The sequence below is a fragment of the Sceloporus occidentalis genome, unplaced genomic scaffold (genome assembly GCF_023333645.1).
Source record: "Sceloporus occidentalis isolate IW3139 unplaced genomic scaffold, rSceOcc1.0.p SCAF_34, whole genome shotgun sequence".
NCBI lineage: Eukaryota > Metazoa > Chordata > Lepidosauria > Squamata > Phrynosomatidae > Sceloporus > Sceloporus occidentalis.
Window position 1 is genome coordinate 8,548,289 of NW_028317014.1, and position 72,089 is coordinate 8,620,377.

Here is a 72,089-nt window from a genome sequence, read left to right on the forward strand (position 1 = left end):
AGAGTAAATTCAAAATAGATTTGTATTAAACACAAGTACCCTGTGTACTTCACTCAGAGTAGTATAAGTGAAATTATGCTGTGAACTTGTTATTGACTGTGGGGGAAATCCAGAACAGAATTTTAGCTGGAATTATTTTTAAAAATAACACCTGCTGCTGAGAATTGGATTACCCAACTGTGATAAGCCAAGTACTACTTATTGTTCAGTTTCGCCATGCCGACATTTTGTGGAATAGCAGCATTTTACATCTTTTAAATATGTTAGAATTCATTTGAATATATTTTCAAATGTTTCATTTATGGCCACACTTTGTGATAGAACAAAGGGACTCAGATTGTTACATAATTAAAAGATTAAAAAACAAACAAAAAAACCCCAGAATGGTGCACAATGCAAAGTAAGCATGCAAACTCAGTAATTTAATAAACAAAAAATATTTTTCTTTTGGGGGAATAAAGGAAGAAATAGTGCCAGATACAAAATAAATGATACCGTGGTTTCAGTGAAAGGCTAAATAAGTTACCAGGAACCAACTTACTTCACCCCCCCATTATCTACCCTTCCTCTGCCGCCCCCCCCATTATCTACCCTTCCTCTCCCTCTCTCCCTATTATCTACTCTTCCTCTCCCTCCCTATTGAAATGACGTCATCTTCCGGCGCTCAGCATTACAAGCCGGCACTAAGACCGGGCTAGAGGGCTCGCATAGGAGAGAGAGGGGCGCCGAGCATGTACTGACAACTTGGTAAGCGAAAACCACTCGGCGCCCTCTCTCTCTCTCTTCCGCTTTAAAAAAAAAAAAGGGGCTTGGGGCGGCAAAGTGCCGCCTCTTCAAAAGTGCCGCCTGGAGCAATTGCCCTACTCTGCTCCATGGTAGGGCCGGCCCTGTCTACAGCTTCTTAGTCTTCTTCAAGTGTAATTGTTCTTGAGAGCTCTCTTAGTTCACGGAAGCTAAACTTTATGTCACAGCTACCATATCATATAATTTCCTATCCTGTTGTCTTCACCCTTCTCCTTATGACCACAACCATCCTAACCAAGGTTCCCAGAACCAGTTAGCGCCTAACTGGGAGCAGTAATGTAATAAATGGGAGGAATAATACATACCGTACTCATAGAGGAGAACTTTTTTATTGTACTTGGAGTCAGTTATTAACAGCAGGGAAGCTCTGAAGAGAGATTGTTCTTTTTATCATATCTTCTACAATACTGACCAGCCACAAAATTTAAATTGAAGCCAGAAGGCCAAAGGGTGGAAGGGTTAAGAAAGATAAGAGAACTGCAAGAATAGAGGAAGCCAGAAAGCATAAATCAGATCCCATAGCTATTAAATCATCTGTATGGTGAGAAATGATTTAGGGGAAGGAGATGTACAGCGTGCAGGAAAATAACACAATGAAAAAGCTGAACGGAGTAATAACCGATCTTCTAACGTAACATAGAAAAGGCGGAAATTGTGCAATGGTTTGGTGATTTAAACACTTTCAAATAAAAAAGTTAACTTAAATTTTGTGGTTTTGGAATTTATGATCTTCTTATATTTATTTTAATTTGGTCACATTTCTCTATAACTATGACACACAGGCCCGGACTGGCCATCGGGCACATCAGGCATTTGCCCGGTGGGCTGGGCTGCAGCAGGGCCGGATTGACTTAGGGGCTGATGGAGCTGCAGCTCCAGGCCCCTACCTTAAAATAGGCCCAGTGAGGACCGGCCTCTACGGCCGCATTAACGCAGTGCATAAGGGGCACCTGCCCCTTAAGCCCGCCGCACCGCGACCGGGTCCGCCACTCTGAGGGGCCGGGAAGCCCCCACCAGGGCCGGCCTTACGGGTGTGAGGCCGCACAGGGTTTAAATTAAAACATCTGGGTTTTTTTTTTCACTTGGTGGGGGCTTCCCGGCCCCTTAGATGGGCGGACCCGGTCGCAGTTGTGGCGGGCTTAAGGGGCCCTGCGTTAGTGGGGAAGGGGGTACATAGTGAAAAGGGGGAACATAGTGAGAAGGGGCAGATAAGATGGGGAGAGGGGGTAGTGTGAATGCGTATGAGAATGAATGAATAAATGTGTGGATGAATTGTGTGAATGCGTATGACAATTAATGAATTCATGTGTGGATGAATTGCTTGATTTGTGAGACTGCATTAATGAATGTGTTAATGATTTGTGTGAATGAGTGAGTAAATGCAAAGATGGTACATGAAGGGTGGGCTTTAACAATAAATAAATAAAAATGGGCTGCTCAGGCTTAAATGCCCGGGCCTATTTTTTGTCCCAGTCCGGGCCCGATGACACAGATAAACAGTGAAATACAAACTGCTTCACTACATTTCTAGTATGGCAATTCAGGGATTGACATTTTATCCGTTCTATATGTAGGATATATGGATCTTTTTAATACATAATTATATGCTAAATGAATGATAAAGTTAGGAAGGTGACAGGTTCCTTTTAAAGTGTTAACCTAGCTGTACTTAGGATCTTCAAAAAGGGCCAAGCAAGGAAATATATCACTATTTGCAACTAATGGCACACGGATGCATTATGACAAATACATTGTGCCAGGCCCCATGAGCTAGACTCTAGAGTGTGTTCGCCTAACACCGTGCATTGTATAGACCATGATATTTATTCTGCTGTGTCTGAAGACTGTATGTTCTCCATAATATCTCAGCAGGTATATGAGAACACAGCATATGTCAGAACAGAAAGTGATAACAAGTGACAACTTTATATTCTTATTTATCTCGTTTCTGGCTTATCTGAAAACATTGTTTACACAGTACAGTGTATTGTATGTGAATAGTTATGTTCTGCCAATAAAACAAGTAAGCGACCAGACAACAAATTGGGATATTTGCTCTGCATCGATCTATTAATATGAATGTTATCAAATTGAGATTCAAAGAGGAGATCTCACAATGCACCTATGGTGGGCAAAACTAACATTACGCCTTTAATTTTGGATTTGGATGCTAAATAAAGAGCAGAGTACACATGCCTTTCTATTAATATTTATTGATTTATATAGTGCCATCATATTCCGTAGTGCAGTACAACGCTTTATTTTGGCAAGGCAATGATGCAGATGGCTCCAATGATCTATGCCCACTTTCCAATCTATTTTATGGAAAGTAGGTTAAATTCTATATATGAGTGACATCTTAAATTCTATGTATGAGTGACATCATAAATTCTTTGTATGAGTGACATCATAAATTCTATGCATGAGTGACATCATAAATTCTTTGCATGAGTGACATCATAAATTCTATGTATGAGTGACATTACATTTCAGCCCTTGATTAGGTCTATAGGTCTATACAGAGATGTTACACTTGTGATCTCTAAATATCATACTGAATCAACACTTGATGGTCAACTCTTCAATTAACCTGTTGACTATTTGAAACAGGTTTAAAAAGGTTATTGCAATGTGGAAACTATCTTATGTTCTGATTATTAATATAATATTTTGTTTCATTTTGATCCATTTTTCTATTTTCGATATCAGGAGCGCATAGCAGCTAGTAAGTCATTCTGGCAATCATGCATTCCATAAGTCGGATGATTCACATTTTCCTGTGAAACGTGTCCTATAGGTAAACTAAACATAAATGGTTATGTGTGTAGTCACACAGTACACCCTTTTAAAATGTGGTTCCGACAATTGTCTGATATGCAAAGTAGTTACATGTGTGTCAGTCCTGAGACCTTATCATTACATCTCATAAGATATGCCTAATTGAACATCTTTACATAAGTAATTATTCTGGGATATAATTTGGAATCAAACGAGATCTGACTCATAGTTTTCAGAAGGATGAAATTATAGTTCTTGCTTTTATGTATTTTACTGCCAAATCAGGAATAGGAGCAAAGAAATATAATACGTACTTGACCTGTTACAATAAAAAATACATTGGATGGACTTTCTTTCTTACATTAAAAAACGAAACCGTCACTTTAATGCTTTGGAGTGCAAGTCTGACAGTATGTTAGAATACGAGCTGTTAATAAATTGTAAACATACGTGGAAAGTGTATTCTACATGAAGCCTATAGTGACTGCATGCTGGCAGCTGATCTATGGCTAAGTTGCCAGCATGCAGGAACAACTGTCTGATCCCTGTATATAAGGGAACTAATGGGGGATTTTGCAAACAAATAATTGGTTCACCCCGCAGGTGTAAGAAGTCTGGCCCCGCGGCACTCAGAAGATTAAAAGTAAAAGGTTTGTTTGTCCTCCAATACACTTTCAAATCTCTGAATATAATGACACTTAAAAATAACTTATGATAAAAGTATTTTTAGTGCAGCTCCAGTGGTTCTATTTTGAAAGAACAGTTTGTTAAACAGTTATGAAATATGCATTGCTTTCTTAATCATGGATGACCGTTCTGGAGGCACGGTGCTGTGAAACCTTCGAAATTATGTTTAGCGTGACATTTAATGCACAGATGGTAAAAGGCCATTAGCAATAACAACAATAAACAATGGCTTTAGTTCATTGGAAGTGGTTTATTCAACATTCCACTTTACAGAAACTCTCAGTATGCCAACATGTTACCTTACTACACTACCTTATGTAGCTGTCAATAACGCAGCGTATATGTTTAAAAACATATATTTCTGTATATCAGCTGCTTGATGAAATAGGACAAACAGGCAACAACCTACGAAACAGTTAATGTCGTTAACCGCGGAAGATTTTTTAAATATATCCACTGCTTTGCTATAACGTTGTACTTTAATCTTCTCCTTCTGAGAAAAACTGTTCTGATGTGAAAAGCTACAGAGTAACAGAGCAGCTGAATGGAAAGGTCAGTTTTTGATCTTGTAATAAATGATGGTTTGAAATAAAGTTTGTAGAAGGATAGTACAGCTCGGATAGAGACATTTCACCAAAAAGTGGACCTAAAACCTGCAGTGAAATGAGACATAAATCAATCTCGGTATCTAAGCTACCGTATATACCTCTAAATTACACACGCTCAATGAATGCAATGTCAGGTGAGAGGCATGTACAGCCGGCACCAGTTACATTCTATCCATACCACCCAGGACACTAACTCAAAGAAACATTTGATTGATTCCTTTGCCCCAGTTTTTATTACAGGTTTAATTTTCCTTTGAACCCCCAATAATAACCAAGGACGGATCCTATTCTGTAGGCATTGAAGGGAAGGTGGGAGGCAGGACCTCCTGTGTCTATGTACAACGTCAACCATAACATTTCTGCATTTCAGCCACTAGGACTTTTTAGACCCTGCAGCTAATCAGAAACTATGTGATGACTGCACTGCTATAAGCACCTGCTCCACTCTTTAAGGCGTATGCGCAGATTATTGCCCTTTAATATGTTGTGTATTAGACGGTAAATATTTTGTCACAAGACAACTGATTTTGCCAAATGCTGCAGAGTCTTCCTACACCATCGATAATTAGATCTTTGCCCGCTTATCAGTAAAATAACTTTGGTATGACCTTGAATATAGCGTGTGTTTTCAGACCTGACCCCTTGGACTGTTTTGTAATGTAAACACGTGCGCACAGACCTACACCTTAAGTATCAAAGGGCTATATTGTATACCGTTTTATACTATCAGATGTAGAAGGTGGATAGGAATAAGGCTCATGCGTGAGTCGTTTTATTCAACAATGAATGTGTTGAAAGGTGGAAGTTTCAGGAGTTCATGTTAGATCATCTTCACCACATCAGCAAATCCATCCTTCTGGATAATGATGTATCATCGATTATTTTACAGAGAATATCTACACTATACAACTCACCTAAATTATTAACCGTACTAACATTCACCCACTAAAAGTAACCAGTATATGCATTTACATACATACACCCAACTAGCGCCATCATGATAATATGTTAAAAAGGAACCGCCTCTTCGTTTCGGCTATGGTCAATGCTTTATCATTATGATTATTTTGATTTACTGTCTGTAAAATAACATAGAAAACAAGCGTGTATCTCGTTAACATGAAGTTGCAATACAGAATATCCATTCTGCTCACTTTTCCAGCTAAAGAGGAGAGCGCTCATGTATAGCATAAGTAGAAACTATCCTTTTATGATTAATAAGATCCATACCTCCCAACACTCCCTCTTTAGGAGAGAAGGTCTATATTGGGGACCCAGATCCATCCTCTATGTTCCCCTTAAGTCTCTCTTTAGTAATGATGTCATGTACGAGTGTATCATAGTGTTCTACTTTTGTTGCCATAAAACGTCACAATAAACAGGTGATGTTTTTTCAATTAAAAATGTATAAATAAAATCCATTGTTCTTACAAAGTTACTTAAATAGTTATCTATAAGTTACAAAGTTGCGTAAAATAACCAGTCTTGGTTAAGCCCTGCGTCAAAGCAAGTTCTCTGATTTTGTCCTTTGAAATGCATGGCTCGATTGTGTTTGTTCATTGACTAGACATAAATTTCATATACAAAGCTTGCTGCGACGCAGGGCAGAACACAAACATACAATATGCCAGTATATACAGCGTGATGCTGTTGGTGTTTGTGTTCTGCGTTGCGTCTCAGCATGCCTTGCATATCAAATGTATGTCTAGTCTATGAATAAACTCAATCGAGCCGACGGTGTTCCAAAACTTTGGCGTTATCACATTCTTATTCTATTCACCACACTATGAATGCAGATCATGACCTAATAATAATAATTTTATACTTAACTGAATTTTCATTCTATTGTTATCAACAACATCTATCATAGTTTGTCTATATGTTTTCCCTCTCATATCAATAGCCATGGTTTTAAATGTTTACATTTTAACGGATTGTTTTATTGTTTATTATGAAAACCCTTTATATGCATAATAAATGTATATAAAATGGAAATGAGTCATTAGTAAAACTTGGAATGTAATTGCGGCACGTATATTTGATCAATTGTCTTAATTAAATCAGATCAGTCATGCGCAGTAATTATGCCTAGCAGCACTATAATTATGCTGAGACTATAACCAGGTATGTGTAAGCAAACAGTCGAAGTTTATCGGCGTTGTATCCAGATTTTCACGTGTATTGAACTCGTAGCGCTAGCTGTTAATTACTGCGTGTTTTCTGTTAAACCCTAAATACTAGAGGTTTTGGTTTATCTAGAATGCCCCAACGGGTCATCTGACGTCATTGGCATCTGAGAGTTCTGTCCGGCTGGCGCACACAGAGGGCAAAGGAAAGGAAACCATGGAAACCCTCAGGGAGGTTTACCGGCACACGGCTGGGACAAACGCTTTAACCGGACAGCAAAGCCTCACCTCTCTACACCAGAACAGAGAATTGTGAATCTGGCGGACATTGTGGAGGACCAGGACTGAAGTAGACATTTCATATACACAGCAAAGGCCTAACTCGCGCCAGCTTGGCAGGTCTACAGAGGGTCAAAATTGATTTTTATTTTTTTTTTAAATCTAACAATTATGTATAATTTGTAAAATCGCGATACTTATCATCCCCACAATAAGTAATAAAGTAACTCACCAATTTGCTTTTTTTATTTAAAAAGCAACACATCGTACAGTAAACAGAGCCGTGTGACTGAATAACACACCAGTGATACATACAGCATGTGCACGTGGCGGAAATAACGCAGTAACTGTTGTTTATTTAGAGTTTTACAGGAAATCAAGAACGAGCAACAACAACAAAACAAGTGCATACAGATGAATAGAGGAGCGCTGTCCAATGAGCTAATTATAGAACATGCATTCCTCCTATCCAGCAGCTGTAGCCACAGCAAACAGCCAATCACGCGAGCATCATGACTGCTCGGCCCGCCCCCTTGCCAACCTGCACCAATGAACGCGAGGAGCGATGTATCTCCCCGTGTAGAAGGTTAGACGCGAGTGGAGATCGCCCCGCCCTCTTCTCGCCGGCCTCTGACTTCCCAACCTGTTCATTATTGTTGTTGTTCGGGGGTGTGGTGACGTCATCGGGCTAGGCCTGCGCTACTCTGTGTTTTTTTTTCGTGGTCGCGCTTCGTCGCGGGAGCGCGCCTCAGTGTCCCGCCCCGGATTTGGCCGGACAGTTCGCACAGTGCCGGGAGATAAGAACTTTTTCTTTATTCTAGTGTACCTGTCACCGTAACGGGGAGGCTGCGGCGAGCCGTTCTCGGGTACGAAGTTTACTTCCGGTTTGTACGGTGTAGTAGTTGGTTCTAGGGGCTGCTGGGGCACAGCTGCTGCGGGGCTGGGGTAGCTGGGCCGCGGTGGGGTAGGAGTCCCGTGGTCTGAATGTGTGTTTGCCCTGACAGGAGCTGTGCTGTTGGAGGAGGCATGGAGTACCCCGTGCCTAGGGGGGATGTAATGACTTCGCTTCTACAAGACCGGTAAGTTGCCCCCTCTTCATTCATGTACACGGGTAGCTGCTGTACACACTTTCTGACGGTTGTTGCTACTTCAGCTAATTTTTGTTTATTTGTATCTATTTTTTTGTTACACGAAGAAGAGACCTCTGAGGTCCAGAATTTTATTTATAATGCGCCAACATTTTCCGTAGAGCGTCTTCCGGTCCGTGCATTCAAAGTTTCTGATAAAGCTAGTATTAACAGACTTATAGAAAGCGATACGTTCGGGGCTTGCAAGCTTATGATCTAGAGGCGTTAACGACTAAAGATGTCCTTTCTTGGACCAAAGTCTGTCGCTTTTACGGTTACATCCACCCCAAGCACAGAAAAGTGGATGTGTGAATGGCTAACATCCGCCGCCAAGTGGCTTCTTGCCTTTTCTTCCCCGGGTTATTTAAGTTTTCCTGGAAAAGTCTGATATGAATGAAAGTTACAGCTGCCCTGTAACCCGGTGAATTTTAGCACCGGAACTCGCTGATCGTGGGCCCTGGTGATAGGGAGCAGTTTTGGTGCCGAGGGCTAAAGGTAGAGCTGTGATTTGGAAAGTTTCTTTGGTTTCCGTGGTGACTACTTTGCCCCGTTATTACTCTATAAATTTGTCATATTGATGTTTTTTTGTCTTAAGTTTTCAGTTTTTTTCATGCTTCCTCAATGGCTTTTTTTTCGAGGTTACGCCAGCCTTATGTTTGGTTTTTCAGATGAATAAGACGTTTCTTACGAGCGTGACGCTTCCTCCATCTGCAATAATTATATTACAAAACACACACTTAAGGGCCTGCATTAAAACTGCGACTGCCCCGCACCGCACAATATTTTCTGATGCCCTCATCTCATGCAACAGAGTGCCCAGCCTGAGTCGCCGTACATTCTGCAGCACTTCTTTGCTTATACAAGCAGTTCATTATGTATTATATATGTATATATATATATATATATATATATATATATATATTAGTGAATATCTGTTAAGTGCTGAGCAAAGTTGTGTTTTATGTTTACTTTAGAGGTGGAGATCATCCTATGGAAGTGTGTGTGTGTATATATATATATATATGTGTGTGTGTATATATATATATTACACTGTTAAAATTGGTGGCGTTCTGCGTCACTATCTTAAACGTGCGGGAATGATTAGCGTAATTTTATGTATCGTGCAGCCAAGTAGGTAACATTTTATGTTTAGCGCTACAAAGTGCTTGAAAAGAATGAAACTCTTATTGGGGAATAAAAAATACAAAAAGTATACCTGACAAAACTGTTCTGGGTCCAAAAGTAGGACAGAACGTTTTATGAGTATCAATTATATATATATATATATATATATTTCTTTTTTACAGTTTTATTTTTTGCATTATGTCTTGAGGCAGCCACTTGTTAGCTGTTTTGTGTTCTCGCTATGTTATCTATGGATCAGTCTGTGGAGGAAAGGATTTCATGGCACAAGCGGGACTTGTTTAGCAGTGCGGTGTTTATCGGCCCGTCTGGTCTGCTAATTCTTCTGCTGTAAAGACTCAGACTAAGAGTCCTTGGTCTCGTCTTCACGATCGGTTTCTGCCTATCTCATGCATGTCTTAGTTCCCTCGCCGTATTAACTGCTTCCGCGGGGAGGCTCTTTGGACAGGGAACACGATGGGATAAATCACATGAGTGACGACAGGTTTGCAACTATTGGAGCAAAATAAGCTCAAACCAGGTTTTCGTGAACACTAACCCGCACTTCTGTATATAGCACTGTATTTTATACCCCAGGTAGAAAATGTTTTTTCCATTGCACTTCCCATTTGGGTTGCCACGTTAGTGTTATTAATTGTACTGCCCCTTAACCTATACAAGTGTACATTATTAATTGTGTTGGATCCATACTCATTTTATGAAAGGAATTTCTCGGCACTTTATTATTTTAAATGGCCTGTGTTATTTTACCCTCTCGTATCTTTAAATTCCCCCTGATTGTATCGTTACGACTTCGTTACGATGCAGTTGTGTAGCACAGCAAAGGTTCCCTCTTCGGCGTTGCTCTCGAAACAACTGGCTTTGATTGTTCACGCAAAGAAATAACGTTCCAAACCTTCAGCAGCCAAGGACTGCTTAGCGCTGTGATTATACAGAGATTTCTGAATGACTTCACCATAAGAAAATGTCATCGCTCGTCTTCCAAATAGTCGTTTGAAATATTATCACCGTTTCGCATGCTGCCTAGCAGAGAAGCCTTATTTTAAGTGCAGTTTTGATTCGGTATTCGCTGTTTGCCCTTGAAAAGAGTTCTTCGTTTGGCGAATGTAGTTTAGTTTTAAGCAGTTCGGGTATCTGGGGGAATCGTATGTCTACGGCAAGATTTTTCTGCAGGCATCCCTGTTAGTGTCGCAGCCAGGATACCCGAGGGTGGCTGGAGATGGCGCGTGTGTTCGGACTCCACACACACATCGGCGGTACATCACCTCGGGGGGCTTCCTGGGGGAGTGATTTCTGTTGTGGAATTGCTGGTCGGATATGGGCAGACCAGGACCCAGGCCATGACTTTTTATCTTAAGTTGGCAAAGTCTTTTTATATTGTTTAGTATGACATTCAACCTTCGATAGAGAATTTAATTGGAAGCAAACATAGAGTTTGGTCGTGCGAGCTCTCACGCGGTGATAACGCTGGTGGGTTCACATTTGCTTTCTCTTCGCATCACACGTAACGTTCTGCTTACATCGGCAGATCTGCTTGTAACGTTGTTTTCGCACTTGTTTACACTATGCAATGTTTATTAAAGACTTAAGCTATAGAAGTAACGTTAATTTCCCTTTGGGTTTGAGGCTTTCGGTTACACACATGTACGGGTTGAGTTACTTTGTGACACAGAAAAGCTTCTGTCTGTTCTCGCCGTTGCTTTTGTTTCCTTTCTCTTCCTGTTCTCGACACCATTAATAAATTCACAGTTCATTTCCAGATATCTCCTTTCATCTCTGCGGCTGACTGCAGCCTCGGAATCTGTGAGCCAAGGTTCCACTTATAATATTATTATGGTTTTTAAAGCAGTTGCTATATTTAATGCAGCTTCTTGTCATCTGAGACTTACTGTATGTGTCACGCATGCATCAAGGATGTGCAAGTCATTGATTGTCTAAATTAGGGCTCTCAGATTCCAGTCCTTGAGGTTTGGACACTTGTCAGCTTTTAAGGGTAATGGCTATAATGAGATATAGAGTCACGCTAGGTTGTAACCCTTAAGTAAATACGGGTCACCTCAAAATGTTCCCTGCATTAAAGAGAGTATTACAGATAGTTTGACGAATGCCTTGTTTCCCATTCAGTGTTTGTAATTGTTTCACTGAACCATGTTTAGATATCTTGAACCAAAAATATGATTGAAATAAATGATTTGCCATTACTTTTTGATTTTTCAAATACATTTAATGAAAGAAGAAAAACTTTTTTTAAATATAATGATTGGGTTAAATTAACTATTATATCCTACCAAAATTACTCTTCTTATTTAGACTTATGGAATCCTAATGGAATTTCATTTAAAAAAATTAATATGATCGCTTCTCGGCCTTTTGGCTAAGATCATGTGTAGTATCTGTTCTTATCAGTTTAATATCTGATACGTCCCCTATCTGGGGACCATATATTAAATGGATTTTTAGAACAGGGAGATGGAAGAAGAACTTGCTCTGTCCACTCCACGCATTGACCTGGTATTGCAGTACCTCCAGGACCGGTGCACCCAAAAAAATAAAAAATAAATAAATAAATTAATATGGAACTGTAAATGGCCAAGGGTTGCCTTTAATTGGATGTCCAGAGGACATAGGCCGGGCGGAATTGAAACCCCGAATGTGGGAAGAATTGGTGATGCCGCGGTGTTGGCCCGTTCTGGCTAAATGGGCGCTCATCAGAAAACTTCCCCTTGCTTTTGTTGGGACCAGATAGTATAAAATATAAGGACATTAATGCTATTGTATGGAAAGATGACAGTTTTTAAACTATTAGCAATCCATTAGTTCAAGACTGTGATAAAATCTAAACAAAAAAGGTTAGGTGACATAAAAATAACTGAATCATCTGTCCATTGTAAGAACCTGTTTGAGATTTATTTTTAAACTACTTTGTAGATGTATCTGAAATCTAGCAAGTTAAAAAATATATATTCTGATCGCAATCCCACCTGTTGGATATGTAAACAAAAAAACAAAACAAAAAAACAGATGGGAATGTACAATCGTACACGGTGGGAGTACGAGGACATTAAGCCGCTTTGTGCGGATATCTAACTGACCGCAGCATACAGACGGATCCGCAATGTGCGTTAAAGGAATTACGATGGCTGCGGTGTCGCTTTAGTGACTTCAGTGTCCAACAAGCTGGAGCCTTCTTAGTCCCAATTTCTAAAAGAAGGTAAAACAAACTTTTTGTATGTTGTTTTTGTTGGTATGTGCATTATTTTTCTGTATGATATACCGTATTTGCTCGATTATAAGACGAGGTTTTTTTCAGAGCAAATGCTCTGAAAAATACCCCTAGTCTTCTAATCGGGGTCGTCTTCTAATCAGACCTCAAATAGAGTCTGATTAGGAGACTAAGATCCAGATCCCCCGCACCGCTGCAGGGGACCTGGATCCTCCTGTCTCACCCCCCCCCCCCCATCATACACACTTACCGGTGCTTCCTGCTGTATTGCCGGGGCAGCGGGTTGACGTCTACGCGATCCGCGTAGACAATGTCCGCTGCAGCCGGAAGGAGGTGTGGCTAGCAGCGGGGGTTGTCTGCGTCCGTCGCGTAGACCTTCCCCGACTGTCAGAGATCTTTGATCTCTGACAGCCGGGGAAAGTATACGCGACGGACGCATACAAACCCCCGCTGCCAACTCCACCTCCTTCCGGCTGCAGCAGAAGGCGACGTCAACCCGCTGCCCCGGCTGGAAGCACCGGTAAGAGAGGGCTGAGAGGGGAGAGAGGAGAGAGGAGAGAGGAGAGGGGAGGGGAGGGGAGGGGAGGGAGAGAGTGTGTGTGTGTTAGTTAAATGGGGGCATAGGGCATTTCTGGAGTGGCGTTAAGGGGGCATTTAATAGAGCACTCTGCCTCCTGAAATGCCTTATACCTCCCTATATGCCACTCTGCCCCATAATATGCCTTTTAACCCCCTAAATGCCAGAGTGGCATATAGGGGTATAAGGCATTTCTGGAGGCAGAGTGCTCTATACAATGCCTTTTAACTCCCTTAATGCCACTCTGCCTCCTGAAATGCCTTATACCTCCCTATATGCCACTCTGCCCCATAATATGCATTTTAACCCCCTAAATGCCAGAATGGGATATAGGGGTATAAGGCATTTCTGGAGGCAGAGTGGCATATAGGGGGTCAAAAGGCATACCATGGGGCACAGTGGCATATAGAGGGTTAAAAGGCATATCATGGGCCACAGTGCCATATTGGTGTGGCAAGCCTGGGGGCAGATGTGCGTAACTGGGGGACAGGCTGGAAAATACAAGAAATAAAAACAAAAAAAATATTTTTCTCAATCATAGCTTTTATTAAAAAAAATAGTTTACATGAATTAACATTTACTGGTAAAACTTTTTTCCTTTAGGGTCGTCTTATATTCAGGCTTTTTCTTTTTTCCTAAGTTAATATTCAGATTTTGGGGGGTCGTCTTATAATCGAGCAAATACGGTATTAGATATGTTGCACAGTAATGGGAAGCTGTATCACGTGCTTCTCTGTTAGTGGGAACGGCGCAGGGAAGTCTCGCGTAGGATGTGTTGAAGTACAGGAGATGCCGTTTGATAAAAGCCTCATACATAGGACACCTGTGCAATGTGACGTGTGCTACTAATGCACTATAAGGTTTTGTGTAATGGTTATAGCATAATATTTTCTCCATACATAAATCCAGTGCTGTAAACGGTTCTTTAGGTCGGCATTGAAAACCTGGTTTTTCCTCTTTTTTTTTGTTTCAGTAAGCGCCCTTTATCTGCAGACTTGGAGGCCGCCATTGTTGTTGGGCATGTGGTGTGCTCTTTGGTGTCTTTCCCCTGCGCTGTCCGGCTGGGTGGCTTATAATGAGATATTGTATTGTTTACCACACACCCACACACACACACACACACACTCTCTCTCAGAGACACAAACACACATTAATTTTATATATTGCCAGTATTTGAGAGGCCCATCCAGACTACCTACCTTTTGGAAGATCTGGTATGGGTCCTCTTTATCTCCCAGCGTTTTACTTTTTGTGCTGATGCCGGGGCCGGAGTGACGTCATCGCCCGGCTCCCAGGATCAGAGAGGCCGTGCGCGAGAGCTGTGCAGGGAAAGATTGTGCAGCGCTAGGAATTATTGGCGTATAACATGCAGGGTTTCAGCTTCATATTTTAGTATAAATACGGTACATACTAGGGCTCTCGTGTCCTCTAAAGTAGTGCTGGCGTTGTTACTCTTTTACTAAGAATAATAAATCTATATAATAAGTTGTATTATGCTATACATTAAGAGTCAACCCCAGTTAGTGTCTGCTGCAGGAAGAGCTTGAATGGCCCTGTATAATGTATAGTTAAATCAGTGTGATTTCTCCAAAATTTCCTTACACATTTGCTAGTTATGGACATTGTGAATAGCGAGTCAGGGGAGTTAGAAGCACAACTCTTCCTTTAGCGAATAAACCCCAACCAGTTCATTCAGCTGCCAGGCCTTTGCTTTCAAACCAGTCCATGAGATCCGCCAACAGGCTTAGATGTAGAGGTTTCTTCCAATAGTGATGTATTGTTGGTTTAAGAAACACTGTTTGTTTAGGAATTTTAGGAAATTTGTTTGTCTTAACTTTGGAAAGGCTCATATAATTCTGAATTATAGGGTAAATATAACAAGATTTCTATCACGGTTTCTGATTTTTTTTCTTTTCTTTCTGGACCTGTGTCACGTTGGAAAGGTGTACCTGTCCCCTAGTCCAAAATCATCCCATGTAGATATATGCTTTAGAAAGCAGACAGCCCCGAGTATTTTGGAAAGCAGACTTACTTCCCTGCGTTCAGAGTCCTGCGTTTGGTGTAATTGTGAGGCTTCCATGCTTGAAGTATTGTGGCCACGTGTGATCGCGAGACGCTTCAGACAGGTGCCCTCAGTGACTGCCTTGGGTGAGAGGCTCGGGAGTGAGCGCTGCTACTGAAGGTGTGCGGATCTATGTCCTCCTTATACATTTTAAAGCTCGTTGTTTGATGACGGCATAGAACATTATGAATGGTGAAAAGAGGAAAACACAAAGCACATTTAAGAAGATGCGTGCATAGATCACACGGTAATGTGACCCGCTATACTTTCTGTCCTGTTGTACAGCTCAGCGGAAATAGTTGGCCCTTTAATGTGGGAAATGTGTTTGAAATCAGTGTTGATTAAAAGAGGATATGTTGCATAGATATGTGTGTGTGTGTGTGTGTGTGTGTATAAAATAGATATAGATATATCTATCTATCTATCTATATATCCTCAAACATCAAGCAGGTTGGGTGGCATTTCTGCCATTTATGCTTTCAAAGAGGATATCTCTCATAAACCCTTATGGAAACAGTTTTTTCTTTTTTCTCTTTCTTTTGTCTTCCTAATCTAACACCCTCAGTCTCTGCACATAGAAAGAGAGCTTCTTTATTGAGAAGACGTGTTGTAAGTTGTACCAATAAAACCTTTTATATAGTCTCCCTGGCTGCCTCGGACATTGCAAACAGTTTCATTGTTCTTGCCAAGAAACTCAAGAAAATATCTGTTTATTGCTGACATCTCAAACTTGGAAGAACTTAATTCTTTTCTTGTGGGCATGCATTTGAAGACTTTACAAATAAAGATAAAAAATAATTCGTTGTATATTGATTTAGATCCGTGGGCTAATTTTGAGTGTTTTAACTTTTTTTGGGTGGGGGGGGGCGGCTGCTAGTTGAAATTTTGATTTTTCAAATCCCAAGTCATTTAAATTAATTTCTGCCTTCTACTTTTATTGCAGAAATTCTTATTTTATGTTTCCTCTAGGTGGCACTTTACTTCTACCAGAATTAGTCAGAAAAAGTAAAAAGAGAAAAAAAGATGAACCATATCTATTGTTAGCTAGGCTTAGTTTAATCTACTTCACTGGGATTGGATCCATTAATTATGTATGCATGTAAATGTGAAGATTTGTTGGTTTATATATCTTTTTTTCTTAAACTGGTTTAAAAATTGGGAAATGGCTTAATTTTTCTAACTGTGCAATTATTTTGTTATATTAGCTTTCTCACCATGTACTTTCCTCCTGAGCCCCCTCCTTTCTCATTTTCCGATGGGACTTGCTCCTGATGTTTCTGCTGTCCGCCAATACATGGAAATACAGACTATATTATTCACTAAAGCATTGTTATGTGTTATGAAGGGGCAGCCATGGCTGGTTTTCCGCCGTTGTTGACTGTTGTGTCATTTTGTTACAGTGTATCATATAGCACCAAGTCCATCTTTGTTGTGGCAAAAACTTCTCCTGATAGCCTCTGTAATCCGTCAGTCCGATTTAGGTAGTTTATACCGCTGAAACTCCCGGGTCGTGTGATTTTTCTCAGTGCCCCCCACACCCAGCTGTAGATACCTACAATATTCTTTCTTGATAATTTATAAACCCACTATGTGATAAAATAATAAACGGCTGACGTCCGGTGACTGATTTCGGACACCACCTTCTGGTGAAAACAAGTACTGGTTGTGAAATCACTGATAACCCTGATTGTGTTGAAATGTCCCTTCAGTCGGAGCTGATAGTGTTTTATATGTGGCTGTGTGTGTGATAAATCGGTGTATTCATAACTAGTCTACAGTAAATTGCATTTGACGCATGAACACGTGTGCCCACAAAATGTGTTTTATTAACCCTTTTAAGGATCTGCTGCAGCGTGTGTGTGCTGCACAATACCCTGTACTTATCAGATGTAGAAAAGTGAGCGCTTTGCACGGTGCACAAAGGATGCCCTATTGTTTTCGGAATTCCTCAAGTATTCTCCATCTGTTTTGAGTGCCTGGATGTCTGTTCATCTCCTGCTCTCGGTTGGAAGTCCTACCTTTCAGTCAGTTGTCTCTGGAGGTCGGCGAGCAGAACAGAGATCCGCAGAGTGGTCCCAGATGGACACCTGCATGGCTGGCGTCTCGGTACTTTAGGCAATTTGTGATCTGTTCTGGGGGAGGGGGAGCATGAATTAGATTGTTGATAACGTCCCTACAAGGACTGCTATTAGGAGCACGCTTCTCTGCTGCAGAAGGCTGAGAGCTGTCCCCGAATCCACAGCATGCTAACCATACAAGATTTTGTTCTGCCAGCATGGGGAATCAGACTAGGGAAATAAGAGCCGCCGGCATCTTATCCTTCGCACAGATATACCCCACTTCACCCGTGTGTTTCTCCACTCTAATGAAGGATTAAAAGGACTGTTTTTGTTTTTTTTTATCTCTTCTTTCTTCTGTTTTCTTTCTCCCCCTCCGTAATGGCAGTCTTGCATTGTTTGACCAAAGCTTGCTCCAGAGGAATACAGGCTGCTGAATTAAGGCACTGATCGCTTATTAGCCCTGGCCTAAGGCTATGCTGAGATTTATATCCCATTTGTATTGTTGCAGCTCAAAAGAAGAATGTTCAGAGGATGACAAGTGTATTCTGAGTAGGTACGTTTTATTTCATGCAAATCCCCTCTACCTCCCCCTTTTTAAACGGATAGACTTTAGGCGAGAGCTTTGTCTTGTATGAAAGTACTGCAGTGTCCTTAGCAGAATTACACTAGTGTCAGAAGTGATTCCAGATTCTTTTCATTCAGTGTCCTTTTAGCTGATCACAGATATATCTGCATTGTACAGTTGTGTGCAGTGCAGTTTTTTTTTTTTTTGTTTTTTTGTTTTTTTGTTTTCCCCGTCTCTCTTTCTCCCATTCACTGCAGTCAGTGTTTCCCTAACGAGGTGGCACTATTGTTGAGGTAGAACGATAGACTCATCATATGGCTTTAGGGGACAGGAGGATTTAAAAGGCGATGACTGCCAGCCCCATTTTCCAGATTGGGAGCATCGGTTTGAGGGCATTGGCAGAGTCTTCTGCTTGTTTGCAGGGCAGCAGCATCCACTGCTATGTCAGTAGTGTGTGGGATGGAAGTCTTAGTTGGTAGCCTGTTATGGAAACGCTGTTTACTGTTATTGTAGTACCGTGGTGACAACATGCCATTGAAATGGAAAACGAGCTCTCCTGCTATCTGGAAATTCCCCGTTCCTGTGCTTAAAACATCCAGGTCGTCGCTACTTTCTCCAGCATACATGTAAGTGAGAGACATGAGGCTACCTAAGGTGGGCTTTCCTTCAAGAGAATACCCTCTGTCAAAATGCACCGCTAGCGTTTTGCCAAATACCAGAAACCAATTGTTCAGGCTGTATGCCGATTCGGATTATTGCAAAAGAACAGCTAACCTTTTAATTCTTTCCGTTCATAGCAATTTGCCACTCTTGGCTCGATACGCACGTCTAAGACGTTGCTTGGAATCTCTTTCTCGTTGCAGTTACAGGGTATTCTGTATTGGAAAAAGGTCCAGCCTTAAGATTAGTGATATTTGTAAGTTTCTCTAAACCGTTTGGTGTTTTCAGTTTATTGTGTAAAATAAGAGGTTATCCTAATTTGATATTTATGGTGTTTGGCAAACCATAATTGCTAGTGTTTGAACAATTATGTGTCTGATTTGTGTACCATGCTAGTAATCATTCATAAATCATGTTAACGCATGATTTATCAAATGTGATGAAATTCATGGATCTTGGACCTTTTTAGCCCTGCGTAAGCATGTGTCTGTATACCGTATATAGATATATATTACTGTTTTGTGCTCCCTATGTCTATACGTAGAATCATCTGAACAGTTTTCCATGTCCTGGTATTATTAAATCCTGTATATCATGTATTTCTCACTGTTTTTATTGAATAATGCTCGTCAAGGTTTAGAATGTTCCCTTTTGCCACCGTAGCATTATTCTTGTTCGTGGCTGTAAATGGGCATCGGTAGATGCAGATGACATGAAAACAAGGATCACATGCTATTTCTCCTTTAATCTCGAGTCTTGAGTTACTGTTTTGTGATATCGCATTTCCGTGGCCGCTACAAAAGCCTCGTTCAAAGCTTCCATTCCTAGTTCTCGTTTTTCTGTGGAGTTGGTGAAAGAGTCGTATGTTTGCCTTCCACGCAGCGCATGTCAAGTGATCTCCTTTTGTAACGATTGATTATGTAATTATTTAAATTTATCCAAGCAAAATGCCCCCTATATCGTAAGATCAATAAAAATATACATATGGGCTACCCTGGTTCTTCTTTTTTTTTTTTCGTGTTTTTTTTTTTTTTAATTAACATAAGTGGTCCTAAAGCATACCTTTTGCATAATGAGGAACTCTACAATCGTTATGGCAACCAAAAATTCTAAGGCCATGTTGCTTGGTTTCTGTATCCATGAGAAAACAGGTGTTGAGATGAAAAACTGTAACAAAGGTGGAATATTCCGCAAGCCAAGTGTGGATAGTTCCAACGAGCCCTTTCTGCCGACCTTTCTCACTTCTATTGTCTTCACGATGTATGCTTAAACCGTAGAATTTCTATTATATTAAGGACCGAAAGATAAATCTGTAACCCCTGCATTATACCTAATATTTACAGGGTCACATGGAGGAAATGTACTGTTTCGTTCAAGGTTTGAGTACAGCACCGTTTTGAAAAACCCATGCTTTATTATTTCATCTTTTCTTTGCAGAACCGGATCTATTTTTATGTAACGTAGATTTTTTTTTCCTGTTTTTACAGACATGTCCAGACACTAAATAAAACGTAATGTGATTTAAGATATATAAACTTAATTCTGCCATTTTGGGCTGCTTGTTTTTAATGAAAAAAAGAAAAAAGGGAGGGGGGGGATCAGCAATGCACAGAAAAAGCTATTCCCAATAGAACGTCTTTGGTTAACATTAGATGGGTCTGCGTTGTCTCTGAATGTATGGGGAGTGCCACAAAATGTATGCTTGCTATTTTTAAGACGTTAGGCGCCGTAGTTCACAAATCCTGATGTAAATGGCCCCGTTGGCACCGGCTTTTGATATTTTATACAACTCTGAATGGAGCTCTTCCCCAGCTTTTAAGAAGTTACTTCGTCTCCTAACTCGACACACTTACCAGCTCCCTGCTGCTTATCCCTGATGCCGAACGTGAGGCAGGCAGATGAAAATATTAGCAAACAGGTAACGGTTAACCCCTTAAGGACAATGGGTTTCAAAACAATGTATTGTGAGTCCGTACATGTACGGGCTTTGTCATGAAGGGGATTTTAATAACTATAGGACAACAAAAGTATCCCGGAACAAATTGTATATGTTCATTGTATTGTCCTCATTGCTTTTGTGACGTGGGGAACGCGCCTGTTAGATTGATGTTTCAGATACAGAGAAACGTTGTACTATTTGTCATTACTGTGATGCAGTGGTGTTGGTATGAGAATCGTACAAGTTTGTTGTATTTTGTTTTTTTTGTGAATCGGTCATAATTTATGCAAACAAATTGAACCTTCAACTCTCTCGTTAATTATTTGTGGAGTACCCAGGTGCTACCCGTTCCTCATATCTCCATCAAAACAGGGCCACGGATATATAGCCTTTTTACTATAATACTCCTCATGCAATAGGCTGCTAAATTATAACATTCCATATAAATGTATTTAGTCTGTGATCCTTTCCTCTGATTTCTTCTCCATAATACCAAAAAAATCCTCTATTACTGTTCTGGTTAAGTGAGATCTTCATTACTTAATAATCAAGAGCTATCCAATATGTTTACATTAATTATTAATTATGTTGACACACAAATTGCAATAAGCGCCAGCATGATACTTTCTGCAGAACACTGTAAATCAAGTAAATTTTTTCTGCCTTAATTAAGTTGCCACAAATAAAAACAAACTATAATTAACACCATTAAACAATGTGTTGTAAGGAAGGTCGACTTGTATACCTATAGTTATAGTATATTGCTGGCGGTTCTCTTTGGTCCTGCCCTTTGATGTCACAGCCTGTACTGTGTAGAGCGCTGAAGGTCAAAACTGGTTCTGGGAAGATGGCCACTTTTTTTGCAAAAAATAAATATTACGTCTGTGGATATGAACTTGCTTCCAGTTTGCCATGAAGCCTGGGGTATCCTGTATCCAGCATCTCAGTGCTTCACCTGATCAGACTCCATACTTGAAAGACCAAAATAGCTATTGGCACGATGCTGGTGTTGTAGACATGTAGAGGTTCAGACCAGTCTTTGGAAAACAAAGAACATAATTCATATTAAATATAATTTCTGTATCCAGTGCATGGTTTGATAATACTGTGGAAACGGACTCCCCCATAGTGCCTCCCATATGCTAACCTTGCTAATTAGATCCCTGTCCCGTTATTCACTGCGCATGGGTATTATCAATTGCAAGTGTCATAAAAACAAAGGGGCAACGTGTCATCCTGTGGGGCACAACGCTTCATCTATACATTGTGCCAGGCAACTTACCTGAACATATCGGTTTTAATCGGTATGCTGTCCCATGCATTCGACACGGACATTACGAATATTGCTGGCTGAAGGATTGGGACGCCTCTGCTCGCAGCGGTCGTCCCAGAATGCAATGCTGAAAAAGAATGAAAAGGATTGGGCTTGGCCTGCTTACCCAGCCCCCTGGCAGCTCCTTCAGGTGCGTTTAATATTTGCGATTACCTGATCCGCTTTAATAAGGAACAGTGTAATGGACCCGTCAGATGCGTCCTGCGTGATGGACTGATCTAGTGCGGCTCTCCTTTACGCATTGTCGCTAGGTTTTAAGCATGATCTGATCCAAAGTGCTAACAATCCCGTGCTGGCAATGCAGTCTTATCAGAAGAGGCCTCGCAGATCTCAGGCACATACTAAGAGCTGACCTAATTCCTAGGAGTCAGAAAAGCCCTGCATCTACACAGTTCTAAAGGACTCAAAAAGGTTAGAAGCCTTGTGGATATTATCCAACACCGTGCTGACCTGGCCTCTCAAATACTAGAGCTTCACTGAAACTATAGTTTGAAATAGGTTTGAGGATTCTTAAACCTTTCCTTTACCCTGAGCTTTAAGATTCTGGATGATCTAGAAAATATATATATATATATATATATATATATATTTATTTATAGTATCTGTTATTTATATAGCGCCAACCATTTACGCAGCGCTTAATACAATACATATATTCAAGGGGTATTACAAGAGCAGAATTGACAGACAATATATTAGGTAGAGAGAGCTCGGCTCGCAAGCTTACAATCTATATTGGTGTGAAATGTAACTACATTTTTTCGATTCCCATGTCTGTGGCCTTAATTGACTCAAACAGAAGAGTCTTTACTGTATTATGGATGTATTATGACACAAATGTGCGACAGACTGAATTAACCTTCCTGAGTTTCAAAGGATTCCTGTATGTCCTGTTAATACAGAGCAGCGGAGAGCAGGGAGATTGCCGCTGATGGCAGGGCACAGAGCCGCGTCGTTTGTTCTAGTCTAGTAGACAGTACCGTTGGCTAGATTTTATCACATCTCTATTTCTTCACTGGTGTTTCTGCTGCTGTTGTGCTCTGTCTGGAAATTTGTGCCGCAGATCTCTTCCATTAACTTTTGCGATATCTAAACTAATTATATATATATATATTTATATATATAATATAATATTATAGAAAATGCACCTGAAAGCTGTCAAGGTTTGTTTACATTAACGCTGTTTTACCAATCTCTTGACCACAGGAGCAGAGCCATAACCTTGGTATTCTCTAATGCACGTCTAAACCAGTAGTTCTCCGGTTTGTTTTCTTCCAGTGCTGCCCCAACCATGTTCGTGTACCCATAGCCTTGTTTTGGAGACCGCAAATGCATGACATACATGTAGAAGCCATATTGTGACATCTGTATATATGTCTCTGCTTAGTATAACTAAAGTTGGTGCCTTACAACTTCCTGTTCCAGGTTATTCCACTGTAAGCAAGTCTGAGGAGAAGACGGTTAGAACAGTTATGAACTCTCCCTTAATAAAATAAGTCTGTAACTAATTGTTTTAAATGCATTAGTATATACTTTCACTGATTTATGTACGGTTTCATGTTGATGTATATTATTTTCATGTCAGTAAGGTGATATGAGCTTGGCTAGCAAGGCCTTTGTTTTCTGTCAGTGGACATTTGAATAGTCATGTATGCCTGTCACTTGTATGCATTGTAGTTTGAAAATGTGTTCTAATATATGTTCCTAATTCTGTATATTTTGAAGTTTTACAAAAAATAAATACAAAAATCAAATAAAATGTAAAGTCAGTAAGAATCCAAAGAGTACCCTTGCTTCCTGGGTTTTTATTGAGAAGTTGTTCGCTGTCTGCCAAACCTTGTACTAGCAACACATCGTGAGGGCAGAACAAGCCGTGATAGGAGATTTTGTTTCAGGACTCTACATGGTCCTGGGGTAAGACTGCACGGGCTGGTGACTTCTTGAGAGTCACTCTTACAGCGCCAGAGAAGAGAGCGGCGTAGTTGGATTCTGATTCGTTTCATAGCCCCGCCTAGCAACGCATTTCAAAGAAATTTCTAAATCCATAGAAATTTACTTTTTTTTTTTGTTTTCCATTGCCTCCTATGTTCTAACCCTTTCAGTCAGATGATTATATCTTAAAAGGGCCAGACTGAAATGCAGTTGTTACTCCGTTTTGCTTCTCATCTTAATCTGTAAGACGTACGTTAGCACCATCCGTGTCCTCTTACCCCTTCCATTGTTCCTTCTCTTTTCCCTCTTCTGCATAAAAAATGGCATTATTAGAACCTCAAGGTTATATCAAGGAAATTGCCTGTTATGGGGCTTACGATTTAGCTCCTGAAAGCTTTTTTTCATTACTTTACTAATTAACCATCCATGTGAAAAAAAGTAATCCTATTTTCTCAGCATAATGGTTAATATTCATAGGAATATTGCATTGGCCTGCTACATAAGTCCATATTTTTTAGAAGTATTTTCTTTTTTGGTGTTGTACTAACAACAACGATCATACATCCATAGAGGTTTAGCTTTTTGTGGTATTTTATGTAGATCTCTGTTGTATAAAAAAAAAAAACAAGCTGACTCCTGGATGTGTCTGGCTCCTACCTTTCACATAAATCCAAGGTGTTTTTTTGTTAATTTCTTCTATTTTTGGGGAGTGAAATCAGCGGCGCAAACAATAATTACCTGATTATCCCACTCTCTCTCTGCAATCTAGCTGGCAAAAATGTGGTAAATTAAGCCATAAGTAGACTATTACACTGCCTACACTCGAGGTGTGAGCTAAGGGGAGGATACATTTCTGTTCAAATATACTTTTTTATCATTTTTATGTACAAAAAAAAAGACATGGTAGTTTCTGATAACCCTCGTGTGTTGCAGAAATGTGTTTTGTTAGCACTTGAAATTTTGCAGGCTGACCTTTCCGATAAGTATATTTTATATATCATAATGTTTGGAGTATTTAAACCCAGGAGATGATAAATTCCCTCAGTATCCGCTGCAAGATTCTTCTGTCCTCATTTGTTTGCTGTAGTCCTGATCCCAACAGAAGGACGCTGACTGTTCCCATGTGACATCGGCCATGATTTAGGCTATTTTTAGTCTTCATTTGTGTTAATTCTCAAAGACCTGCATACATATAGATTCATTAGTAAACTATCGCTGCCAATCTGGTTCTAAAGTATGCTTCTCGGTGTAAGCACAGGTAAATGAATAAATGAATGGGTCATTTTGGGTAATGTTTTCACTAAAAGACCAAGTAAAAGCTACGATGAAAGTCGTATTTCATGCGGCTCTCAACCTGTGCTATAGTTTTCACCATTCATTGTCTTTGCTAATTTGTAATCCAAGTTACAGTGATTTGTCTGTCATCGTGTTAATGTTGGAATAGCATCAGATCCAAAACTGGAAATTTAGGATTTTTTTTTTATTTTTTTTTTTACACAATGATTATTATTTATTATTATTATTATTATTATTATTATTTACCCCGCCGGACCCAGACATTAGAATCTCTACATCTGTATTTGGTTACCAGGCTAAGCTGTTATGCGTTAACTTTCCTGTCAGTCCGTTTATTGTAATATGTGTGCATATGGCTATAGATATGTCTGTTTATATGTGTAAATAGATCACGTGTGTTTATGCTATAATGTCATGGAGCCTGAATGTGACGTTATAATGCCGGATGCTGCTCGCCACTCTTTTATTGCATAAAATAAAGAGAATATAGGAAGCTGGGTAGAAAAAGAAAAATAATAATTTAACGTTAATAGAATAAAAATTGTGGGAATGTTGTGTTAAGAAATGAACCTACCATAGCCGATGTTTTAAAAAAAAAAATATTGGCAATAAAAGATGTGCCGTAGCCCTTTAGCTGAAGTGCAGCTGAGCTCCTCTCCCTTTTAGCTGCTCGAGTATTGAGTCATCTTGATATTTGGAACCTTTTTGTTATTTTCTTTAAGTGGCGAGGAAGAGACAAGATACAAAGTACCCCGTGCGTTATGTGTGTTACAAGTGCTGGACTGGGCAGTTTCCCTCTACTAATGCATTGGGCTGCTGTTTAATACATTAAACATGTGAATGCATATATGCCATGTCTTCTGCCGATTCAGGTCTAATATCATTAATGGCAAATGATCAGAAATGGTAGCTTTGAATCATAATCATTTGATCAAAACCGTCTAGTATAATAGGTTAGTAAGTCGTACCTGGTTTGTCTAAGAGAACGGTACCGACACATCCTCGTAAACCCTTATCCTCCTAACTTGAGAACCTCCTCTCCTTGCAGAATCTCTAAATGCTCCTACGCTCTAGGCTATGCTTTTATTATGGATGCTCGAGTGAACGTATTGGGTTCCACTCTGCAGTGTAATACAAATTGGGCTTCTCCTGTGTTATATTAGAAATCCGTTTCATGTAAAAGGCGGTAAACCACTGGTTACCATTTTAATCTGCAGATCATTGGTCGAAGAGGAAGATCCTCATTTGAAAGTCTCTCTTGGGAACAACGATATGGGTGTCTCTGCTCATCTTCAGTCCTCAAAGACCGGAACCACCAGATTTTTCACCAGCAATACTCACAGTTCAGTGGTGTTACAGGTATGAAACTTTTTTCTTTATAGTGTTTTGGAAATCTTTCTTGAGTGATTCCTTTTGTTCTGGATCTGAGATGAAGGAACAGTTGTATGCTTGACGCAGTGTTTTTTCATATTAACACGTTCAAAAGACACCTCCCAAGTGTTGCTCTTTAGGACGATGATCCTTTATTGGGTCTCACAGGCTTCTCTTTCCTCCCTGAGGCAGTAAAGTAAATCCATTTAGAGACAATAAACATCGAGGAAAGTAGAAGTTAAGCTGTCTTTTATTGACTCACAATGTAACATCTATGCAGACCTTACATTTAACACAAATGGGTTTTGCTTGCGTAACTCAAAAGTTGCAAAAACGTTTCTTCCTCTTTGAAAAATGGGTATTCTAATCTAGTCATAATGCCAAAACGGCTACTGGTGGTTACATACTCATACTCATTCACCATTGATTTTCTTCTGCAACTTGGAATTGTGTATTTCCATGAACTGAATCCTTGTGTAGCAACACAATAAGAACATAAACAAACCATCACCTAAAAACCCAATTTAACCCAATGAAAGTTGTGTTTCCGCTTAACTGGCCTCTAGGCATATAGATATAAACTATGCATACATAGTCCTATTGGGACTGCCTAGGCCAAACACTGCATTGTCATATCCAACGAGACAAGCATATTTATTAGGGCTGCAACTAACGATTATTTTCATAATCGATTAGTTGGCCGATTATTTTTTCGATTAATCGGATAAAAAAATGAATGTACATTTTTCATTTATTTAAAATAATTTAATAAACAAATGATGTTAAATACAAACAGCAAAATAAAAAAAAAAAACTGATAAAATGCATTTCTTGTCTTTATTTCCCAACCAGCCCCCCCAATTTATGCACATTTGAGCCCAGGCTTGCCACGCTGCCTCCCAGACATGCCACTCCACACTGCCTCCCACATATACCACTCCACGCTGCCTCCCACATATGCCACTCCACGCTGCCTCCCACATATGCCACTCCACGCTGCCTCCCACATATGCCACGCTGCCTCCCACATATGCCACGCTGCCTCCCACATATGCCACGCTGCCTCCCACATATGCCACGCTGCCTCCCACATATGCCACGCTGCCTCCCACATATGCCACGCTGCCTCCCACATATGCCACGCTGCCTCCCACATATGCCACGCTGCCTCCCACATATGCCACGCTGCCTCCCACATATGCCACGCTGCCTCCCACATATGCCACGCTGCCTCCCACATATTCCACTCCACGCTGCCTTCCACATATTCCACTCCACGCTGCCTTCCACATATTCCACTCCACGCTGCCTCTCACATATTCCACTCCACTCTACCCCCACATATGCCACTGTGCCTGATACGCCTTATACCCCCTGATACACCACTCCATCCTCCCCAGACATGCCACACTGCCTCCCAGACATGCCACGCTGCCCTCCCCACATATGCCTTATATATCGTATATGCCTTATACCCCCAGATATGTCTCTCCATCCTCCCCAGATATGCCTTATACCCCCCAGATACCTCATAGTCCCCTCAGAGTCACAGACCTGTTCGCATCACACTGACACCATACTTTTATAAATAAGTACTGGGTTAATCTTCACTGCCCCCAGGATTTAGATTCCCCTTAGTCTGCCCCCCTTTACCTCTAACTGCGCCTTAAGTTAACTTTATTAAATTAACCCTCAGTCCTCCTCATTAAATTAACACTAAACACCCCATTAACCATAACTACCCCTAAATTAACTCTAAATACCCCATCAAACACAACTACCCCTAAATTAACTCTAAATACCCCATCAAACACAACTACCCTAAATTAACCCTAAAGACCCCCATCAACCACAACAGCCCCTAAATTAACCCTAAACACCCCATTAACCACAACTGCCTCAAATTAACCCCAAACACCCCATTAACCACAGCTGCTCCTATATTAACCCTAAACACCCCATTAACCATAGCTGCCCCTAAATTAACCCTAAACACCCCATTAACCATAGCTGCCCCTAAACACCCCATTAACCATAACGTCCCCTAAATTAACCCTAAACACCCCATTAACCATAACTGCCCCTAAATTAACCCCCACCTCCCCTAACTTTCAGCAGCCCAAATATTAATTTTATACTTAGTTAGATGAGTGTCACAGCCATGTGGTTCTGGCCTTCTGGGAGAAGGAAGGGGGCGGGGCCAGTTGTCACAGTGATTACAGGGAGGGGCTGGTAAGTAGGAGCTGCTGCTGTGAGTCACTGAAACGGTTTATATAATGAGGGGTATTTTTCAGAGCAAAAACCCTCATTTTATAATCGATAAAAATCGATTCAACTAATCGATAATGAAATTCGTTGGCAACGATTTTCATTATCGATTATTATCGATTTTATCGATTAGTTGTTGCAGCCCTAATATTTATATAGTTTTATTAGTGCATAAACTAGTAATTTTGTTTTTTCAGGAAAAACAATATGTAATAAGAAATCCTGGGTTTTTTTTTCCCCCTCATCCATAGGGCTTTGACCAGTTAAGAATTGAGGGTTTACTCTGTGATGTGACACTTGTACCGGGGGATGGGGATGAGATATTTCCAGTTCATCGAGCTATGATGGCCTCCTCAAGTGACTACTTCAAAGCCATGTTCACAGGTAAAACGATTCATGCACGGTGTTTGTTTAATAAGGTAAAACCCTAAATATTTAATATATATAATTTTTTTTCTAGCCCCTAAAATATATATATATATTTTTTTTTTATTTTTTTTTAATTAAAGCGACATTAAACTTAAAAATATCCCCAGCTTCACTGAAATATGCCAAAATATTTTTCAAAGTTCAGGCATTATTTCTAGAGTCTGAGTTCTTTGATTTACGGGGCCTGGCTCCATCAGATCACACCCCGCTCCCAATTATAAATACTTATTTGTTTGAAAATTTACATGTAAAGGAAGTTAGTATTTTTTGTTGAGTGGCGTCTCGTGCATTACCAACCTCTGCAATACCCCTAACGATATCTGGAAATGTACTTTAGGTAAACTTAATATTGCATGAGACTTTCTTATAGCTTGCATTCCGTTCACAAATGTGGTGTTGACAGAATAAATATATCTGCCAGTGTTTTTAATGTTTACTGACACTTTGGTTTGATGGGCACCTGTTTGTTAGCAGAATGCCATGTATGTAAGATATATAGGTGGCATTGAGTGTCCTACGAAACACCTTTGTGATACAGTAAAATGCACTATATAGTTAAACGTGTTGTTGAACAAAGGTTTAATGTAAAACTGTTAATGCATTGTAAGGATAATTAAAAATGTAGACTACTTTCTTCTCTAGGTGGAATGAAGGAACAAGACTTAATGTGCATTAAATTACATGGCGTGAACAAAATTGGATTAAAAAAAATTATTGATTTCATATACACTTCAAAACTTTCCCTGAACATGGATAATCTTCAAGATACGCTGGAAGCTGCTAGTTTTTTACAGATACTGCCAGTTTTGGACTTCTGCAAAGTGTTTCTTATATCAGGGGTAAGAGTGTAAACCAATTTAACAACTTCTTGACTTAATCTGTCTAGAAAATGTATGAAGTGCTATGGATAGGAAAAGTCAGTGTTTGAGGGATTTAACAAACACGCTACATTCTTCCTAGCCTCTAATGCTTGACAGCGGCACAATAAGTAACTGATTGTCTGGGTTTCATACGTTGTGGTGTGACTACTTGATTGTAAGAATTTTGGGGTTGCATCATACTCGTTTTGTTTTAATATTTCTCTTAGCTGTACCTTAAATGTAGATTAAAATAATGGTTATCTTTAATGTTTAAAGATGTTTAAATGTTTTAATCTAACACAATATCGCCCTTTTAGCAGGGATAATGCCTAGATATCGCATATTATATTTCGTCCATTTTGTTCGGTGTATCAAGGTCTGAGTATAAGACTACGATCCAGATCCCCCGCAGCGCTGCAGGGGACCTGGATCCTCCTCTTTGGCAGCTGGAGAACACCTGCGCAATGCGAACAGACAACCTCCGCTGTTGCTCTGCACTTCCACTAGGGCTTCTATGACATGACTTTTCCGGTGCTCCATCATAGAAGCCCCAGCCGGCAGCAGCAGGGGTTGTGTATTAAGATTGATTCACCATCTAGTCTGTTACGTGTTGTTTTCCTATTCCCTTCACCTCTGTTGTGTATTTGGCATTGTTGAATGTGTTATGTTAGTCTGGTGCCAGTGTTGACTGTGTGATCCCTTGCTAGTATGTTGTGTTAATTATGTTAATCCTTTCCTGTTCCCTGTGTAAGCCAACTCAGTTCCTCCTTATATAAACCATGTGCTGTCACATAAAGTGTTCTCTTGAATCCAGGCTGGTGTGTGTTGTGACTGGTGCTAAGGTCTTCTGGGAGATCTCTTTCCGTCTGATCTAGAAATAACGTGTGTGTGTGTACATATAGATTTATAGAATATAAATATCCCACACATTTATATAGCGTCACCAGGTTCTGAAGTGCAGCATAAGGAGTGGAAGAGGCCTCCTTTATTGAGTTTTAATCTGTGTTGCGGAAGATGTTGGGTATAAACGTAACATGTGTACACGTTATTCCAGTTCATTACTGGTTTGTTAGACAGTTCTTCTAATATCCCATCTCCAGTCTCACTGGAAGCAAGATGGCATCACTCATCAGGAAGGTGCAGCTTGCAGACCGTTATCCCGCACGTCCCTACACATAAGTGAATAGTGAAGGCTATTTCCCAGCCTTTAACGTGTATTTTTGGCATTTGGTGGTCTGCATTTTTTTTTTATTTTTTTTTTAGGTGGATGAGGCGAAGGACCCATCCTTATCCCACATGGAGATTAAAATTATTTGATGCCCCTTATAGATACACAGCCTTTTATCCCCTTTGTATTTGTTCTTTTCTGCATTATTCCCACCTTATTCTCTTCTGAATCATTCATCACTGTGAGAGGTTCGTCCCGCTGTGAAAATGATAGCCTTTTCTATTACAAAGATACTCTTGATTAAATCCTGTTTAATAGATGCAGAAAAGCCTCTAGCTGCCGCAGAGGGCAAAGAAAATGTAAATACTTGCATGCAATTAATATGCAAGCCCGAAACAGAGAGAGGATTAATTAGGCTTGCATAATAATTTGACATGTTTTCTCTCATTAATTATGGTAACAATGTAATGGTAATCCATTTTCTTATGTTTGTGAAGTAAATGTGTTTTTTCCGGAATGTATACAGTAGGTTTTAGTGAAATAAGTGTGTTTGGTTTGGGCTCCACGTTCATATAACGTCTTGGTACTTGGGTGGCTGTTGGTACCGCGTTGCCTTCCTGCCTTCTAAAAAAGGGTTAATTTTTACAGGCATGTTGGTCATATTTTGACTCTTGCTAGATGTTGTGCATGCCTTTCTCCTGGAGACATTAATGACTACGGTGACACGGTCCGTTGAGTGCCTCTTATAGACGTGCGTTCAGTTGGGCGCTGAATTCATTCGCTCGTTCCTTTGTGTGTTTTGACTTGTTGGAATCTTGGAGATAAGACTACCGCTAAACATGCGAACGCCGAACATCTCATTTAGTCCTCCATTCTTCTGAATTGATTTTGTAGCAAAATGAAAAAGTTAATCAATGTCTTTTAACAAAAAAAGAAGATTGTTGTACACAATGTCGCGGTTTAGATTATCGTGATATCCAGTATAGCTGCCTCAGTAGTGATTAAAAACCCAACTATCGTGCAAGAACCCAGTCTGCGGACGGCGTCATCTTTGTAACGGCCAGTTTCCAGCACTTTGTACGAGAGACTCATCGGAGAGGCGGCTTCCTGGCTTTCTAAAAGTCGGTTTGGGTGCTTCACCTCGATTCATCCATCGGCAGATATCACTTAGCCATTCCCAACAGAATATTCTTCCATCACGTGGCTTTGGGTGGATGAACAAACCTTTCTGTCCTTTATTCTGTTGAATATAATTTCTCTTAGACCTCTATAAGAAGAATGGTTTAATTGTATGAACAAGGTCAAAACAGAAGGGATGCCATTTTATTATTTTAAAGAACTGGACTGTCACCCGGCCTCAATAAGTGTCCAGGAAGAGAATGTGGCAAAAATGGTAGAACACGTCTGGATACATTTTTATAAAGACATGATATCGTGCACATCAAAGTCTTCATGGTTAGAGGTTAAATGCAAGCTTGTTTTAAAAAAATATTTAGAAATATTTAGAAGTTCCAATCATGATGTCTGTAATTGAGATGCCTCTTAATGTTCTGTGTAAACGTTAAACAGAATGAAACCATTATAAATCACATGGAAAATGTTTCTTCCAATTGGATATTTATAGGCTTCTCGTTATATTTTTTAGGTAACGTTGGAAAATTGTGTTGAAGTTGGACGGATTGCAAATACTTACAATCTCACTGAAGTTGATAAATATGTAAATAACTTTATCTTGAAGAACTTCCCTCCGTTATTAACTACTGGGGAGTTTGTGAAACTCCCGTTCGATCGTCTCGCCTTTGTCCTCTCCAGCAATAGCCTTAAGCACTGTTCTGAGCTGGAACTCTTTAAGGCGGCCTGCCGATGGCTACGATACGAAGACTCTCGGATGGAATATGCTGCAAAGATAATGAAGAACATCAGATTTCCTCTGATGACGCCACAAGACCTTATAAACCACGTCCAGACTGTGGATTTCATGAGGACTGACAATACTTGTGTAAACCTACTTTTAGAAGCTAGCAATTACCAAATGATGCCATACATGCAACCTGTTATGCAGTCTGAAAGAACTGCCATCCGCTCGGACAGCACCCATTTGGTTACTCTTGGGGGGGTTTTGCGACAGCAGCTGGTTGTTAGCAAGGAGTTGCGCATGTACGACGAGAAGGGGCACGAATGGAAAGCCTTAGCTCCTATGGATGCTCCCAGATATCAGCATGGAATTGCCGTCATTGGAAACTTTCTGTATGTAGTCGGTGGCCAAAGCAATTACGACACAAAAGGTAAAACCGCAGTGGACACGGTCTTCAGGTTCGATCCTCGTTACAATAAATGGATGCAAGTGGCCTCTCTGAACGAAAAGCGGACCTTTTTCCACCTAAGTGCCCTCAAAGGTCATCTGTATGCAGTCGGTGGTCGCAATGCAGCTGGCGAGCTCGGTAAGAATCTTTCCCCGCTGTCATTGATCCTTCATAAACATTATTCCGTATAGCAATGGAAAATCTCGGCTTTCCAACTAATAATATTAATAATAAATGTTTTATGAAGTGAATATATGCAGAATATGCAAATCCCGTGTTAAATATGGTGCAATATACCTGAACCTGTAATAATTAGGCTGTTCGGCCGCTGTGATATCCGTATACTTAGAACTTTAGACAAAGCGGAGAATGCTTTATAATCTCAGATAAATTGTAAGGAAATGAAGATGGGGCTGCGTTTAACCTATATTCTTTCTGTGTTTCTCTCTCTCTCTATATATATATATATATATATATATATATATATATATATATATTTTATTCTCTGTGTTTCTGTATATATTCTTTAATCTCTCTGTGTTTTTATATATTTTTTAATCTCTCTGTGTTTCTGTATGCCGGAGTTAATTTTGTTTTAGACATTTTTATGCATGAAGGTAATTTGACTAATTGTGTAGTGTTCCTGTCGTGTTTTGTAATTATGACTAATTTATAGGCGTTTTGGCAGAGCTTTCTAAAATAGCTTTCGTGTTTTCTTTTTCTTTACGTGGGAATATATTTAGTCACCTCCTAGTGTTTTTTTTTTGTGCGTCTGCTGTGAGGGTGTGATGTAGCCTCACGCTATGCAGTCAAGACAATCTGCCGCTTCGAGATCACCATATGTGTGGCGCCTTTAAATGTTTGTGGCGCCTGACTACAGAATCGCCCCTATTAGGGCTGCAACAACTAATCGATAAAATCGATAATAATCGATAATGAAATTCGTTGCCAACGAATTTCATTATCGATTAGTTGAATCGATTATTATTGATTATAAAATGAGGGTTTTTTCAGAGCTCTGAAAAATACCCCTCATTATATAATCCGTTTAGTCTGACTCACAGCAGCAGCTCCTACTTACCAGCCCCTCCCTGTAATCACTGTGACAACTGGCCCCGCCCCCTTCCTTCTCCCAGAAGGCCAGAACCACATGGCTGTGACACTCATCTAACTGTGAGTATAAAATTAATATTTGGGCTACTGAAAGTTAGGGGAGGTGGGGGTTAATTTAGGGGCAGTTATGGTTAATGGGGTGTTTAGGGGCAGCTGTGGTTAATAGGGTGTTTGGGGTTAATTTGAGGCAGTTGTGGTTAATGGTATGTTTAGGGTTAATTTAGGGGCTGTTGTGGTTAATGGGGTGTTTAGGGTTAATTTAGGGGCAGTTATGGTTAATGGGGTGTTTAGGGTTAATTTAGGGTAGTTGTTTTGATGGGGTATTTAGAGTTAATTTAGGGGTAGTTATGGTTAATGGGGTGTTTAGGGTTAATTTAATGATGAGGACTGAGGGTTAATTTGATTAATTTAATAAAGTTAACTTAAGGTGCAGTTAGAGATAAAGGGGGGCCAAACTAAGGGGAATCTAAATCCTGGGGGCAGTGAAGATTAACCCAGTACTTATTTAAAAAAGTATGGTGTCAGTGTGCTGTGAACGGGTCTGTGACTCTATGAGGGGACTATGAGATATCTGGGGGGTATAAGGCATATCAGGGGAGGACGGAGTGACATATCTGGGGGTATAAGGCATATACATTATATAAGGCATATGTGGGGAGGGCAGTGTGGCATGTCTGGGGAGGACGGAGTGGTGTATCAGGGTGTATAAGGCATATCTGGGGCCACAGTGGCATATCTGGGGGTAGACTGGAGTGGCATATGTGGGGAGGTAGTGTGGCATGTCTGGGGAGGATGGAGTGGTGTATCAGGGGGTATAAGGCGTATCAGGCACAGTGGCATATGTGGGGGTGGAGTGGTATATGTGGGAGGCAGCATGGAGTGGCATATGTGGGAGGCAGCGTGGAGTGGCAGATGTGGGAGGCAGCGTGGAATGGCATATGTGGGAGGCAGCGTGGAGTGGTATATGTGGGGGGCAGCGTGGAGTGGTATGTGTGGGGGGCAGCGTGGCAAGCCTGGGCTCAAATGTGCATAAATTGGGGGGGCTGGTTGGGAAATAAAGACAAGAAATTTATTTTATCAAAGTTTTTTTTTATTCTGCTGTTTGTATTTACCATCATTTGTTTATTAAATTATTTTAAATAAATGAAAAATTTACATTCATTTTTTTTATCCGATTAATCGATTAATCGAAAAAATAATCGGCCAACTAATCGATTATGAAAATAATCGTTAGTTGCAGCCCTAGCCCCTATGCATTTATCCCGCACCCCAGCTGGCCCCCCCCCCCCCGCGTGTGACATGTTCAGCTCCGGTGATGGGATCGCTTTACTGCTGTCGGACAACAGGGGAGGAGGGCAGCTTCAGAGCTGCAACTTCTACCCCAGCCTTGAGTTTAATTTTTATGTGTAGTACCGTACAAAAGTACTTTAATACGCTTTCTTCAAGTGCATACGGTGAACATGCCGCGCAGAATTGGGTTATTTAGATGAGTTTTAAAGGTTAGGCTGGTTGCCTCTATTGTCTGTTATGATACAATGGGCTATTAAAGGGGCTGTTCCACCTAATCTGCTGATTTATTTCTTTTAAATGTATTTACAATTCCCAGTATTGATGAATGTCCAAACCCAATCCTACTAATTCTTTAATGATGTGAAGGAACTCTTGCCGCGTGAAGTGCAAGGTCTAAGGTTTACTTGTTTGAGATATTCTAGAGTGCAATGAATGTTTTAAGTGGAACTTCATTTTTAAATAATATGATTTTAATTTGATGTTAAAAGGCATCTCCCCTTTTTAAGGAGGGAAAGAGGACATTAAATATAACGTCAGAAGGTTTTCTGGCCTCCAGGTGGCACTTTAATTTATTACTTATGTTAATAAGTCACACTCTTGCAGTAATAAGGATATGCCGGTAAATGTTACAGGGAATATTTTATATATTTCTTTATTTTTGTAGGCAGTGGCAAGCACTTTTACTTCTTCGGTGTTCCAGGTTTAGCTCGATGTAAAGCTGAATTTAATATAAATTGCAAATGTCCTTGAGGTTTATGCTGTGAGTGTAGCTTGTTTTTCTATATTCAGCCATCGTCTGTTCCATAGAATATGAGTCAGTGATACAATCATGTAAACAATGATAAAAACTCAGACTATTATGGTCCCCAAATGGTTATCTGCCATCGAGTCAATGTTTCTGTGTATTGTGGGTTAAGACATCGTTTTTAAGACAAAGTGTTTTAAAACGTTCGTGGTTATGGTGAGGAGCAGCAGACATTTAATCCAGGCTGTGGTATACTTTATACATGTTTCTGCCCTCAGGGAGCATGCAGTCTGAGTTTTTTTCATAATGTAGTTTTAGCTCACGGGCCGCCAGCAGTTCTCAATTCAGGGGTTAATCGGTTGTTTTCTGGTATTAAGTCGCCTCCGTGCTGCAAGCCCTGTGCTTCTGGCAGCCTTATGTAGAAGACTGTAAACTATTCTGACATTTAGCAGAACAATGATCTTCGCGGCTTGACATGTATATAGAATGGAACATATCAAGGGAATCATTAACATGTATGTAGCATGCCAAGAGTTAGCATGGGATAGGCATATATCAAAGACAAGACTGATTACGGTCTGAATCTTACAGCACAAAACCAACAGACGGGTTAGATGGGCCCAATGGTCCTCATCTACCATCAAAGTCTGTTTCTATACATGAAGATTCGTGTGAAATGACACAGTGGCTGTGCGGGCTGCAGCATGTTGGGAATTGACCAGTCCTTTCTAAGGCTCTGTGTTGAGCCCGACCACAACATCCCATCAAATCCATGTAGCTTTTTGCCATGAGTTGACCCGCTCTCAATGTATTCATCTTCCAGTAATACAAACGATGCCCTCCTCACACTCCCCATCCGTTTCCTAACAGTGTATTTATTTAGAAATGTATTTAAAATGCTAAAACCAAATCTTATTCCACTATTTAAAGTTGTAAAATAAACGTTGGTGCCTCAATGAGTGATAAAACCGCACGGAAAGTCTGATTTTATGGAAGCTGCTGATGTTTAGAAGAGAAATCTAAACCGCCCTGTAAATGTGTGCTTATGAGGACTGTAAAAGCTTCTAATTAGCGATGATATGTTTCGGTGTAACTCATCTGTGCCCCGTTGTGTTGTAAAAGCTCGTCTGCAGGTCCTTCTGCGTTCCGTCATCCTCCGTCCCAAATACCTTCTGTCTGTTGGCTTTGGGAGACTCAAACAATGCTGCGGGAAGACCTAAAGGATTTGGTCCGAACGATGTATCCGAGATGATTAGCTTTTATTGCTTGTGTGATCCTCGGAGTGCGTTTTATATCACGTGGACTTTTGTTTATTACAGTGTTACTCGCTAAGCTCCAAATATCCATTATTTGCAGTTTTTGCACTGCAGAGCAGGCGAGTTGCCATTTATCAGTCTGCAGAACATCTAATTGTCTCATGACATGGATGTAGACCGACGTACACCGGGATGTTTAACCCGAAGAAAGCTTGCTGGAAGATTTGGGTGATTCAAAGAACAAACTGACGTTCGGGTCCTTCTTGATCACGTGTTGTTGGCAATGCTCCCCACTAAACACAAAGCATGCTGGGAGTGTTAACTATTTCTATATCCATTAGTCCACAGCTACAGCGGATCTGTCCGTTTCCCAAATCATGCGTTTTACCGTTCAGTAAAACTAATGTTAGAAGATTAAAACCCGTATTATAAGATGGGAAGAGTCCTCTTAACTGCCTGTTGAATATTAGCGCCTTCTTTCTCCCTCATTAAACTTTTAGCGCAATTTGTTCCGAAAAACCAACTTGGAAGCCGTTGTCAGTCAGTTTGGGTGACTTTTCTGGCTCAAATACTGCGATTCTTTATTTATCATTAGTCACAGTGTCTGGCTGTATGATTAAGACTGAGCCATTCTACTGTTTACTGCCGGCAGTATGATATGGAGTCAGGGTGTTTGTCTAGTGAATGGGGGTAAGATAGCAGAGTAGCTGCCGGAAACATTACAAAATGCAAAGACTAGACTGCTTTTAAAAAGGGGAATCAGCACAACGTTTTTGAAAATGTGAAACTGGTATTTGATAATCCAATACTAGAATAAAAAGAAATGGGGATGGTTCTCCTTTTAAGTTTATGCCTCCGTGTTATAATTCGCTGCTCCCCTTCGGTAGAAGCCAATCTTTCATAGTCTGTTAGCTCCTCATACGCAGTGATCAGTGTAGGGGCTTCTTTACTGTATGTTAAGATGACCCCTAACCTAATTTAAACCAGCTAATAAGACTGGATAAACGTGTATATATATATGTTTGTGTAATTTTGCCCACCTCTATTTTCTGGATACATATATATTCTGGGCCGTTATTATTCCCCTTAATGTAGATGTACTGTGGTTTGCTGAAGAGGGGTACGTGATCAAGTGGATGTTAGCCGACTACTTAGGTTCCTTGTCACTTTATGCCACTTTATTTCTATGTTTGAGTGAGAGAGACGACGATGTAAGTATGCGATTGCTAAATGTAAAGTGCTTTGTCTCTTTTGTGTTAATTGTATTCATGTTCTTCCTTTCAGCCACTGTAGAATGTTACAATCCTAGAACCAACGAGTGGAGTTATGTTGCGAAGATGAGCGAACCGCACTATGGACACGCTGGGACGGTGTTTGGTGGACTCATGTACATTTCCGGTAGGAGACCATTAACACAAGCATGGTTTGCTGCATTGTCCTGGATGGAGTCAAAAAAGTGCTGTTTGGTTTGTAACTCGCTGTGTGCTCGCTTACATCACTTCAGCGAATGACTCCGTTTTAGAAGAATGAAGTTTTATGCCATATACATAATGTAGTGTGTTAGGAAACTGGTTATTTCTGAGTTAAAGGGAATGTGCTGAACCCAACACTGAACAGTCATGCCTTCCAAAAATTGGAACCTAATCCCTTACATAATTATTTGTGTTGTTGCTAGGCAACAGGTCTCCCATAGAGTGGTTTGTATCTGTGAAATTACTGACACAAAAGGGTTATTGATATTGACTTGTATGAGAAGCTCTTGGCTGCCATTGGCAAGCTCATTGATATTTTAGTGGGCTGACGAGGGGAGACCCCTGTAGCGGAGGCTTCATTAACATTCAGTTTGAGGAGCAGGGCGTAGCTCCGGTGAAATCCTTATTTGATGACCTGGCTTATAAATGAAGTCGCTGATAATAGACCTTTCCAGGCAAGACTGTAACAGTAGACTTATATTGTAATGAAGTTCATAAAATTTTTTATTTTAGCCATAGCAGTTGGCTTTGATTGAAGTGCACTGAATTCCAGGTCTGTGTAGACGGTCCCGTATGTAGGGATTTATTATCCAGCGTAGTTGAAGACGTCCCCCGTTGAATGTAATGCGCAGTTTTGCTTCCAGATTACATTAACAAAGGACGTGTAAGTGGTCCTTGTTTGTGTCGAGCTGGGATGCTCATCACAGGAAGAATGTTCTTCTCACAATGAGAAAGTCAATAGACCACAGCTGCAGCTGTCCGGCCGTCTTCATCACAGCCTAATCGCAGTGAGATGGATGCCCTTCCTGTGATCAGCGCTCCCTTCCTGAGAGAGAGTGAACGGGATTTCTGTTCTGCCTTCGCTCCGTCACAGATATTCTCTTGTTAATTTGTTTTATGCTCTGAAAACGTAATCCCTCTGAATGATTTCCTTTATAGTCACTGAACTGAAATAATTTGCTCTTTATTTAGGCTCTTCTTTGTTTTTGCCGTGTCTCTCTTATTTCATTAGCCACCTATTTCTATTAATATCGATTCTGACCGACTCTCCTTTTTTTTGGCCATTAAATGTTCTGGAAATATTAGCCACAAATGGGTCTCGAGGAATATGCAAAATCCAGGCAGACTGCAAACAGGAAAGCAAGCATAGGATCTTTTTTTAAAGGGGGACCCCTATAGAATGCATATCTCAGCACCTCAATATACATTTGGCCAAAACAAATAAAATAAAGCACTTGCCCAACACAAGAAAGGGCTGTCCTCTTTTTCCATTTCCCGACGGTTCTTTCCACTGATTGGCTGCTTGAAGCTTTCAGTCAGTGGTAAGAAAGTGTTCCCATTAAAATCAATGGAAGGCCGTACATACGCATAGGGGTCTGAATGGAATCTTCCCACAGAGTATATCGCTTGATGTAAGGTATGTCCGGATGAACACATCTGCAAGATATTCAGGAGGGGGTGTAGAAAGCTACAAATGCATTGGGGGGGGGGGTATTTGCGGAATCTGGAAAATGAATGTGAAAATGCGGTGAGTATTCTGCTCCTTCGATTGTGATGTGACGGGCTGCAGCGTGATCGGCTGTACTGCGCATGCAGAGGCTTTGGGCACGGTGGCATACAAGCCTGCCAGCTGCCTTAAGTACCATCAAATGAACAATGGCGGGTCCAAGCTACTGCAGAAGGGAGATGTTTTTCACAGTGAACATAGAGAAACAACTAAAGAAAATCCCCTTTGATGTGACTGCTGCTACCCGTGGTACATGCCATGCAATCCTATACACCGTCACACAGTTATTAACCTCTTCCTAGGCTCTTTGTGTGCTCTTTAAGGCAAGCATTGCCCCAGCTCTTTCCAAAATACTTCTCATAAAATATATTTTAAAATGCAATAGCACCTTTTGTGAAGAATGAGACATTAAATACCTAGTTTGTGGATTGACTGTCTTGCCTTTTGATGTGAGTATGTATGTAATTTATGTATGTAGGTCAGGAAATTTCCGCTCATTTCCGAGAGCTGCACGTTGCCCTGATGTGCGGAAACTCCTCCGGTGCTCTGCTGGCTTGGGTTGCCAATTTTGTTTTGGACCTGGGCAGATGTATATAGTCCATAGGAACATTACCTGAACGTGCACAATACATGTAAGCTGTATTATCACGGTTAGCTTGGAATCTTTTAGGATATATTTGGGAAAAGAACATTAAAAGAAAAACAATCTCAAAGAGGAAACCATTGAGGACACGTATAGTTCATTATACATTAGCTGTAACCGAAACATCTGGTTGCTTCCAGTCACCTTAATAACCGCTCTAGAATGTATTTTCTTCTTACTAGTTAGAAATCTAGAAGCCCTTAAATTATTTTCCCCTATATCGGCAGGTATAACTTTTTTATTAGTGCTGTGAGAGACGTATTTAAAACACAGCCGAGCGTCGGGTCAGAGAAGGAGGCTGCTGCCTTTGTGCACGACGGTCGCCTGTCTTTACGTTTGAGATTCGGCAAAGCTCTGATCCGAGTGTCGTTTCCTTGTCTTTGGCGTATTCCGTGTTGTGTAGCTCTTTCCTCGTCGCTAGTGTGACGCAAATAATTTCCAGGCTATCAACTGAAATAGATCTAATTCTGATTCTTCTTTCTCCGCCTAGGTGGAATTACACATGACACCTTCCAGAAGGAATTGATGTGCTTTGACCCAGACACTGACAAATGGACTCAGAAAGCACCGATGACCACAGTCCGAGGGCTACATTGCATGTGCACCGTCGGAGACAAACTGTATGTCATTGGTGGCAATCACTTCCGAGGGACTAGCGATTACGACGACGTTCTCAGCTGTGAGTACTACTCTCCATCTTTGGATCAATGGACACCTATCGCTGCAATGTTACGGGGACAAAGCGACGTCGGGGTAGCGGTTTTCGAAAACAAGATTTACGTGGTTGGAGGATATTCTTGGAATAACAGGTGTATGGTTGAAATAGTCCAGAAGTATGATCCTGAGAAAGATGAATGGCACAAAGTGTTTGATCTGCCAGAGTCCCTCGGGGGCATCAGAGCTTGCACTCTTACCGTTTTTCCACCAGACGATAACAGCTGTTCGCCTTCTCGGGAATCTCCTTTATCAGCACCTTGAAGACTGTAATATCTTTGCACTGTATTATGGATTTTTTTTTTCCCCAGTAGTATGCGATAAGCTTGACCAACTGGAATTGGCAAACCTACTTAGGGAAAGACTATCATTTTATTTATACTATCCATTTGGCTTGGGATATTTATCGAAAATGTTAATTATATTTAAAACGGTCAAATGTTTAGCGAAACACTCCGTAGCCTGTCAGAGATTTCGATGAGGTACGTCTGCAACGTGAGAAATGAACGCTCTTGGTTTAAACCCAAATAGAAATGGGTAACGTGGCTGTAATATTATTGAAATCATATGATGATAATTTCATGTTTTTTTCAAATATACAAACATATTGGTTTTCGGTTTTAATATTTAAAAAGTTATTCTGCCATGAAATGTCTGCTGTCATATCTACTTAAATACTCCCTAAAATATACTTTATTGGAAATATCTGAAACAGAACCCTTAAAAAATCAAAAGGAAAGAGTTAGTTGTTCCATGGTTTAGCTGCACCGATGAATTAATTTCAGGTACTGCATTACCCTCCTTGATAAGTACCTTTTTTTAATTTTTTATTTTGCATTTTTAGATTCATCTTTTTTCCTTTTTTCTTTTTTTGAAGCAGAAAAAAAATCAGCTCGGAATGGTTTCCCTTTACTGAATTAGATAAGGGCTGGACGTGACACGGGACAAAAGTAATTCACGAGACCAAGGATTATATTTGCGTCTCTGGCTTACTCCCTTTTATTTCTTTCATGTTGAAACAACCCGCGTATCATTTTGTTCAATGTACAGTCTTGATTGAGGTTATTTAGCACAAAATGCAGCTTGGGGCTGGAAAGCTGCTTTTGCTCAGTGGACTCCCATGTTTTATCTTCCTTTGTTCAATAAAATAAAAAAATAAAAAAGATCTGTTAACTGCAATTATTGGTAATGGTGAGGTATTTCATTGATATGTTTTATGTCCGGTTGCTCTCCTGTTGCCTAGATACGTCCGTGTCTGTATGTTTGTGGGTTAGTGAGCTCTATTTGCTGTTTGCACAAATGGGTACAGTGACCTACATTTGAGAAACTTCCCTTTTTTCTGCTGTTCTGTGCCTCCTGCACACAATAGGGCTCTGCAGTGCTTTGGGTATGAGACTCCGTAAAGGATATGTATAAATAAATAAATATATATAATCAATTTTCTATCCACTTAAATAATAACTCCAAACATTACATTAAAGCCAATGGCAAAGACATTTCATTGGTATGACGAGTGCCACTCCAAAAAAAAAAATAGCTGTACAAAATGAGAAAATTCAGACTAAATAGTGCAAAATGCCAATTGAAATACCCATTGTTTTGTTAGGACAGTGGAAATCAATTAACAACATTTTGTCTATAATTAGACCCATTCGAGTGCTCAGGTCGAGAGTACAGCATACACTCATGTTCTGTTATAGGTTGGGACCCCACAGCAATACCAAACTGCTCACAAAATACGTGCCTTCCAAAATGGTCAGGGAGGGACACTTTTAAGTAGTGGTGGCTGGGGGGGATGTAGCTGTACTACCGTACGACTTCAGCAATTTATAAACTGTTAGACACTTAAAAAACTTAAAAAAGCAGCACTAATAGTAAGATATTTGCTTTAAGTTGTTATTTTTTTATTAGCATCCATTTATGCTGCAGAATGTTGCCGGCGCTTTATAAATAAATGTAATGTGCCAACATATTACAAATAATAACTTTTATTTGCATGCACAGTTACAGTTACACAGTTGTGCTGCTCATATACGTGTGTTTCAGTCCTGCAGAGTACTGTGATACACTCGCGCCCCGCAACACTGAGCTCCTGGAAAAGAGGAACAGAAGTATTTGGGTTCCAACGGAAGTCCTTCACTATAGAGGGAGTTTTCAGGACAGTTGAACATTTCAACTCCCTGATATCCCTATACGTCATATGACCAAAGGCAAAAGAGCGTCCGTGGGAATTTCTACCTATTCAGCCAAAAGAGTCTTTGTGCGGTCAGGCGCTCGTGTTGGATGAGAAGATATTCCAATTCATCCCAAAAGTATTCAGTGGGGTAAAGGTCAGGGCTCTGGCAGTTCCTCCACACCAAACTCCTCAAACCATAAACCATGTCTTAATAGACCTTGCTTTACACCAGTCCAGCCAATGCTTGGCCTTCTGTTATGATACTCTGCTTCTGTGCAGCTACTCGGAGATAGAGACTCATTCCATAAAGACTCCAATGCACAGAGCTTGTGCTGACGCTGCTTCCAGAGGCGGTTTGGAACTATGTTATGAATGATGCTAAAGTATTTCCGTGTGAATTAAATCTTCTAGACCAGGAACCATTCTGGATGATTTCTTGTCTTACATTTGATGTACTTCAAGAATGTCAGTGAATGAACTGCCTGTTTTTATGCACTACACGCTTCAGCACTCAGCAGCCCCTCTCTGTGCGTGGTCCACCGCTTTATGACTGAACTGGTGTTGCATCTAGACGCTTCTACTTGACAACATTGGCACAGTGAAGCCGGGCAGATGTTCCATGAACGGACTTGAGGCAAAAGTGGTGTCTTTTGACATTAATGATTTCATGCTTTTGGTCATATAGTGCACATTATGAAGGGCAAACCCCAGCCAGCAGGAAGGGCTTAGCTGATCCTGTGTCATGTATATCACTACACATCATTGAAGAGAGCTTACAAAATATCCTACTTTATTGCTGTCAGATCTATATTTTATCCATATGGCGGAAGTCTCATTGCATTACCTGTACTTTGAGTAAACCCCACGTCCTAATACCTCCCCCCTCACACCCCCCCCTTTTTATTTTCTGTACCATTTTCCCTTTATCAAAAAAAAAAAAAAAAGTTAAAACCCAATAAACATTGATTTATCCTACTTTACCTGTGTATTATACAGGGCCAAGTCAGCTCTTCTTGCAGTTGAAGCTCACAGGGGATGACCCTTGAAAACGCAGAGTGGTATCAAGGAGTTGAAATGTTTAGCTCCTCTGTACGCTCTCTAATTCATGAATATAATCCAGAATAAAGTGCCACAGTCTGCTTTGTTTCCTCAAAAAGACTCATTGATCGCCATATATAATTAGACACTGAGATAACACTAGACTTTGTGTACTCCCTGTAGGACGGAGGTAATGTAAGGGTGTAATGGAGCATAGTAAAGCATGTAGGAATTAGAACTTCATTCACTGACATTCTTGAAGTACATCAAATATAAAACAAGAAATCATCCAGAATGGTTCCTGGTCTAGAAGATTTAATTCACACGGAAATACTGTGGAAATTAATTTTTCTGTAGGCAAGAATTGTGATGAATGTGGGACTTCTGTCTTAATCGCAAGGTAATGGAATGTAAAGGCATTCATCGAACTGGAATCATCAAACTCAACGCTTTCCAGTCTGGCAAAAAATATAAATCAGATTCCACAGGAAGGTTGGCCTTGGTAGAAATCCTGCAAGTTCTTCATTATTTTTAGTGGGAGTGGCGCCATCAAGATGAATCGCTCAAGAAATAGGTTGGTAAATAATTCCTATTTTCATTTTTTTTTTTCTTGAATGATTTCCATGTAATGTATTTCTGTATCTTCTTATGGGCTTCTCAAGGAGAGTTCATGGTTGGGACGCTTAGTGTGACAGATGATTCATGCCTTATATAAAAATGATAATTTCCTTGACTTTACAATCTATAACCATAACCACAGATCATGAATGTATGTATGCAATAGCTTTAAGTCTTTACCGAGATAAACAGTACGAATGGCCACAATATATCAAACTGAAATGTTCTTTACATGAGTTTCTTTTAAGAAAGAAAAAAAAAAAAAATATTAAAAGGAAAGAAAATTGCTTTTTTTGCAAATCAAAAAAATGCAGGAACATTAGTTTCCTAATTAAAAAACATGTTATAATTTATTTTGATGCCTCACCATTTCTTTTGATTTTAATTGAACTTTGATAATGTACTGCAGGAACCTGGAGAGAACTGATATATACACTGATCGGCCATAACATTATAACCACCGACAGGTAAAGTGAATAACAGTGACAATCTTCTTATCATGACTCCTGTCAGTGGTCGGGATATATCAGGCAGCAAGTGAACATTTTGTCCTCAAAGTTGATGTGTTAGAAGCAGGCAAGTGGGCCAGCGTCAGGATCTGAGCATCTCTAAAACTGCAGCTCTTGTGGGGTGTTTGTTCAGCAGTCCGTCCGTGGCCAAGGTGCAATCCCCTTACCTGGAGAACACATGACACCAGGATGCATCCATGGAGGCCGCACCTCACAACTTACAGGACTTAAAGGATCTGCTGCTAACGTCTTATACCACAGCACAGCTTCAGAGGTCTTTTGTGTAACATTATTTTTATTGGTTTTTTAAAACATTTTTATTACACAGAAAGGAAAAACAGATCTTTTGGAGTCCATTCCTCCACGGGCTGTTTTGGTGGCAAAAGGGGATCTACACAATATTAAGCAGGTGGTCATAATAAGGGTGATCTGTGTGTGTGTGTGTATATATGTGTATATATAGTATAAGTTACACTAGCCATGTGTACCATGGACACATAGATGGACTCATGGATGGGAACCATTTTCCCTCTGATCTTAATCACGTCGCCCCTTTCTTTTCTTTCCTCAAAGCTATATACATATTGAAGGCAAAAAAAAAAGTGAAGGAACCCTAATCCAACAGAGTCCTGTCCATCTATTCAACCAGCTCAGTCCACAGGGTCTCGTACAGGGAAGAACGTTGTGTGTGGTGGAACACATAGTCAAGTGTGTTCAAAATTGAAGTTCTATTTAACTATACATCTTTCCAATTCATAAATGATGGAATAAAATCTCTTTACATCCTGGTAACAGATCGTGAGCGAGGTTTATGACCAAAAAATATATATTGCAAAACGTAGGCACCCTCTAAAATACCGGTTTATCTGAGATTGATGCATTTATTTAGGTGGATTGGCTGGAACTGAGTAGAACATTTCCTTTTCATGATAACAATTTGCTTCCCTTTACATATTTTTTAAGTTCTATGAGGTGCTAAATTTAAAGATCTGTTATAGCAATAAACCGCTGTCAGACACTAGATGTACTTGGTCATCAGTAGAAGTCCTTTGTGAGTTCTGTATGCTGTGCATGACCTCCGGATGCATTTTCCTGGCCACTCATAGAATCTGAAACACAGAATTTGATTGCAGATGAGAATGATGAGGGTGCCCATCTATTCTGCCAATTTACTCCTCCTATAAATGCTCAGACCTTATATGATCCTTGGTCTTGTCTTATATTCAGCAGTTCCTTCAGAAATGTCCAGCCCCATGTTAGCATAAGAATGCGGCCTGTATTTTATATCAGGAAAGGGGCAGATGCAGAAGCAGCCAATCATTGGCAAGAACAGGTGGATCATGGAGGAGAAGGGAAGCAGCTTCTCCTATGTCAGGAAGGAGCTTTCATGTTATTTTTTGTTTTTTTTAACGAATGCATATTAAAATACTCATTCTTAATTCTTAAATATTCCTTAAATATTCATACTTCTTTAGAAGGGGTGTTGGTGACATTAGACTGTCCCTTTACGTTGCTCTTAGTTTTGTTCTTATTCTTTCAGAGAAGAATGTTGAAACAGATTTGTCACTTTTGTTCAAATCCTGCATTTATATTTCAGCACCCTAAATTGACCCTATTTTAATTGTGTTTACAGGTTACATTTAGCAAGGTATTCATAACCTATCTTAATAGTGGGGGCAGTGATCCCACCTTTACGTTACCTAGATTTGCATGGTTATTCCTCCCCAGTAAGTTATTCCTCTTCGTTTGTGTAAGTTGTAGTTCTCCTTTGGCGGAAACAATTTCTTGCAGCCTTTGTAATGATGCTCAGGAGGAAAGGGGTCATTTTTACTTTTGTTGGGTAAAATATCTGAAACCGTAATGTAGAACAACAAAAAGCACACGCTTGAAGTGGTTTTATGTTAATTTAGCAGTGACCAAAGCTGTGAAAGTGACAATTCCCCTTTAAAGGTTAATTTTTACTACTGCCAGAGCTCCCTATGGTGTCAGAGGGAGACTGATAATATCACTCGCCACGTTCAAGGTCAGGGAAATGTCTCTAATAAAGGATGCACAGACTTGATCTCCAGCAGGGACCTCATTGCAACGCAAGGCAGATCAGGTCAAAGAAGAGACTGTGTGTGTGCCACAAATGTCTTTTTATAATTACCTCAACAGCAAAAGGTAGCATATAATACCACCATAAAAATTAAATATCCCATTTTTGTGTGGTTGCTTCCATAAAAAAAACCTCTAAGGTCTGTAAAAAGGAACATATTTAATGACATCGACTGATCTACAAGAGAGAAAGTGGAGCTGAAATGGTTAAAAACACAATACTGGCATACATTCTGCTGTAGAAAAGAGCTTAAATAAGTAAAACATGACTTTTCGGATTATCCAGCATTTTATATGTTAAATGCTCCCAAATACTTGGTCAAACATGTTTTATCTTATCTTTGGTAAAAACCTAATGTGCCTCGTATTATAAAAATCGTGTTCCCACTGACATTGCTTTATCTAGTTTCAAAAGGGAACCATAACTTAAAAAAACTGTAAAGCATGGTTTCTTCTATAATGCAATTGCCACAAGGATCCATTCTAAATGTGCTTCGAGACTTTGCTCTTGCCCCAGATCTGATTTTCCTATTGATTGTGGGCAAGTCACAGGCTTGTATAGCTAATAGTAAATCCCTTGTTGCATATTGATCGAAGAATTGGCATGGAGTAGTGAAAATCGAGGCCTAGAACATTTTAAAGCTGTTTTTTCCTAAGGGTGTGTGAGCCCTAGTGAGGTCATAAATTAAACCCGGTACCACAAAATTTCCCTTTCAAAGGTCTATGTAACATGTTTTTATCAGAGACTGATATACCTAAAATTAGAGAAGAATATTAACGTACTTATTAAGAACTGAATTCTATGTTTGTGTCTTAGTTTAACATTTAAAAAAAAAAAAATCCACTTACTTGCTGAAGATGCTGCTGCTGCACACCACCCCCACCTCCGCATTTGTTGTGTGCTAGTTTTAGCTGTTTAACCCCTTGATGACAATTGCCGGTCCGGGCACGTCACGGAAAAACATGTCGTTAACGACAAATGACGTGCCAGGACCGTCATTTGTTAAAACGGGTAAAAAAAATCGATCCGTGATCGATTTTTTTTTTTTTTTTTTTTTTTTTTTTTTTTTTTTTTTTTAACCCAAACGGCGTTGCTGTAATGCCTCGACCTCGAGGCATTCAGCAACGCCATGATCGGAATCAGGGGCCATGTCTGGCCCCTCCCCGGGGCGTCAACATCCGCTATACAATGTACGGCGGCGGACGCCCGTTTTAAAAGCATTTAGAAGGCGATCAACGATCACCTCCTAAACTTAAATGGTGTCGCTGGAATGCCTCGATCAGGAGGCATCCAGCGACACCAAACACTTACCTCTTGATGGACTGTGACCGCTCCGGAGAGCGGTCACAGCCGCAGCTGCCGGTGATCTTCGCCATCAGCAAGATGGAGGCGACCCGGGAAAAAAAATAATAAAGACGAAAAAGTTCGCTAGACGGTCTCCTGACCCTCTAGAGAACTCTGGCTCCACTTGCAGGTTGAATATAGGTACTGCATTCAACCATGCAAGTCAATGGAGCTCAGCTTTCTAATCACAGTGTGATTAGAAAAAAATAAATTAAAAATAAAATAAAATTAATAATCATTAGAAAAAAAATTGTAAAAAACCAGTAAAATGTAAAAATAATTTCCCTCTGATGTCACTATCAGGGGAACCTTCAAGTTGAAAAAAAATCTTAAAAATGTTTTAAAAAAGGCAAAAAAAAATTAAAATATATATATAAAAAATATATTTTTGTGAGCAAGTCCTAAAATTAGCACATTAGCTTAAAACAATTCTCGCATGGAAAGAGTTAAAATACTGGCATATTAAATGCCCATGGGGTGTCTACTTTTTAAAAAATGTATGATTTGATGGGGTAAATTGAATTGGCCGGATTCAACAATGTCCCAAATAACACGGGGGGAAGGATGGCCACACATCTAATTTCCAATTAGAAAAATGCACACGTACCAAATGTGGCCTTTTAGTTCCCCCCAAAAATGACAAACCCATGCATGTGGGGTATCACTGTACTCAGGAGATGTTGCTGAACACATATTGGGGTGTCGTGTGACAGCGGCATATACCAGGAGCTGTAAATTCATACATAAAGTAGGTGTGTGTGGGAAAAATACACACACAAAAATACTACTGCAAACTTTGAAAAAATGCTGGTGGTAAAGTGTGTGCATGCAAAGAGTTAAAATACCAGCATTTAAAATACCCTGGGGTGTCTAGTTTTCAAAAATATATGGCTTTATTGGGCATACTGAAATGGCCCAGCTCAAAGATGTACCAAATAGGGCATGGGCAGTGGATCCCCAAATGCCAAAGTTCAACATTGAAAATGCGCATGCCCCAAATGTGGCCCTTTTGTCCCCAAACAGCCAGGCAATATGGTTCATGTGGGGTATCACCGCGCTCAGGAGATGTTGCTGAACACATATTGGGGTGTTTTGTGATAGTGACATATACGAGAACTTTTTAATTCATACCTGAAGTATAATGTGTGTGACAAAACAAATGCAAAAAAATGACTACCACAAAGTTTGACAAAGACTGGTGGTAGATATGGTGCATGGAAAGAGTTAAAATACTAGCATTTGAAATACCCTGGGGTGTCTAGTTTTCAAAAATATATGGTTTTGTTGGGCACACTGAAATGGCCTGGCTCAAAGATGTGCCAAATAGGGCATGGGCAGTGGATCCCCAAATGCCAAAGTTCAACATTGAAAATGCGCATGCCCCAAATGTGGCGATTTTGCCCCCAAACACCCAGGCAAAATCATTCATGTGAGGTATCGCTGTACTTAGGAGATGTTGCTAAACACATATTGGGGTGTTTTATGATAGTGACATATACCAGAACCTGTTTATTCATACCTAAAGTAAAATGTGTGTGAAAAAACAAATGCAAAAAAAATGACTACCATAAAGTTTGACAAAGGCTGATGGTAGAATTAGTGCTTGGAAAGGGTTAAAATACTAGCACTTGGAATACCCTGGGCTGTCTAGTTTTCAAAAATATATGACTTGATGGGGTAAATTGCATTGGCCGGCTTCAAAGATACCCGAAATGGCACATGGGGGGAAGAATTACCAGATTTGGAAAAAATGGCTTTGAAATAGCAAAACACTACCTGTACTTTTTGCCCCATAATGTGTAGAAAAAAAGCAAAAAAACATAAAAACATTGGGTATTTCTAAACTCAGGACAAATAGTAGAATCTATTTAGCAGGTTTTTTCATTACCTTTTATAGATGAGTAAAAGATTTTTCAACTAAAAGTTAGAAACAGTCATTTTTTTCTAAATTTTTCACCATATTTTATACTTTTTTTAATAGTAAATAATATGATACAATCAAAACAATGTCATCTAAAGAAAGCCCTTCTTGTCCTGAAAAAAACAATATCTAATGTGTGTGGGTTCAGTAAACGGGAAAGAAGAAAATTACAACTAAACACGAGCAGCGCAGAAATGTTAAAACGGCCATTGTCACGAAGGGTACAAAAAGTAAAATCAGCCTTTGTCACGAAGGGGTTAAAGGCTTTCATAGGCATTGAAATTATTGGGCGGAGTGCGCATGTGCAGAAAGTGTTCCAGTCAGGAGCATAATGAGAAACCACAGGGTCACATGGAAAATTGCCCTAGGGCCACTGACTTCACAAATCAGCATGTCCCACAGTGCCAGCCAAACAGCTTGTGAGTGACACCTTTGCCCCCAAACAGTTTATCGGTGTCATCTATGCCTCTAAACTGCTTGTTTGTGTCATCTCTGTCCCCAAACCGCTTGTCTGTGTCATCTTTTGTCCCTAAAGAAAAGAGCCCCCAAACAGCTTGTCTGGTCCATATTTGCCACCAAACAGCTTGTCTGTGCCCCCAAGCAGCCGGTCTGTGCTATCTTTTAAACCAATCAGCTTGTCAATGTAATCTTTGTCCCCAAGTTGCTTGTCAATACCCCTAAACAGCTTGTCTGTGCCATCTCTCTCCCCAGACAGCTTGTCAGTGACCCTAAACAGCTTGTCTGCGACATATTTGTCCCAAGCAAGTGGTCAGTGCCCCCCAAACAGCCTGCCTGTGCAACCTGTGTCCCCAAACTGCTTGTCAATACCCCTAAACAGCTTGTTTGTGCCATCTCTGTCCTGAAACAGCTTGTCCGTAACCGTAAACAGCTCGTCTTCGACATCTTTATCTCATTGCCTGCCTGTGTGCCTGCCTACACCACTTACCTGCAGGAGTGGTGGGTGTCTTTCTCCATACTGTATGCATACTGATCCAGAAAGCAGGAAGTGAATGTGATGTCACTTCCTGCACGCTGGATCACTCAGACGCAAAGTGCAGGGGGAGAGTGTGAGAGATCATCTGATGATCTCTACACCTTCTGTCCGAGGATTGCTGGCACCTTTTGGCCTGTGGGTAGAAAAAGCCATGCAGCCCCCCTCGATACGCACTCAAACACACTCATGTAAACATACACATTTACATATATATCCTAATACACACATGCTACTATACACAGACTTACACACATACATATCCCTGCTAACACAGACACTCATGACACACACACATACAGTCATCCTCATGTGTCCTCTAACATGCAGACCTACACAGCCTTGCTACCACATAGACATTTACTGTTACATACATGCATGTATACACACATATTCACTCCCTTATCGCTCTCTCTCTCATTCTTCATCAGGACTGCAACTTCTAGGTCAGGTAAGCGCTTTTTTTAAATGTATTTCAGTTTTGGAAGTAGTCACAGTGAATTATAATATGCATTCTTCTTTAGAGTGTCAAAGCCATTAGACTGCTTAATTTAAAGGTGATGCTCAACTATCATATCCATGAAAGTGCATATAATAAGAAGTTCAAAGGAAACCATGCATCCCTTCCTGCCTTTGTAATGATGCTCGGGAGAAAAGTATCTGGCCATCATAGAAAAATGATGTAGTGATTACAAAATGCAAAAATAAATAATGTTATATTTAAACTAAGGTATTCTTAACTTTACTGATGGATTCCTTTTCATGCCATTAAACAGGAATATCAGGTGTCCCTTGCATAATTAAATTATTATGCTTTCTGAATTAATTGTGTGAGCATCTTAGCAGGTAACCATTGTCTGATTGATTGCACCAATTTCCGCTAAGTTAAGTAATTAACTGAGCTAGGTGATCATTGCAATGAAATCATTAAATTGTCTACCTGTCTGATATTAAACAACCCTGCGGTTTTAGATCTCCACCATATCTTCCATAAATGAAGAGTAAATCAGACACACGCACAAAGTTTTATATAATGATAGTTTCACTTTATATAAAGAGTTAACTTCTGTTCTTAATCTGTTTCGTTTTGTGCCTGCTCCGAGATTTCACTTTCAAGACATTTTTTGTGCATGTGTGTGAAGAATAGGACAAGCCCCCCCCCCCTAAAATAGAACATTATTGTAGATATAGCTTACTTGAAGATAATTACTGTTCTGGTGGTTTATAGAAAAGTAAATAAACGGGCGTTTTCAAGTTTGAGATCTTTGGCACAGCCTGCCCACGCAGTATCTGCTAAGTGGAGCAATTAATGTATTCAGATTCCTGGCAAGAAATATTTTTTGTAATACTTATCCATTGAATGGAGTCACTGGGTTACAGAGGATTGATAGATACTGTAAGGAATAGTTATTACCTTTTTTCCTCTGAAGCCCAATATATGACTAAAAAATACCCACAAAATGATTCAAAACTATCTGATTGTTACATTGATGCTGGTTTCTGACCTGTTGTATTTTTCTATCGAATACAGTGTTTTGCCTACATAATTGTCTGTCCTATTTTCTCACTCGACAATATACTTCCTTACATCCATTTTCATTAAAGAAGCACTTTGCAGTTTCTACTTACCACTTAGGGTCATTGCTTTTAGTAAGAACGGCTAAAAACCGGTGGAATAACCAAAAAATGCTATGACCCCTCTGTGAGTCTCATGGTGGGGGGGTCCCCAAGCTCCTTCCACCACAATCTCATCCCTTAAAGTAGTGCTTAACTGACCCCAGAATAGATGTGCAGTGGGCAAATATGTCACCTGGGTTCGCATTGGCACCACACACTTACACTAGACAAACCATTAGCGTGCACATCTACAAAAGGCAGCTTGTTAAGCTTCACAGGTTGTGGCAATTAAACAACTGATTAATCAAAGTAAAGTATCCTGGCAAGGAGGATACACTGCGAGAAGGGGGAGCTTGTCAGTGCTGATGTTGGAGACCCTCAATGGACGGGGGGGGGGGCAAAGGAGAGATATGCGGGTTGTTACACCGGTGCTAAGAACTGTAACCAAAGCTCATGCAAAGGGAGTTTTAACAGAACATGGAAGGTCACAGCTCCTTGTCCTTGCTATAGTCTTCTGGCATTTAAACCTGGGTAGCTTCATAATTAAGATAATATTCTTTGGTGACAATATACAATAATTCCCAGTAATCACTATAATCCAAGCCTTTAAATGTGAAATAACCAGGACCTACACAAATAAATGTCTTATGAAGGTTAGACTATGCATGAATCCATTTTACAATGCTTGCTGTTTACAGATGCAGATGAAGATAACCATGCTTTTTTTCCCCCTCCTAATCTGTTTTTAATTAGACTTAGAGGAATCTTGTCTTCGATAACAAAGTCTGATTGCCTTTCTGTCCTTGAGAAATAATAACGGTTCTCTTCAGAGAAACCAACACAAAACAATATTCGTTTCAGTTTTTATTGTTAGCGATAACATGTATTAAGTATTAACAGTACGGAGTACAATCTTCAGGCTGTCGGTCTATAAACCGGACTAAACTCACAACCTTGTAAAGAATCAACATTGCCATACTGTCCAAATCTGTTCTTGGATTCTTGCGTCACGATTGAGCATTTTCATTATTGTTAGTCCTGTTTTTAATTGAGAATGATGAACCCTAAAGCGTATAACTTTTATGGTTTTCCTCTTTTGTTTTGCCAAATGAAAGTACAGGGCCTTCCCTTTCCCTTGTTCTGAAAAAATAACTTTCTCAGGTGATTTGCACCTGTAGGGAAAAGGACTGAATTGAAAACAAATGGTTAACGTAGGCTTCAAATTAGAATTTTGGTGCCACCTTCTGGCCTGGGGTGAGGTAAAGGTAAGTGGCAAACATACTTACACACGCTCACACTTTCACAAATCTTCACACTCATGATAACACACTTAAACCAACACACACAAAAACTCTCACACTGACACACACTCTAACACAAACACACATACACTCATGCTAACACACGCATACACACATATACGTACTCATTCCTCCCTGATGACATTTTATCTTGCCCAGAACCTTCTTTCTAGCTGCTCGCAAACACTGTGCTCTAACCGCATTTACCTTATTTTTACCTTGGGGCCAGCTCGCCCCTAGTGTCCCTGTATATAAGAGTCTCCTTGTATGAGGAATGAGCTTATCACAATGTTCACAATGTTCTACAGCACTAAAAGTCGCAATACTGCTTATAGAAAAGCACAAATGTGTACACAATTATGTAGTGTATGGTGTTAGTCCTTAAAGTAGCATTTCAGGTCTCCGAGCTGGTACACCTTTGCTGGTTGGGTGTGGGCAGATGCCATCACACTCAGCTACACGGTGGAGTGAGGTAGCCATGTGGGTGCTGTGACTGAGGTCCGTACTCCAACAGCTCAGGCGTCCATCAATATTTCAACTTCCTGGATCGGTCATGAGAGATCAAAGATCTCCGCACCCGGGCCCATGATCCCCACTTCCTGCAAAAGCAATACAACGGGGTAGCTCAGCATTAGTGTGACAGTGCCTGAAGGTCAGGACTGTCCTGTGGGAAATTAGACTTCTGGAAGGTATAGTACAGTGATTTCCTATATTTATCCAAATCAATGATGTAACCGGTCTGTCAAAATATCAGCCACCTTTAATACTTCCAATTGATCACCTTGCAGGTAAATGTAATTTGTTAGGGATGTTTGAATAACACCGTGTTTGTGCAGTGCTTAAAGGTTGGTGTTTATTTTATGTGATATAAAGTAGTGTTGGACCATAGGGGATTATTCCATATAGAGTTTAAACAATAGATTCTAATGGGACATTACGCATTTAGAGCCTAACTCAACCATATCAGATATACTTGATTGAAGAACTGTTGGTTTAAAATCCTCTCTTGACTTCATTAGAAATGTTCATCCCTGATATTCTATGTGGTTGATTACCCACAATAAATATGTAAATATATGTTAAAATGAGAAAAAAAGAATACTGTTCTGTGTTATGCATATATTTGTAATATCTTTGTATTGTAAAATGAGTCGGTGAATCCATAAACCAAATTAGGGGATTGCTAATGATGATGAAATGCCAACTCTCTTTGTGTTGGAATATATAGCATTAGTAAAAAAGAGAGGAAGATGGTAATGCCACAGATTTCTGTTCAGCCCTCACCTGGAGTATTGTGTTGCTTCTCGACCTCTTGGCTATGACCAAGTGTAATAACTGTGTGTCATTTAGTATGGATTTCCAACTGTTGTTTGTGCTGAAAGAGCCAATGGAGCCATATCTCTTTGGGAACTTAAGCATGCACACAACCTTTGGGGGTTTCTAGAGAAACTTTTTTAGGCTTTGGCCTTGCAAGGAAGGGGCTAGATATCTCCATGTGGAGAGTGCAGCCCCAGAAGAGGAAGACGGAGAGCTCCCAGAAGGGCTACTTAAATGGTGACTAATCAGTTAAGACTCGTCAATAAGTATAGTTTGGAGGAATTAAAAAGATGACATTAGAGAAACATTTAAATATATGAGGAGATTTAACAAAGTGCAAAATGTAAACCTAGAGGGTCAGAGGCTTAGATGCAATATATATGCAATATAAGGAAGTTTTAAGTGTAATTTAGAGTAATTAACATCTGAGTCTTTACACCAGGAAAATCAAGCAGACTAGGAAGGTCGATGTTTCTAAAAAGCCATCAAACCTATGTTTCAATATATAGAGCCTATACAATCTTACTCCTATCCTCGTCTCTGGATAAAGTTAACATTATATGAGAGCAGTCCACCTGGCCAGGATGCGATGTCACTATGATGACACACTCAGGGTCACCACGTCAACCATGTTTTCCAGGACGCACTGCCCTCCAGTGTTTATAATGTATAACCACCCTAATTAAAAAACCATTCCAGCTTTATTGTATTGTGTTTATTGTATTATGTATTATAAAAAGATTCACCTATAACAAACCGCAAAGGTGTTGACTATACACCATGCTTGGCTTATGTTATACTCTGACGGTTTCCTTGCCTGGGTGTATTAAGAGACTATTTTCTAATTGACAATCACAGACCTGAAATTAATTACGCCTACACTGTAATGAAGATGCCTGATTGCCACAATTCATAAATTAGCTCAGGAAAGTTTAATGAATACAATTATAGAAATCTCATTTTAATCATTTCTTGTGCAAAGCTACTAAAGACTTTGGGGGTAGACTAACATTTTCTCTGTATAGTTTGATTAAATTCCATCAAAGGTTAATATTAGAAAAACCTTACATTATCAAGTGGCGATCACCCACATCCGTTATTTGATCCTGATTTATAATGCATAGATTGATGTGTTGTCGTAATGGTGGGTCTTGAACAACCAAAAACCAATACAATACCTACTTTCTGAATGAAATCTAATACATTCAATTAATGGGTAAAAAAATACCCCACAATATTTGGAATTCTGTTCTAAATATTTTTCGTTACCCTTTTGCCCCCCCTGTATATAGTGCTTGTTTTTCCACCTCACATGTGAATCCAGAGCATAGATCATTACAGCCAGGCCCTAAAATATAGGCAATGAGATTGTTCTGACTTAAAAGGGTTTGTTGTAATTTATGTATCAGTAGTGATTAGTATGGCTGGATTAACCAAGGGAATGAGGAATGCTCAAGGACCCCGAGTCCCCATCCTGTAGTAGAATTAATTGATTTTCAGCCGCCTGAGGGGCTCCGCTGCTGCCTGTGGGCTCTGGTTTAATATGAGGGGCCGTGAGAGACTAGCAGAGAGGAGCCGCTCCACGGCAGGTATGGATATCACCTGATTAATACAGCGAAGAGCCGCTCCTCTCTCCCAGCATCAATCCCCACCCAGGCAGGATGGGGGAGGGCTTTAGGTCACAGAGCTCCTCATCTCCTCACTTCATTGTCCTCCCTTTCTTTTCTCTCCATGTTATCCCACTGGTGTGAATACTGCAGTCCCCGGACAACAAGGAAATGGCCTGAAGTACAATCGCTAACAGTAAATCTAGGTATGTTTTTTTCCCCACCTCTCTGTTGTGTTGTATATAACATTATTTTGTGCCCCACACCATGGCCGGACTGGTGATAACTGGGAGGTCCTGGCACTTTAAGGCATACAGCCACCGACGGCTGTATATCCGCGGCCACATGCTACATGTTTATGCTCGCGCACATTTCAGTACGTGATCTGCAGCTGGAGTGGCAGATCGGGTAAGTGTGCAGTGCTGCCAGATGGCCAGTACTGGTCTGCCCTGCATTAAATGTCCTGACCATGAGTTATGTGCCACTTGCCAACTGTCCTGTCCAATGTAGAACAGGACTGGACCAGCGATGAAGGGAGTCTAGTGGCCCATTGAAGATGTAAGTACAACCAAAGGCTGCATATGCACTAGCGAATGCTATGTTTTTATGCTCACGTAGTATGTGGCCAGGCATATGCCTGCTGTGTCACGTGCCCAATCCGGGCCTGCTATAGGAACATAAAATGAGGAAAATGATTGCTTCCCACTAGATGGGTTCCAGCCAGACCTCGTCAACAGAGTACAGATTGCCATCCATTAAAGATTGTGTATGATCAAGTTATTATAGGTTTATTCAAGACTTTGAGACAAATGTTCTAACACTTCTATTTACTCAATATTTTCTTATCTTGCCCTTCTCTTCAGGAGATTTAGAAAAAGCATAAACCAAATGCAATCTAATCAGTATTCAAGAGAAAATAGAATTGTAAAAGTATATTTGTCTGTGTGCAAAAAACCTTGACCGTTTACACAAATCATAGAAAACCCACATTTCTGCGCTTACTGAAGGATATCGACGTTACCTTTCGGGACAACTTTGGGACCATGATTATAGCACGGTACAAATCACAATAATGACTTAAATAAAATATAATTAATGCGAGACAGGAATTAGATTTCTCCGAAGCCTCAATACTATAAATATCCTTATAATATTTAGTTTTATATAGTTCCAGCTGGGGGAAGAATAAATATATTTTTGAGGGTATAGTCAACCATGAAATTACCACAATGAATATAGAGGAGGTAACACATTACGGAAGCATAGAATAATAATTATTTATTGGTGATTTGTAGCTTGTACTTCTGTATGTCCTAAATGCTATGTGTGATTTCCATGAACAATGCGGTTTTTTGTAGTTTTGTGTATTCAAACTTCAGGTTCCTTTAACTCACTTAACTGATCCAATCAACGGGAATTTGCATAATTAAAGCTGCTGTTCCACTTGCACAAAACTTTTTTTTTTTTTGTGTCTGAGGCAACAACCGATCAGGGCCTGCTTTTGTGCCACATTACCATTAAGTGCTCTCCTGGCAAAAATGATGAATGAGGCAAAATTGTATTTAATTAAAAAAATATATATTTCTGGGAAAGATATGAGTATTCAACAGTTACAGGAATGATGTTTTCAATCCTGCATTTAAGTTCCACCCTTCCTGGCCTAGTAATGTATGCTTGAGAGCAGGGCCCCTAATATACGGTATGTAAGAAGCACTGTAAATTGTTACTCTAACATCACTGCAGCCCTGGGCTTTATAGAAATATTTGCCTTTCTCGTGTGCAAATATCTGCCTGTCACAATTTTCTTAAACCCTGCTGCAGATATCATAATTCTTCTTAAGAAGGAATTTGTAAATGCCTGCAAAATGAATATTCCCAATATGATGTGATGACTCATGAATGATCTTTATGTATCCTTCATTTTCAACAGAGAACCTTTTATAAGCCTTTTTATTTTGGCCATAACAGATATATATGTAATCTGATGTGAAATAGGGATATTTATAGATCTTGTTACACCGGATTTATAACTTCATAAATTGCACCATCCTAAATCAACAAGTGAGTGTCAAACTAAGACCCGCTGGAGAGAATGATGTGGATTTTGGTTTATACAGCTCTGAAGAGCAATTTCTCTAAGAAAATAAAATTGTAACAGTTTTTGTTGCCATGTTACTAAAACATTTTGATACATAGGCCAAAACAAGGGAAACATAGTAAAAACACTATCCAAAAAGGTTTAGGATTAAAGGGACACTTCAGTGTCCCAGACGGCTCCCAAAACAATAAATACTTTGTAAGTACTTTATTATATGCATTCATTAAACCGCTATAATGCACAATGGTCTGATGTGTTTGCATGGGGTAAAATGCGATGTGCTCAGGAAACAATCACCCACTTCAGAGTTACAAACTGCTTCTGGAAGCAACGTCAGTTGTGCGTCAAGAGCTTCATGAAATGCCAAAAATCACTATGCGCATGGCCAAACTTCAACTGGACTGGTGTAAAGTATACTGCTGTGGAAACGTGCTCTCTGGAGTAATAAATTACACTTCACTGATAGTGCCTACTGCAAACTTTGGTGGTAGAAGGATAAGGGTCTGGGTCTATTTTTCAGGCTGGTCACTTAATTCCACTGAAGAGTAATGTTACTGCTACAGCATACAGACATAGACAAGATCCATATAGACACGGTTGGATGGGTTTGATGTGAAAGAACTTGACCGGCTGCACAGAGCCCTGACCTCAACCCCGTCGAACACCTTTGGGATGAACTGGAATGGTGATTGTGAGCCAGGCATCTCGTCCAACACCAGTGTCTGACCTCACAAATGCTCATTTGGCTAAATAGGCAAAAACGCCCAAATTTTGTGGAAAGCTTTCACAAATGCTGAAGCAGTTTGAAACACAGACAAATCGGTCAGTGGATGTCATTTTTGCCGACAAATGAATGGTGACAAGGTATAAGAAGCTATTAATACGTTAATATTTTAATTATTTGTAAAAATGTCTTGCAATCTTGCTAGATCACCAGATTCTGGTAACAAAGTGTGGGGGCAAGAATCAGTAAATCAGTTTTCAATCTTAAAAAATAGAACATGGAGTAACCACCTTATAGTTATCCTAGTTGAGTTCTATGAGTATGAACCAGAAAAAACACAGGCTTTTCCTCCTCTAATGCCGAATGATAACAGAACTCCTCTGTATGATCAGATGAACAGAGGCAATAATACCGCACCCAGTAGCGTACCTAGCGGGGGGCAGGGGGGGCGGTCCGCACCGGGTGCCGCTCATCAGGGGGGTGCCAACTTGCCGGCACCCGGCACCCCTCCAGAGATGGACAGTAATGTCCGCCACTGGAGGAGCAGGCTCGCAAGGGAGCGGTATCGGAGTGATTTTAAGCACAATTAGTATGTGTGGGTTGGTGTATGTGTGGATTGGTATGTGTGTAGATTGGTATGTGTGTGGATTGGTATGTGTGTGGATTGGTACGTGTGTAGATTGGTATGTGTGTGGATTGGTATATGTGCGGGTTGGTAAGTGTGTGAGAGTGATGGGTGTTATGCTGTACCTTTTCCAATGTATTTTTCATTATATAATTATATCATAACTCCCATCACCCTATACTGTTCCATACAGTGGCAGAGCTAGGAGACAGAGGCCTTGCACCCCCACCACAGGACTCCTGAAAGGTAAGTGAACTTCAAAGGGGGAGAGGGTAGATAGTTAGGAGGGGGTAGATAGGGAGAAGGGAGTGAGATGGGGGGATAGGGGGTAGATAGGGAGAAGGGAGTGAGAAGGGGTAGGTAGGACAAAAGCGAGTGAGAAGGGGTAGATAGGGCAATCATACTCCTGTCATGCCAAGTCTGCGAGTACATCCTGGAATCTAGGTATGCCTGGGCATGATAGGAATCTGATTGCTGTTAATCATATATATATATATATATATATATATATATATATATATATATTAATATTGTTATTTAATTGTTTTGTCCTATTTTGGTGTGTTACTTACTTTAAATAAAAGTGTTAGATTTTTTTTTTATGGTGTGTGTGGGGGGGGTCATATTCGGTTTCGGCCAGGTAAATGCTGCATTTTCGGTTTCAGTCCAGAATTCGTTTCAGTGCATCCCTACTACTAATGAAGTGGTAGGCCTACACCACATCAATGTTTGGCTTAGTATATAGGAGTTATGTTGCACTATTGTCAATGTCTGGCTCAATGTATAGTGATAGGGATTACGCTGTACCACCGTCAATGTGTGCCTCAGTATATAGTGGTAGGTGTTATGCTGTACAACCGTCAATGTCTGCCTCAGTATATAGTGATAGGTGTTATGCTGTACCACCGTCAATTTCTGTCTCAGTATATAGTGATAAGTGTTATGCTGTACCACCGTCAATGTCTGCCTCAGTATATAATGATAACAGTACGTGTTATGCTGTACCACCTTCAGTGTCTGCGCCGTTATATAACGGTAGAAGCTATGCAGTTTTAAAGTGTGTGTGTGTGTGGGGGGGTGCCACATACAGGATCCGCCCCAGGTGCCAAATACTCTAGGTACGCCCCTGACCGCACCAGAGTCCCCGGCACAAAAACAACACAACTTCAAACAGGATCGCAAGAGGTCAGATGCTGCCTGAGGTTACTCTGTCTTCTTACTGCTTCTGAGTTGTACAGTGGTTGCGTTGCTTAGATATGAATAAAATGTCAACAGAGTTTTTGAGGGTTTTTTTTAGATTTTTATTTTATCATTCTGCTATCTCATATAAACAATTATACTTACCTGCTTAGTTAATTAAAAATATACATATTTGCCTAGTTTCTACTAAAGCTTCTTAGTGAATATATTATAATTATTTAAAATTAAAGACCGCTAACAACCCTCTTTAATTTAAAAAGCACATTACCATGTATCACCAGTGCATTGAAACTGAAGCACGATGCCGTTTTGTTTTAGAAAATGAGACTTCTGTTTCAGAAGGAGCAGGCCATGTACTTAAGTATGCTGGCTGTGCACACTCAGTGGTTCATGTTAAGTAAACTTGCAAGTATTGCAAAAGGGACATACCCCCCCATACCTAATACCGCTTTATCTGACTTTTCACTTAAGGAACATAACAGTGGAGTGAACAAGAGACAATTGTGCCTCTGACTATACCTGTGTTACTTAAATCAAGGTGATATGTGTTACGCTAAATGTGCTTTAATTTCAATCCATCAATCACCAAATAAAAATATGTAAGCACCCTGCCTATATCCCTGAGGCTTTGACTTATGTCCAGTTCCCAAATATATAGGTATAAATTTTGATCTGTGCCTAATTCCCTGTTGCCGAAGCTTGCACATCTACATCGCATAGCAGCATAACGCAAGTTTGAAATCAATTAGTGTGAATCTAGGTCAGCTTGTTCTATACCTTTAGAAGAAGAACAAAGCTTAGGATATGTTGGTGATATATTACACGCTTCACTTTGGGGAGAAAAGGAAAGCCAAGGAAGAGGTTACACTGAATGCTGCATATTTAATAGAAACAAATAGAGGAGCCGTAACGCATTGGCATCTGGAACCTGTTAAACCCTGTACCAGCAAACGTCTCATTCATTTGGGTTAAAATTATCTCAATCAGTATTTAACAGTAATTTTCTGCCATCTTTATCTGACAGGGCATGTAGTGCCTTTGAGCCAGCAGGTCTGTTTTTGGCTCCCATAGAATATGTGGCCCTTTGGCTACCTAGGAACTCCAGATTCTGAAAATAATTTGAAGAGTGTTATTCCTTTACTGTGTCCTGAAAGAAGCTGATCCGTATCTCATTGCCCGCAGCCTTTATAACTGACATTTAAATGTTTAATAATAGTGTTTATTAAAAAAATTTACTTTTTGAATGACTCAAACTATGGAGCATTTCCATTTATGATTTTTTTTTTAAAATGTCATGGCTTCAAATTATCCTTCTCCTGCTGCTTAATCGGATAAAACTGTCCTATGTATCTTAAAATGTAAATTGGGCAAGGCAAAATGCAAGGCGCTGGAATAGGGTCTTTTAACCTCTGTAATTCAATTACTCAACCACATGATTGCAACATCACAGATTATATCTTCTACGTGGTATATGCCACAATCTCACTGATGCCATGTAGCCTGAGCCCCACAGTCTATAATATTTTAACACCAACCAGTGAAGCGCCAACGGACACAAAGCATAAATACATGTATATAAAGCAGAAATAATGATTGCATTTTACCCTGTTATAACATTTTAAAATCCCACTAACCTAGGCATTTGTTGCAGGAAGAGACAGGTGGATCTACCACTTTGAACATCTCTGGTCAGACCTCATCTAGAGTATTGTATTCGGTTCTGGCGACCCCCATATCCAAAAGGATATTGCTATTATAGGGAGAGTTCAGAGGAGGGCGACTAAAACGGTGAATGGTCTGCAGGGTAAAAAAATGTCAGAAAAAAATAAAAATGAAAAGACAGGAGAGTATTAGGAAGTTGAGATGAACAAAGATGTAGATAACGGATTATTGTAGGTTCTAGAATGTTGGATCCATTGCCATATTTGCTTTTATGCATGGAAAACAGTTAATTAAATTTAAACCTTTTGACATACACAGAGACCTTTCACCTAGACATCTGAAGGGTTAAATCTTCAAACTGATGCATGCACAAAGGTTCTGAATGAGAGCTGCATTATTGAGATTTACTCTGCATTCTCTTAATACATTTCTTTCTGGATAGCTTTAATCAATATTGTTATAAAATGTCCCTTGTGGCAGAATTGATAACATCTTCAAGGTTAATGCCAGACCTGTTCGGATCGACAGAGTGAAATGAATAACTTTGACTATCACTCCCCCAGAGGGTCAGATTATTATAATAATACAGATTTGTATTAGCTTGGCCTACAACACCATTTATTATAATTATTTGCATGTCTTCACCATTATAATTAATTTCACTGAGATATTGGAACATTAGTCATTATTTATCGGTCAAACCATATAAATAATTGCACCCTTTACATTTTTATCTACCACCATTGAAAACACACACAATGCTGGCAGCACATCAAGTCTTAATTAAGGAAAACAAGCTGAATGCTCAACGGCGCAAAAAAACGTTACAGGCACCTCTGTCTGCGTTTAGGTTTATTTAATAATAATAGGTTTAGGATTATTTCATATTTAAAAAAAACAAAAAAAACAAGTTTCGTTTTACCATAAGCTTTGTATTGTAGGATAAGCTCACAGTAGTTGCCAATTTTTTTAGGATTGTTGCCTGCTTTAATAATTTGGTGGACCTAAAGGATATCCAGCTTCCAGGGCCATGGGGATGCACATACATGGATGAATTATTCTTTGACACTCACTTTGTATTATTATTATACGAACAGCATTAAAGTTCTTTGGAACCACTAGTGGACTCTAGACAAATTTAGTGGTAATTTTTGGAGATTGTACATAATGTAACACGTCATAATTATGTATGTGTAAGTAAGAAAACCATAAAACAGTCTTTCCTAGGGAAGACAGACCCAGTACCTGGAGCGCCTCTTAAAAGAAGTTTATACTGTCTCTAATACGTGAGGAACCTGAGAGATCTCACCATCAAAGGGTCCCTGGAGCTCTATGGCTTTACCAAAAGGAAAATGTTTTGGTTTTTTTTATTCCAGAGTTTTTATCAGCTAGTTTTAGTCTTTTTTGGCATTTTTGAAACCCAAATGACATCAGTGTCAACTCATGCTAATAGCAGAAAAGCAGAGCCTGCTTTGTTTTCTACCACCAGCAGGCCTTCCTATGTGGTCCACCACACTAAGCGTCCCATATGGAAGGGGCTGCCCGACTTATCGGTGCCTTAAAGTGGCCGTTCTCATCTGTAACAGAGCATTTTTAAACTTTTTATCGGTCTGTAGGAGAGATTCAATAACTAATAAATGAGTCTTACGGGCCACTGGAAAAAATAAAACAAACAAGATGGAAAAGTTCGAATACAAAAGAGACATCCTGATGGGAGAAAAAAGTGTAATTCCAATTTACTGTAGCACAGTGTCATTATAATTCATCCCTTAGCAATACTCAGGACCAAAGTAATATGTCATTTTCCCTTCACTTTTTATTTTATTTAAAATCTCTGCATACACTCAGCTTTCTATTAAGAATGAAGACTGTTGGATCAGCAGTTTCCTGCTATGTTTCATGAATAATTTATTCTGTAGATGTAGAGACAAATATAAGGTTATAGACTATTTATGCAATGTCCTTAGGCAGTGTATTCGGCAGGCCATTGTTACCCTGTCCATAAGGCACCCAAACACAAAGGCAGATTTGCCATAAAAACACGTTCTGTTAGTCTATAAAATATTAGCACCAGACGTTCAAAATAGAATGTGTTTTTTTTAAGAGGAATCATGGACTAAAAAAGACAATGAGTCCCCATTTTGAATCATTGAAAATAATTTAAAAAAAGATCATTGTCAAATGTGCTATAGAATTTAGCCAAAATGACATTTTTTTAATGTAGCAATGTGCTCACGTTTGGTGTTGTAGCTTGTAGCAAACATGCTGGGACACACAATGTGAGCTGGTGCTATCACTGCATTTCAATGAGGGTGTAAAACACTGAGAATATGCCCTAAGTGTGGAAAATAAAAACAAACAAACAGAACAAAACAATTCCATAGATGTTAACCCGTACACCCCAAGGTCTACTGAAATTTTATTGTGGAAATGGTTAAAAAAAACATCAACAATTTTGGAAAATACTAATTTTTGTGAAAGCATGGTTCTGAAAAAGTGTTATGTGCTGGATGGTTGAAGGAAAAGGGGTAAGACAGAGATATGAATGGCAGAAAAAAACAATGAATAGGTGTTGGCTTGAGCGGGACGAAAGCTGGAATTAGAGAGATGGAAAATAAGACGAAATGGCCAATAATAATGAATAAAACAAAAAAGCCAAGGGTAGAAATCTCCTAAAGGAGGAAAGGAACAAAATACCTGGTTGCTTGTTTAATGTTTAAATTCTTACATCTTTTATATCACTCTTTATTGCACACTTCCCTTATTATGTAAGGACATGTATATAGCCATATGAATTATACATGCAATGAAGCCAACTGATAAGATTTTTTGATTGTTTTTTTATACGGTACTTATCACCTCGTCTGGAAACAGCTGTTTAAGAGAGATCCGCACACTGATGGATTTTATAGCAGAGCATTTTGCCAAAGTTCCTCTGAAACTATTGAACGCTGTGAATTCCAGGACACTGCACAGGCATCCCAGATATTTTTGCCAAAAACATATTCAGCAGCGTGGGACAGCAGCCATCTAAGCCCAACCTGTGGCATTCAGTTCTCTTCTCATAAGTCAGTACTTTATTGCTACTTTTCACAATATATGTAGGCTGAGCAGACGTCCTAAAGGGCGTCCATGGCGGCATATTTAAGTATGCTGGGAGAAGGAAAACAAGACAGAAGTCTTATTTACTATCTTTTGAAAAACAAGAACCCTGCAGTGGTTTTCATGCAGTCACGAGCATTAAAGTCCATGGAAAATGCACTACAATCCACATTACAAAATAAAAAAGGGACCAAAGTGCTGCTTTAAGACTGTAAAGTTGAGTGACAGAGCCAAGCAGACTTGACCAACTGCTCTTTGTCTAGCGGTCCGTAAAAGTCCCCTCTCCCGGTAATTACTTCTTGGCAACGTCCGCCTGATGCCGTTCCTTTAACACATGCCAAGCTGTTGGACCTGAAGCTTCAGAGGTTAATCTATCTATCTATCCATCTATCCATCTATCCACCCCCTTGACATAATCAGTTTAGTGTCCTGTGCCTGCATTTTGGTCCTGACTTGGATAATGTAACATCTCTATAAAGCTTGCTGTCATTTTTCTGTCGTTTTGGAACCAAATGCGGCAAGATGTAACTCAGATTTTCTAATCTTGTTACTAGTCAACCGTCATATCCAAATACTATGAAAGACAGCATAATGATCCTGGCAATAAAAAATACGCGTAATATCTGTTTTCCGAACGGAGCTGTAAGTAAGTGTTGTATGATATATTTATACATGAGCTGAGATATTATGAAACTTTATCAATATAAATATTTTGCAATGACGCACTAGAAGTAATAGGATCTCTTACATACTTAAGGAGTGTTTATGATATACCTTTTTGCAGGGGCGTAACTAGAAACCTCAGGGCCCCGGTGCGAGAATCTGTTAAGGGTCCCCCACACACCCCCAACCCATCTATCCCTTTCTCACAATCTACCCTCTCCCTCCCTACCCCCCTTCTCACAATCTACCCTCTCCCTCCCTACCCCCCTCCTCACGATCTACCCTCTCCCTCCCTACCCCCCCTTCCCCACGATCTACCCTCTCCCTCCCTTGTAGATCACTTACCGTCAACTCCTGTGTTGGGAGCGTGAGGCGTCTGTCTCGGGTGCCGGCGCTTCACTGCTGAGCGCCGGCATATGACGCCATCGCCGCCTGCCTCAGCGCTGCCCAGAGTGCAGTGTTGGGAGCGTGAGGCGTTTGTCTCGGGTTCCGGCGCTCAGCATGAAACGCCTCACGCTCCCAACACTGCACTCTGGGCAGCGCTGAGGCAGTGGCGGCAGCAGCGGCAGTGGCAGGGAGCAGAGGCATCCTGGATTTCTGTCAGTCAGGGGGGCTCAAGAGTTGCCGAGTTTTCAGCAACCGCTCGGCACCCCTTGGGCCCCCCTGACTGGCAGAACTCCAGGGCCCGGTCGCAGTCGCGACCCCTGCGACCCCCGCTAGTTCCGCAACTGCCTTTTTGGATCATATAGGGCTAATTCCCAGCAAAAATTATCCCAGCAAGTTATCCCTTTAACTGCCTTGTAAAATCTCAAAAAAGAGAAATGTATCAAAATTAAGAAATATGTTAAGGTTGTCGGGACGGTGTTTTATTTACTGTGTTAAAGAATTGGTTTCATCTTGTTTTTGAAGTTATTGTTGCAGACCATTTAACTTTTTTATAAATGTTAATTTATATTATTATCGAGACATAAGGTTGGTTCCTGCATTAGACGTTTTTGTTTGCCCCGGGATGTAAACATAGATCATTATATCACAACGTCCAACTACTAAACATAATATCATTTTTGTTAAACTTAATTAAACAGCAGCAATTTTTTTATTTAGAATTGATCAATTTTACTTATTTTACTATTTCTATTATATTTGTAATATAGAAATGTTTTATTACGTGGAAGTATAAATCTTTCTTTTTGCTAAAGCAAACTGAAAACCAAAGACAGCGCTGTATTTACCTCAGGAATTGCCCTAGGTCTGTCCTCCCTCTACAGCCGCCATCTTTACTGCGGAGCACTAGGACATGATGTAATCGGCGACACATTTAGCTTTTGCGCTGCCTTAGAGCAGTACACCCAGCCGCCGTTAAGACACAGAACGCCAACATATGACGTCATATACTGGGGCTCCGTGTTTATCATTTATAGTTAAGAAAATGAGATCCAACTAATGTCTGTCTATGTAATGAATGTTTTTTTTTCAAATGAAGATTTATGTCTGTAGTGAAACGTCTTTGCCTTTAATAAGTTTAATGTTCGGCTGTATAGGCTTTGTAAGGGGTAGATGAAGTGAAAAATCATAATGACTTTAGTATAAATTAGAAGGCATTAAAATTTATGTGCTTTGTTGATATAATCAGTGAGTAATTAAGAAAAACACCATGTCTGCTGGTGCAGCTCAATGCCCCATTTATATTCCAGGCGTAGAACAGTTAATACATTTTATTTGCACTTTTGAATTGTTAGCTACTTGGTGAGACTTGTGGGGGGGGCATTAACTCTTTACAATCTGCACCCAGTGCTATACCAAGCGGAACATAGTTTTTCAATGAAACCCAAGGACATTTTTATTTTTGTTTATTTATATGATTTAACAAGTTACAGACCAATGAGCAAGAACAAAGTTTACGTGTTTATAAGGGACAGACCCTGCTTGGAATACAAAGTCCCTCTTTTCTCCTTTGATGTCCTCTTAAAGTCTTGAAGGTGAAGTTGATTTTTATTAAACCAACATTAAAAACTTACATCATTTTTGGGGAAAACCAGAGAGTCCTCTGTATAGCTAAGGTAATAATAATCTTACCAACCTTTACCAGACCTGGCGGGATGTTCTTAGGGCCTGTGACCACCAATAGCAAATTAGTGAAAAAAAATGTATTTTTAAGTTGAAGAAATGGCTGTATTTCTGCTTTCCCGAAATACTGGATAGTTTCCCATAGATACTGTGTCTACATGTCATTCATTGTGAGGCAAAATAGATGGCCAGTCAATGTTCTTTCCAGATTTTTTTTAATGCTTCCGTAATACTTCCCATGATGCCGCCAAGGGGTTAAGGCCTCCAAACAAGGGTGAGGAGTCAGACCTTTAACCCCTTGATGACAATTTTTGAACCTGAGGGAGAGACGAGTGTGAGAAGTTTCCTGGTTGGGACTGGACGCTACTTCATGGATTCCCAGTAGAACACTCATGGCGTTGTATTCCCTCCTACGGATGAAGAGAATTGTTTTTCGTTTATTTGCAGGTTATTAACAAGCTGTGAGTCTCTGCTGTTTATTCGGCCGGGGACACCCTTTGTGTTCCAAGCTAAAGGCTGATGGGAAATGATGCCTACATTATTATGCACTTATTCTTGATACCAGGTCTTTATCAGACCTAATTGTGATTATTGAGATGCTACTTTTGATGAGTGTCAGGAAGTGGGAAGAGGGAAAATAAATCCCACGGATAAGCCATAAGCACTATTCTCCAAGCTTACAATGTGCTGACGTATTTAAATTGTTTTGTGTAATTTCTATGAAATGACAGGTCACGAAACATTAATATTTTACTTATGTTAAGTTTCTTGCTTTTTTTCCCCATTAGCTCCTCTGTGTCAATGCAGTAATGGAACAAAATTAATCACTTTCCTGGAAGCACAGGAAAAAACACAAAAGAACACATTTGCCATTTTCTTTAATTTAGAGAGCTCTAATGTGCTTATTTAATAAACACAATTATGTTATTTTTATCCCATGTATTCTTAAAGAGCAATTACAATGGAAAAAATATTTTTCTCCTTGAACATAAAACCCAGTCCTGGATACGGTAATGTTGGGGAGTCGGGGGGGGGGGGGTTTGACTAACCTAGAAAAAGGTTTGAGAGCCACT

At 40.0% G+C, this 72,089-nt stretch overlaps 1 protein-coding gene and 1 non-coding gene across 5 annotated transcripts; both read left to right on the forward strand.

The window, feature by feature from the left end:
- Positions 1 to 11,906: 11,906 nt before the first annotated feature.
- On the forward strand, positions 11,907 to 12,097 carry LOC149298223 (U2 spliceosomal RNA). Its single transcript, XR_016272462.1, has one exon. It is a non-coding gene; the product is annotated as a U2 spliceosomal RNA (small nuclear RNA).
- A 5,850-nt stretch (positions 12,098 to 17,947) lies between these two features.
- LOC149298224 (kelch-like protein 13) lies at positions 17,948 to 42,602 on the forward strand. 4 transcript variants are annotated; one of them, XM_089487745.1, is made up of 8 exons: positions 17,948 to 18,037; positions 18,562 to 18,665; positions 26,417 to 26,558; positions 29,090 to 29,222; positions 29,910 to 30,106; positions 32,941 to 33,736; positions 39,287 to 39,400; positions 42,115 to 42,602. In XM_089487745.1, exons 1-8 carry the CDS (start codon positions 17,948 to 17,950, stop codon positions 42,600 to 42,602), a joined length of 2,064 nt encoding a protein of 687 aa, XP_089343871.1. The 4 variants fall into 4 exon arrangements, with proteins under 4 accessions (XP_089343871.1, XP_089343869.1, XP_089343872.1 ...); XM_089487743.1 differs by having other exon boundaries at positions 17,948 to 18,031; positions 18,553 to 18,665; XM_089487746.1 differs by lacking the exon at positions 18,562 to 18,665 and having other exon boundaries at positions 17,948 to 18,027.
- Positions 42,603 to 72,089: the final 29,487 nt, after the last annotated feature.

Bases quoted from the DNA above. Each gene is read 5' to 3' on its own strand.
- LOC149298224 (XM_089487743.1), top strand. From the start codon at position 17,948: ATGCTGAGATTTATATCCCATTTGTATTGTTGCAGCTCAAAAGAAGAA. The intron at 33,737-39,286 runs GTAAGAATCTTT...TCTTCCTTTCAG, and splicing joins CAATGCAGCTGGCGAGCTCG to CCACTGTAGAATGTTACAAT. The intron at 39,401-42,114 runs GTAGGAGACCAT...TTCTCCGCCTAG, and splicing joins TGGACTCATGTACATTTCCG to GTGGAATTACACATGACACC.